The sequence below is a fragment of the Helianthus annuus genome, chromosome 16 (assembly GCF_002127325.2).
Source record: "Helianthus annuus cultivar XRQ/B chromosome 16, HanXRQr2.0-SUNRISE, whole genome shotgun sequence".
Taxonomy (NCBI): Eukaryota; Viridiplantae; Streptophyta; class Magnoliopsida; order Asterales; family Asteraceae; genus Helianthus; species Helianthus annuus.
In genome coordinates, this window is record NC_035448.2 from 107525053 (window position 1) to 107597141 (window position 72089).

Consider the following 72089-nt stretch of genomic DNA (forward strand, 5'->3'; position numbering starts at 1 on the left):
CCCTAATCTCCTTTTCACTAATCATTCTCTCAAAATCAAAACACGTACTTGTAACTCTCTAATCCTCTAGCAAGCATCATCACCATCATCATTGGCACAAGATAATCATCACGCTTGATTCCTCTTTCTCTAGAATCATTCAAGGTAATTGTGTAATCATTGTTAATTGATTGTTGATTGTATCAAATCTTGATTATGTGTTTCATAAAAACCCTAATTCTTTATGTGATAGTTATGAGCTTTGATTGATTCCTGTTTATTCTGATTTATTATGAAATGATTATGGTTGTATGATTGATCGACTGCCTAATGCCAATCCGTTTGATGTGATGAGCATGTGAATCGTTTAATTGATTTCTGTTGTGAACGTATGAAGTAGGGTTGATTGTATGAACATCAGAACGTAACTGCTTTGATCTTGTTGAGTATGTGGAATGTTTGGAATGCACGCATAGTTGAATGTCTGAGTTTATTTATAAAACATGTGTCTGAGCTTATTGATTAACACATGACCGAGTTTGTATGCTTATTAACATGATCCGAGTTTCTTGATTTATAATGGCCCGAGTTTAATAAAGTCAAATGGTCCGAGTAATGTGTTTGGACCGAGTTTATGTAATGTGTTTGGACCGAGTTTATGAAGTAAAAGTGGACCGAGTTTATAAATCCCCCATGTCCGAGTTTATTGATAATTGAATGTCCGAGTTTATTGAATGATTAAAGGGGTCCGAGTTTAATGGATCACCTTTGATCCGAGTTTAATGGATCACCTTTGATCCGAGTTTAGTGGATCACCTTGGGTCCGAGTTTAATGGATCACCTTGGATCCGAGTTTAATAGATTAATGGTGGACTGAGATTAATATGCTCACCCATGTCCGAATTAATATGAGAATCTATGTCTGAGTTTGTATGTTGATCTCATGACCGAATTTGTATGATATATCATGTGTTATCCGAGTTTTGAACAGGGGAGACCCCCCCCCCCACACTTGTCTGATGTGTAATTGTCTGATGTTGTGTGATTGTTCTGATGATCGAATACTGAATGATATATATACATATATATATATACGGTTTCATGATATGCATGCAGTAAACGATTATAATAAACTGCTAATAATCAATAACGAATTTGATGATGATGAACACACGACCTTAAATAATGTTGTCTGAACTTTAGAAGTGATGTGTAACTTGAGTTAGGACAAACAGTTAAAGCTTACTGCATGTACTATATGTGACTATATGCTATTGAATGGTACTACATGATCTTATATGTGCGAACAATTCTTATCATCTCATCCTGTACACAACCCTCACACAGATCACAACTGTTTAGACATAAGTAACATGTAAACCCTACTTGAATGTAACACTTACATTGAATCACGTGCAATGCATCCTAGGTCGTGTGTAGCGGACCTATACATTTAACTAACCCCAGAAGCAATAACATACCGAGCAAACCAAGGTGAGTTCACACAGCCAAGGCATGGGGTTCCCAGGGTGGGAATGGGGTTGATTATTTACTGGTACTTATCTATACTGGAACGTAGTGAAGTGATTTGATGAACTATTGTACCTACGCAGCTGATAGAACTACGACTAGACTAGTAACACTTATTGAACTGATCTTCGCACACCTGCCAAGGGTTGGCCGCGATATTATGACTGACTTCGCATACCTGCCTTTGGAAGGCCGCGAACTGAACTTACTAATCTTCGCACACCAGCCTGGTAGGCCGCGATACAGATAAACCTAGTCTAGAATACTCGGGATGAACATCCCCTAATATCTTCGCATACCTGCCTGGGAGGCCGCGATGGAAACTAATACGATACACGACATAACGAACGAACATACTACTACTCACACTGTACTATTACTGAACAGTTAACTGTGAACTCGCTCAACTAGTTTGTTGATCCTCTGTTACATGCCTTGCAGGTCGTTAGATATTTATGGAGCTTGCACAGGGAGGAGCAGGTCGTTGTGGAGCATGGATTATGTTTTGAACTTATTGAACTTATGTTACACATTTGGGCTTTCGTACTTATGCTTCCGCTATACTTATAAACTATGATTATGTTTTGAACACCTATCATATTGAATGATTGGTTTACATTTATTATATTTGATATTACTTACATGTTCGATATGATTGGTGGCTTGATCCTGGTCAGTCACGCACCCAAGCGGTGATACTCCGCAGGTGGATTTTGGGGGTGTGACACTCAGCCCCAGACTGCAAGGTTCGTCTCTCGTTTACTTATTGCATAGCATGACTAGTGAACCCTTACGTAAGAAACTGCATAGGATTGCACGTTTAACACAACAGTATGAATTCATTACTTGCATGTGATATGTGATTGGTAGTGTGGTGTTTCCTTAGACATTCATGACTCGCGTTTTGTGATATTCTTTGTTTGACATCTTGGTTTGAGGAACCATTTGACATGAGTTAGGAGGGACTGAGATGAACATGCAAATCACAATATTATTGTGGGTGCACACACAATAATAATGTGGGGTGCATGTGAGTCCCAGTGAGGCTTAACAAGTGGAAAAGGGGTTCTGTTCCGTTATTTGATCGATGTGAAACACAACAGTTTATAAGAGTCATATCAGTGATTGTCTCTTACTCGAACGTAATCTTTTCACTCCTCTCTGAATCCTTCCGAATCTCGATGCTATCGAGTATTACCTGAACACCCATCTGAACGCCTAGCGAACTGTGTAGAATGTTAGGCGCTTGTACAAACGTCCCTGAGTGGATGTTGCAGCGTCAATGATTGGTCTATACCTTCCTCACTCCTCTCTGTTTGCTGGAACTCATGTATTGACGTCTTAAATCTCGAAGCGTGATCACTTCTGCAACACTCTCGCAACAAACCGTGTAGTACTCAAGAAACTTGTAACATCGATGGACAAGAGAATGAGCGTAGTACTTTACCGACCTCAGTATTTGGACGACCCTGATTACCGGAAACGGACACCAACGAATTGGCTTCAATCGAATCATTCACCCTAGTTAGCAACTTATGGGAGTTAACTCTTACGGACCAAATAGGACATACACGATGACAATTTCCTATAGAAAGGAATGTATAACTGCCAGCGCAATGAGCAGTGCCTTAGGACGCGGCACGGAATGTGTTATGATGGACCCTGTTGGTGAGAGATCGTAGGGCTCCGTTTCAAACAACAACAGTAGAGGCAACGGGCACGGCAACATCAAGGCACTCGTAATCATAGCCTATAGTATGGAAATGGAGGTGTCTACGGCATGGATCGGCCGTTGTTGAATCAAGACGACAACAACCAAGGGAACGACGGCAGTACTGGAAATCCTTGTAACGATAACAACGACATTGGAAATGATGCTCGTGGAGGGGCATTTAGGATTGGCGTGGGCGACGCTAGGAATACAACAGCATGGTGGCCTGCACGATCTTGATAACGAATCGCTTCGTCTCTGTTCTGTTTAACCCTGATGCTTCTTGAAACCAAACCTGTTGTGGAATCGACTGCCGACAAGTCAATTGAAACTTCATATGTTCGTTGGGATGCAAACTCGACCTTGTGGGACAAGTGTTCGACATCGACCTTCTTTCTACTGCCCTTGATAGTTTTGCTGCAGTGGTTAGTGTGGATTGGGTTTTTTTTCAGAAATCACGCAGATATACTCTGTGAGAAGGATTTTTGCGTATCTTTCTCCCCAGTGGGGAACCGTTATTTGCTCTAAAACATCAGAATGGTGCAAAGGTTAGTGCCATTTCAGCTATGAAGGCCCAGAAGTGTCTACGGAAGGATTACCCCGCTACATTAACAACTGTTACTGATGTTAAGGCTAAGGAAAAGAGGATCAAGGATCCACCAACTACCCGTGATTTCTCTGGATGTTCTGCCCGTAGAATTTGCCAGTCAACTTCCTCAATTGTAGAAAAGAATCTCAGTTGATCTCGCGCCAGAGGCAGCCCTGATTACTCGTACTTCATACCGTTTTGGATCATTTCCAGGAGGAAGGAACAACATGGGCGGTATTTGTATCCCATCCTAGAGCTCCTGAGGGAGGAGCCACTCCGCGCGAAGTTTTGTTAAATGTAACTTCTGGATTCGAGAGGTACCCTTTTTGGTCATATAATTAACGAAGAGGGAATACACTAAGACCCGTTTGATTAGTAACTGATTGACACCAAAGATTTCTGCAGGGATACAGCAATTCCTTGGTTTCGCTAGGCACTATCGCAAATTCATCGAGGGATTCTCGAAGATTGCGCCGCTGTAACCTGTTTAGCACAGCAGGGTGCTGTGTTCTTGGAAGACAAGACCGGAGGACGACTTTCCAGCTTTCGAAACCCAACTCTGCAATACACTGAGCATCGTCTTTACCCGAGGGTGCGGGTGATCTAGCGGTATACCATGATGCTCCGAATCAGAGTCCCAGTTACACGCCGATGCAACACGAGAGAGTGATGATTTACGTAATGGTGTTACGAAGAGGAACTGCACGACATACAATCTGCGGTGGGAACCGTGGTCGTTGGACTTAAGTGGGAGGCATTACTTGGACGGTACCGAATGCACTACTTAGACCGATCACAAGGGCCTCCCATGTACCCTGGTTATGAGAGAGTTAAAACAGTTAATGGCATCGTTAGATGGAACTTTTGAATGAATACGACCGTGAAACCTGGACATGCACGAGCTTTGCAGCTCGCTATCCACTCTAACATACCTGATCAGACTCGCCTTGTTCAAACTGAAGAATCGCAGGAAGAGAGTTCTCAAGATTGACCCATGCGGGGCATGGGGAAACAGCCTTTGGCAGGTCGGACGATATTTGCTACTTCATGGAACGAATATGGACCTCACTATATAGCAACCTTAGGGAACTGGTGCAAGCGAAGCACACGGGTCTCAATATCCTATTCATCTGAGCTTTGATAGGATGTGTTAAAACATGAAGACCATGTACGGGTGACCGGGCCTGAAGGCCCACATAGCAACGCATGGGAATGATGTTTGACTTGTGGGAAAGTCAAGGTGGGATATTAGCAACCGGAAACACATATATGGGAATGAGAACAGACTGTCATGGATTTTGTCACTAGTCTACTTACAACTCGAAACGGAAACATTATCACCTGGGTGATCATTGATGGACACAAGTTACCAGCACACTTTCTTTCAATCAAGGAAACTGACGAGTCTTCACAGCTGTGAATGTTCCTCTGAGAGAGGCGGTTTCTAGGCATGGGGTGCCAACTTCTGTTACCTCTGATTTTGACCTATACCTGATTTATGGCAGGCAATAAACAAAACCCTTGGCTCACGTCTAGACATGAGCACTGCTTATCACCATAGGGCAGACGGTTAGCGTAAACGAACAATCCTAACACTCGAAGACATGCTGTGAGCATGTGTGTGATTGACTTTAGTGAAAGTTGGAAAGACACTTGTCTCTGGTTGAGTTCTGCTGCAACAGTTACCATCCTAGCATTCAGACAACTCCGTTTGAGGCATTGCATGGACGATAATGCCAACCTCCTTGTTGGACTAAGGTGGGTGACAACCTAATCACAGGTCCAAGACTTGTACTCGAAACTCTTGGGAAGATTGTTAGATCGGAAATCGCGTGTCGATAACGCGGGACCACCAGGAAAACCGATAAGCTTAGGAGGCGCTAGGAGTTCGCTGCAGGCGAACGTGTCATAATTGAAACTCTCACCCTAGGAGGGTACGGTGTGGTTTGGGAAACGCGGTAAGCTTAATCCGCGCTATGTTGGGCCATTCAAAATTCTAGAACGTATTGGCAAAGTGGCGTACAAGCTCGAGTTACCTGTCGAGTCGGGTAACGTTTGTGATGTTTTCATGTTTCGCAACTAAAGGAGCGTTTGCCGATGAAACACTTGTTGTACCACTCCAAGAACTGAAATTTTACGATGAGTTGCAGTTGTCGAGGAATCTATCGCAAACATGGACCAGGGAGTCAAGGTTCGTTGACTTAGTTGAATCTCAAATTGTGAGAGTTCGTAGGAGCTCAAGTCGTGGACGGGAGTTCACGTGGGAACGCAAAGATCAGTTAAAGCTCACATATCCTCAACTCTTCCCTATTGATCAAGCTAATTCGGGGATCATTGGTGAATTTCGGGACGAAATTCCTCTTCAAGTTGGGGATGATGTGGCACCCGGAGAAAATCTGTAGCAATCTTGATTTCTCACTTCTCTTCTCTGTGCTTACTTGTCAAATTTCGGGATGAAATTTCTTTCAAGTTGGGGATGATGTGACAACTTATATTTCCAAACCTTTCCTTTACTGATCTTTTCATGTTTCGCTGTGCGTTGTGTTTCGTTGTACGTTGTGATTTGATGGCTATTATGTAAACTAAATTGTATGTACTAGATATATGTTCGAATTGCTCGAATGACATAAGTGAATTAGTGTCACATGTCCAATCGCACAAGATCTTCGGGTCGCACACCCCTCCTCGACCACTCTCTCTCTTTGACGTAATCTATGTGAGCCCAAAGAATGAAGGCGGGCCCATTGGTGGCGAGTCCAACTGCCTTCCCTTCTCGAGTCCAGGTGGGCTCGGCCCACTCCATTATCTTGAATGCATATATGCATATTAGGGTGTGGATTTTGTTGGTTCTGTTCCCAATGGAGGCACAAACAAAACAAAAAAAAAAAAGAAAACAATTCTTCCCTTTTCAATATTGACGGCAGTGGTGGCCTTGGGAGTTACATTCCTTTTTCAATTTAGTGTGCATGGATACTCATGTGGTATGATCTATATCTAAATTGTTTATGCTTTTATAATTATCGCTTATTAAATTGTATATTGTAAGTATGCCCATGACGTGGAATTTGAATATTCATTGTTCATGTTGTGAGTGTATTAACCTGCGTGAATAATTGTTTTGGGTAATGATAGTATATTGAAGTGTTGTGTGATAATATGGATTGTATCGCAATGAATGTAGAAGGATGTGTATGATGAGTAGTGGTCGATGAATTAGGGTTATGTATTATTAGATGCTGATGAGTTTACCTTCATGATAAGGAACTTGTCTATTAAATATGAATTGTAAATGATTGAAGCCTGAATACGTTACTGATTTGAATTGAATAATTGTTTAACATTTTAGTAAACTGCCAAATTATGAGTGACCGAAAATATGGAATGCTTGTCCACTAAATTCACAAAAAGTCAAGCAAACTGATTATGATATATCAATAGCCTATTGTGGTCCAATACATTTGAAGGAAAGTGGACTGACAAAGTTGCTAAACTTGTATAAAAATGGCGGCCCATGTGTAGTCTTGACCTATTCAAATCAATTGAGTATTCCAATAATGTTGTCATTGAAAGTCAAGGGTATAATAAGTATTATGTTGGATAAACAACTAGTAATGATTGGCAACCCATGTGAATGTTATTTCGAGAAGATGATGTAAACAAGAGATACGACCGAATCACCTTGTATTTGTTCTTATTCTTGCATGTGACATTGTAATTGTGAATTCAGTCTGCATGTAAAGTGATTGTTGGCCATAAATGAATGCATGTGAAGTGTCAGATTGCATGTGCTTTTTGATAAGACTAGAATACATATGGATTTTATAGATGGGCTAATTTATGTTATTATCATGTATGGATGGGACATAAGCACTTAGGGAAACTGTTAATGCTTACGAGTTTAAGGATTGACATTGCTGGATCATGTTGGTTGATTTGTTATTATGTTAGTAGATAATTCTGTGTTAATGTGCTGATCAGTTGTGCATAATCGTTGTGTATATTGTATGGCCATTGATGATGAAGTGGGTCCGAAACAAATCCAGTAGTTTGATCCGTTGGGTTGGTTTAATGGGCTGGGTACCATGGTTTGGGTAAATGGAATGAAATCCACTAGGGACATAATCAAACAACCAATCATTTTCATAAAACATAACAGTGGGTTATATGTTGGTGTTAACTAAGTGTGTGTTAATAATTATATGCTTATTTAGTAGGCCTTCCATGATAAAATAGATCCAATAATCGGGCCACCTAAATCAAACAGGATAACTAAAATGTGGGCCGCAAAACACTTTATGTACTAGGCCGATGGGGTTAAAAGAGTTGAACGGCCCAACCGATCATCTAAAGGGAACTGGGTTATTTTTTATGGTGGGCCGAACGGATTTAATGGCTGGGCCGGTTGGTTTGGGAGCTACGGAATGGGTCGAGTCTAAATAATACATTGTGTTGTTAGTCAGTGATGTGGCAACACGAAACCCATATGATCCGAATGTGAATTGCTGTGTTATGTTAACTGGTATTGTGAATAAACTATGATCAGAATACTTGCATGACATACGTGACAATATATGTTTCATGGTTACTGTTTGAGCATTACATGTGAATAAATGCGTGAATTCATGGAACTAACCGTCTCTGTTAACCTGGTAGGATTGGTTGGTTAACTGTTAAATAAGCACTTAGTCTAAACGAGCAAACCGAAGGTGAGTTCATTACTTTTGAGCATGCGTCCCGGTGGTTTGGGACAGTCAGTGGGTATCCCGGGGAGGGATAAATCTTTTGGGTAAAACTGGGATGTTGGATAATATTCTCACTCTCTATCTCTTAAGTCCCATCTTTTGCTATCGTGGGTGGTAGCGGGGTATTCGTTGGTAGCGCTACTTAGGTTTGGCACCCTCACCTCGTTCCTGAGAGAGGGCGGGTGTGAACTAATGACCCAATCGGGCCCAGTGCTTTGATAGGAGCACTGGGGAACGGGCAAAACATACATCAGGAGCCGTTTTGTTCAGTATCGAGATATTATCAACATTACTTTCGGAATTAAATTCAATGGATTAAACTAAACATTTGGTAATCAATGTTTTCGCAAAACTATGAACTCACCAGCATTGTCTAATATACTTGTTGCATGCTCGCAGGTCGTTAGATATCTTGGACTTGGGAACTTGCTGTCTGGAGTAGCTGGAGTGGTCATCGGTCGACTGGAAGGATTTATGTGATTGATTTCTTGATACTATACTTTGGTTTTGAAACAGTTCAACTTGGTTTAATATTTGCTTTTGCTGAACATATGGATTTTCATTTAAACTTGTTAATGATTGAGAACATTATTTAGAAACTTGTATGGGTTCAATGTGATTAGTGGCTCATTGTTGGTACGTCACACGCCTAATAGGGACACTCCCTAGGTGGTATTTTGGGGGTGTGACAATAGCTGTAATTTTAGAAGTGTATGGACTATAGGTGAAAACGGAGCAAACCACAAGGACTATCTGAACACTTTTCTCAAAAAAAAAAAAAAAAAAACAGAAGGATTCGATTATATTAACCAACCTAACTCTTTTTTTTCTTCATTCACTTACAATCAATTCACCTCTGCATACCAAACACTATCAATCAATCAATCATACCTAGTAAAATCCCACAAATAGCAAAGCTATTGGTAGGGTGGGATGTAGACACACCTTACCTCTACCCCTAGGGATAAAGAGACTGCTTCCAGTGAGACCCTCGACTCCAAAACACTCAGGAAATAAATAAACAGAACATGATGTGTGTATGTGTGTATGAAGCTACCAATATAACATGAGTGGTGAAAGAGTGCATGGTAAACAAGACAAATATAACACAAACAACCTATACACATAGTTACATATCTACGACCATACACTACACCTAAAAACACAATTGTACCCTCTCCTAGCAATCCTTAACCTTAATCCTACATCTCCACGAGCTCCTATCATGGACCATGTTCTCAGAGAGGTGCAATTTTTACAAATCCTGCCTAATCCGCTCATCCCAAGTAATTTTGGTTCTGCCTCTACTCCTCCTCCCCTCCACCTCGAGAGTTTCAACCGCTCATCCCAAGTAATTTTGGTTCTGCCTCTACTCCTCTACTCCTCCTCCCCTCCACCTCGAGAGTTTCAACCACCCAAACCATCTCAATCTTCCTTCCTTTATCTTATCTGATATACTAACTACTTCTAACCTCTCCCCAAAAACAACATTTCTTATCCGATCTAACCTTGTGTGCCCACACATCCATCTTAGCATTCTCATCTTTGCCACCTCCATCTTGCGTGCTTGTACTTCCTTAATGGCCCAACATTTGGTTCCGTATAACTAGCAGGTCTAATTGCAACCCTATAAAATTTTCCTTTCAATTTTGTTGGGAACCTCCTATCGCACAATACTCCAGTGGCAGCTCTCCACCTACACCATCCAACCTGGATGCGGTGGGCAACGTCACTATCTATCTCCCCCTCCCTCTGAACAAACGATCCTAGATACTTGAACTTAGTCACCTGCGGAACCACTTGACCATCAATGGTGATCTGGATGTCCTCATCGTTGTCTACTCCACTAAAGTCACAATACAAGTACTCAGTCTTAGATCGACTAATCCTTAAACCTCTGTCCTCTAAAGCTGCTCGCCACTCTTCTAACCTCACATTCAGGCTTTGTTTACTATCAGCAACTAACACAATATCATCTGCTAAAAGCAGGCACCACGGGAGAGCCTCTTGAATTAACTTTGTCAACTCATCTAGGATAACTGCAAATAGAAAAGGGCTCAAAGCAGACCCTTGCTGAAGTCCTACCTCCACCGGGAAAAAAATCAGTATCCCCTATATGCGCTCAGACACTAGTCTCAGTCCTAACGTACATATTCCTAATTAAGTCTATATACTTCCTAGAAATCTCTCCAAACTATCCCAAATCAGTCTACGTGGCACACTGTCATAGGCCTCTTCAAGATCAATGAAAACCATGTGTAGGTCCCGTTTCTTCTTCCTATATTTCTCCATCAATCTCCTTAGAAGAATATGTCCCGTTTATGCATACCAAACACTGCATAACAAATTTTTAGTTCCATCTTTAAAGTTTACTGAATGAATGAATTCATTGCAAACCTCATGGTGTGTATATATATAAAAAAAACAATTTAAAACACATAATAATTTTAAGACCATGCGTAGTCGTTAGAATTTGGGCGTTTTTTGGTTGAAACCGTTCGCTCTTCCCGAAGTGAGCGAATTGCATGTAGAGATCCGTAGGGGCTTATAGTTTAATTGGTTGAAACGTACCGCTCATAACGGTGATATTGTAGGTTCGAGCCCTACTAAGCCTACCACCCCCTGCTCTTCTCTTTCAGCCCTTGCTGGTGAAAGTCTTAGAATGAATGTTGGCCTAGATAGAGGAATAAAAACTAGCTCGACCGGAAGGGAGAGGATAGGCGAATCAGTAACTGAAATGAAAGCTGGAGTAAGACAATCAGTTGGAGAGCTAGGATGAAGAAGTAGGAAGAGGTATTCGAAAGGCAGAAGGGTAAGAGCTAGAAGGCTGTCTTTGAGGATAGGATGGTCGGACAAGGAATCCAACCTCTTTCTATAGATAAGATAAGTCTGTAACTTCCTCCATGCCGGACCTTCCGCCCCCGTGAGCGTTTTCTGGCCAAAATTGGGTTGGAGCGTTGTTAAGTCCACGCCGGAGAAGCATTGAGTTGGCCAATGACACTTATCTCCTTTTTGTTTGGCCAATAAGATTTTTTTATGTTTTTTTATTTAATTTTATTACACCTCTTCTAACATAATGCCCACATCTCTACTACACCCATTCTAGAAAACGTCCCTTAATACCCCGTTACTGACTAACTGCCACATGACGCGCACAATGAAGGTGCGTTTTACCGTGGGTCAAACTGCAAGTTTTGTATGGTAAACGGAGCGAGGCGAAGATTCGAGGGCTTACAGACAGCACCACTAACAAGGTATGTATGCATCCCCTTCAAATTTCCGGCGATAAACCCTAATTTTTTCGATTCATTGATTCACTACGTCATAAAATTGCAACGCATCCACATGCATTCAAAAACCGCACCAGTTTGATAGGTTTATTCTATGTTCCTCTTCTTGTAATTTGTATATCTATAACGTGAAGTATCGACAGTTTGAAGTGTGTTAGGTTTTTGATAACAAGAGTCTGGTATGGGCACTGAAGTTGGATGGTTCATATTATCCGAAGATCAGCAGCATATAGGTCCATATGCTGCTTCTGAGTTGAGAGGTCAGTCTTCTTCAATTCATGCAAGAGTTGTTATTAGTATTCCTCTTGTTTTGTTGTGGATATTTGGGGGAATTTAGGGCAAGTCTATGTTATAACTGATAATCTTATTATGATGTTTTAGGTTACATGCTTAATATCTTCAAATTTCCATGTATCAAAAAGTCAAAAGAGATCTATACAATGTTATAGTAGCTTGTGTTTATTGGGTTTCAAACTTATAGATGATATTAGGGATGCATTTTCTGCACTAGCTTGTCTGAAATCTGTTTAAACAATCATCAGATCCCTAATTATTTTTCGTCTTGAATTTCAATTGTACTGGTATTGCAATAGGCAATGCTAACCATGGTTTGGGGATGTTTTAAATAATGTCATATACAGATGCTCATAGAAGCTGTTACTTAGTTTTTAATGTGTTTACATCTGCAGATCATTATACTAGTGGATATATTACAGAAAATACGCTTGTATGGGCTGAAGGAAGGAGTGAGTGGCAACCACTGTCATCTGTACCTGGGTTGATTACTGACGTCTCTGAACAGGGTACCTCGATCATGCTTCTATTTTTCGACTTTGTTTTCATAATTATGACTAATCTCATGTTGGTGTTCATTGATCTCATTTTTATGTTAACTTACAGTTCCTTCATCAACTGTTATTGAGGATGAGTTTGAAAGGTGGCAAAACGAGGTGAAAAGCGCAGAGGCGGAGGTTATAAACAACGAGGTTGCTGCCGATGACGAGAGACCTTCATCTCCGCCAGATGGTGAGGAGGAGTTCACTGATGATGATGGGACTGTGTACAAGTGGGACAAGACGCTTAGAGCCTGGGTTCCTCAGGTTAGTTGACTACACTACATTTTTGTTTTACGTTACAGATGTCATTTTTGACTCAATTGTACACAATTTCATCCTCATGTTTGTTCTCTAATAGGCAGTATGGATTAGGGTTAAAGATTTAACTAAAAAGGAAAAAAAGGTAAATGGGTCAAGCTGAAGGCATCCGAATTGTATTCAGATGTATAAAACTTTATAACTCGCTTGGATAGTAAGGGTCACTTAATGTTTGTGATTGAGAAGTTATGTCTTTTTGTTACATCTTTATCTTAGTTACCAAACATTTTGGCCTCACTACTTTCTTCCATCATAGTAAAATCATGATCGAATAAGTGTTTTTGCTTGTATGCAGGTGTTTAGTTTATGAATTACTATATATACATATATATCAAATTTGAGACCATTGTTTAACTTATTGTTTATCCACCGTGTATGACTTATGATAGGAAACAGTTGCTGGAAGCGAGCCTTTTGATGTTGAGATCATGACATTTCAGCAAGAAGAAGAACTTTTTCCTACGATTGGAGCTGATGATGCCTTTGTTAAAGAAGACATCAACACTAATATGAAATCAAATGTTGATGCCCCTGTTAAAACAGATTCAGATAATGCAAATGACGCAGTTAAAGCTAATGGGAAGAGGAAGTTGCCTGAGAAACCTGCTGAGAAAAAGGTATTTTTCTCATGCATTCTTACTACTGATTGGCAGAGGTGGCAACATAAGTGTGTTGGGTGGGTTAAATAACTGGCGAAAATGGGTTCAAGACAAAACAATGGGTTATTCAATGCGGGTTGTTGGGCTGACCCACGGATACTGTTTTATTCTTGTTTTTATTTCTGTAAATAATTAATGTGCTAAGTATGACTGCAAAAACTGTTCTGCACATCTACTAAAATCAATGTTTTTAAAATGAAGCGATTTTGGATGTTTTCATACATCTGAATGTAATTCGGATGACTTTCAACACGTCTGACCGTGGTTCTTATTTTTGTTAGATCCTTTCAACACGTCTTACCGTGGTTCTTATTTAAAAAAGTTTTTTTTGGTTATTTCAGGAAGCAAACCAACCTCCTGACAGCTGGTTTGAGTTGAAAGTTAATACCCATGTATATGTTACTGGGTTGCCAGATGATGTCACCTTTGATGAGGTAAGATACATAAATGAACCCATTCAGTTCTTTTATATCCTCACTGAAGCATTAAGAGACGGTTAGCTACGCATGCTTCTTTTTATCATTTGATATTCTATTATAATAGTGTGAGTGTGCTTTTAAAGGAATATGGTTTTAGAATTGGCTGATTGCCAATTTACCATATTTGCAAAAATGTCTTATTGGGTATATATCACATTAACTAGCCATAAGCCATCTTAACCAAGAGAACAAAATGGTGTAACTTTTTTTGGTATAAAACGACTCATCAACACATTTTACCAAATTTGGTGTAGCACTATACATCAAACCAGATTTTCATAGTTAACATATTTATCAAATATTTAACAAAAGGTAAGTGTTGATTTGTAAAAAATAATTTCATATCTATCTTCAAAATGACTTGCCTTATTTAATATGGGTTCTAATATTTTCATTATCTGTTTAGCATCGTTATTAATATGTTGATTAAATAATTAAGTAAATTTATGATTTAAATTAATTTGTTTGTCTATAATGGTATAAAATAAATAATTGAAACAAAGGTAAAATTAACTATCTAGTGTAAAAAAGTTGATGTTCAAATTCGGTGCATAGATTGGTGTTGTAATTAATACGGTGTAAACATACTCGAAAAATATGGTGTAAATTTTTTAGGGGCTGCATATCCTTTTATCATACGAGTATAAGTGTGATAACGTCCTTAAGTTTGACAACATATATGTGAACAATGCTCTTTAAAATTCTTTTTCTGTATGGTAATACATTTCAGGTTGTGGATGTTTTTAGCAAGTGTGGGATCATTAAGGAGGTTTGTAACTCTTTATATATATCTTTTGGGTCTAGTTCACATTTTTTACTTATCCTCTAGTGGACGTGGACTTGTTATCTTCTCGTTATTTTAATATATAAAGATATCTACTTTGGAAATATAGGATCCTGAAACAAAGAAACCTCGCGTGAAGATCTATGTTGACAAAGAAACTGGCAGGAAAAAAGGCGATGCACTTGTTACATACATGAAGGTACTCCTTTTGTCTTTAGAACCATAATTTATATATATATGTGTGTGTGTTTTATGTTAATATCACATTAGTATGTCCCCTAAGGATGTTGTACACAAACATGTTACCTTTTTTTCTTTTTGACCCAGGAACCTTCGGTTGCTTTGGCTATACAAATTCTTGATGGGTCTCCTTTACGGCCCGGTGATAAAATTAACATGTCAGTTACGCCGGCTAAATTTGAGCAGAAAGGTAAGGACTATAATTAGAGGTTGGCAATCAGTGGGTCATTGGGTGTGTGTAACAGGTCTAAATTGTAAACGGGCCGGGTTGGGCTGACCCAACCATCTAAAGCACCTTTTGTTGCAAACATATTAATTATTATATATAATTAGCATTAAGTACAATTATACGAATACACAAAACAGTTTTTCAATAATATTCTAATATCTTGAATAAACGCGTTGGGGGGTTTTTATGAATCAAAATTATATTCTAGGTGATGTTTTGAATTTGTTTTCTTTTAAGCTATTTCTTTTGAATACTTGTTGGATAGAAAATACACAATAGTCAAACAATCTAAATCTTGTTTTAAAAAATTAATGGCGTCGTTCATGATTACAAATATCATTTCATTGATACTCCAGTCTTTGAATAAATGCTTTGGGAATTTAAGTTTCGTTTTGTGTGACATTTGACGTATTCCTTCCGATAAGCTATTTCTTTTGAGTTTCCCGTTTGACCTGTTGGACATAAAACAGTCCCTGAGTTGACCCATTCATAAGTAAATGGGTTGAAATGGCCACTTTTAGCTTAGATGCAATCATGCAATTATATAGGTTGTCCAGCATCAGGTTTCTTTATGGCTCATTCATATCTTTTTGGCTTGTTTTGGAGAATACTTGTATTTTTATATTAATGTCATATGTATATTTTGATTAGTTAACTCGCTTCTTGCAGGGGAAAAATTCGTTGCGAAGCAAGTGGACAAGAGAAAAAAGAAGAAGCTCGAGAAGGTTGAACACAAGATGCTTGGCTGGGGTATGTTACTGAAATACAATGTTGCTCTGCTAATGTGGTTTATGATCATAATCAGAGTTTCTGTGAACAAATGCTTCAATAATTAACATATTCTTTTGTTTTTTATAATTTAGGTGGCCGTGATGATTCAAAATTATTAATTCCAACTACTGTTGTTCTTAGATATATGTTCTCTCCAGCAGAAATGAGGGTAATGTTTAGTAATAATATTGGCATGCTTTTTTTTTTTTTTACATTTTTAACGCATAATCATTAATATGTAATTATCGTAGGCTGATGAGAATCTGAAAGGTGAATTAGCAGCAGATGTTCAAGAGGAATGTGCAAAGCTTGGTGCAGTTGAATCAGTGAAGGTATCATTACTTGATTCCCTCTATTTGGTTACAACTATCAAGAATTCTTGGATTATAGTTAGCTATTTAGTATACTTATATTTACATGTATAGTGAAAGTGTAAAATACAATATTGGTTAACATACGAGCGTACGCTGTGAAATTACGCATGTTGACAAACCATAATCACGCATGTTATAATTATGTAATGAAGCATGTTATGGTTTTCAACATGCGTGATTATGTCTTTTCAACATGCGTGATTATAGCTTTTCAACATGCGTGATTAGGGTTTTGAGTTTTACGTGCGTAATTTCACAGCGTACGCTCGTACGTTGAGGAATATGTATATAACAAACAAGCGTGCCCAGTATAATCCCACTCATAGCAGACTATTCGTAGGGTCCTGGGAGGGTGGGATGAGGGCAAATCTTTTTCTTTTACATGTCAAATGGTTAAAATATAATATTTAGCTAAAAGTAAGATGTGCCAAATAGGTCGAAAGTCACCCAAAGTGTATTCAAATGCTTATAACCTTCGATTTCCAAAAAAAAGGAGTCTCTGTAATAGTATAGTTTATTTTATATACGTATTTTTTACTTAACTAATTTATTATAGAATAATGAATGGACAAAGAAGTGTTGGCGGGTCAACCAAACTAACCAGACCCATTTCAACCAGTATAAAAAATTAACAGTTACATTAGTTTTACATCTTGTTATTGAAGAAAAATCTGATACAGGTACTAAAACGTAGCCGAATGTAATAAAGAAGTCTGTTATATTTAAATATAGAACTAGCTAGGTTTCAAATGTAAGTCTCAAAAAGGGTTAATGGGCATAACTACTCTCACCATCAAGGTTTGAGGGGATACTTGTTAGACCAGATGTTAAACCATTGTTAATTACTTTTTTTTTTGCTACAACATTACTACTAATTATGTATTGGTGATTGGGCAATCATTCAAACCTTACAAAAAACTTTGAAGATGTGTTGTAATTCTATTAATCTTCTGTGTCCATTGCAAAGAAACACAACACAACTATCAAATTCACTTTTATACCTACATCTGAATACGGTATCCATCGAATCTTACTGGTATCAATTTACAGCACTTCTCGTTTGTATAATTATTATCCTTTAGCACATAGTTGTTAAAAGCCATCGCCTCTTGCGAATAGGCCCATTTTTTAAGCGAGGCGAGGCAATTGCGCTTTAAGTCAAGGCGATAGCGCTTTAATTTCTCCAAGTGATGGTTCAGGCGCAGACTTCAACGAGATTCCGAGATTCTGGAGAGTTTCCAGCCAAATTCTCTAAATTCCGGCAAGATCCTAGCCAAATTTCTACTTTTATCCAAGGAAAACTACTTTTCTACACTAATATTTTAGAACTTTTGATACTAAATAGATGATATTTAATGTTATATAATAGCTTTTGTTTATTTTATTTGAAGAATAGTATTAATTTTCTAATACATAAAATATCTTTTACTTTTTTCATTGTGAGCTTTTTTTTTCTTGGGCCCTCCTTTTTTTGCACCGCGCGCCTAGGCCCTAGGCGAGGCCTATGTGCCTTGAGTGCGCCTAGCGCCTTTAATAACTATGCTTTAGCACATAATGGTCCATTTGTTATGGGCCTATGAAATACCTACTTCGGATTAAATGCCTTCACATCATATTAAATCCAGCGTAACTGAAAACTCAAAGTCAGTGATATCGAAGTGATCTAGTTCACAAAACAGCTGTAATTTAAGATACAATTAAGTGAGGAAATGGAGAAAAAAATGATTTGTTTTACCTTTTAAGAGTGGATTTCCATTGAGATTAGGAACCCTAACCATGGATAATTTGAAGTTTTGTGTTGTTCGCTACTTATACACACGTTTTATATTATGGTATGGTTTTTTGTAGGTTTGCGAGAACCATCCTCAAGGGGTTGTTTTGGTAAGATTCAAGGACAGGCAAGATGCACGCAAGTGCATAGAGTTGATGAACGGAAGATGGTACCTTTTCTCACTTCTTTTATGTTTATAGTGAAAGGGAAACCAGCTAGCTTGTAATTGTCTTGGTAAAAATATCGACCCACTTGCATAAAAGTTAAGGGTGGCAATTTGTGTCGGGTTTGTGCTGGCAAGTTGGTATCGTCCAACCATGTTTATAAATCGTGTCAGAACTCCAACCCTAACCCCAACTCAGAGTTGACTCACATACGGGGTTGGTGGGGTCGGTGGCGGATCTAGAAAAAACCTAAAGGGGCAACGTTTCTATAAAAAGGGGCAACGAAATCGAAAAAACGTCAAATTTTTCCAAAATTTACACTAATTTTACACTACCGCCGGAGCGTCAAGGGGCAACGGGGGTTGCCCCTTGTTCTAAGCTAGGTCCGCCCCTAGGTGGGTCAAGTGGGTTAGGGTTAAACAGGTTGGCAAGTTGACTCTTTTACTATCCAGCCCAAACGCAAAACATAATTCTTGAAACTTATGTGCAATGACATATACATAAGTTGTGTGAGGTTCATTAGGGAACACTAAAAAAGTGGGGAACCGGCTCAAACGAACTCCGATTGGACTCATTCCAGCGGCGTTGGAACCGGCTCGTCAAACCCTAACTAGGATCTCTTAACCCTAAACCCTAAATCCTAACCTCTAAATCCTAAATATATTAGGGTTTGGCTTTTAGGGTCTTATATTAGGGGTTAGCTTTAGGGGTTAATCATTAGTATTTAGGGTTTAGCTTTTAGGGTTTATAGTTTAGATTTTACGGTTTAACTTAGGTTTTAGCTTTATTGTTTAGCTTTAGGGTTTAGGATTTAAGGTTTAGGGTTAAGAGATCCTAGTTAGTGTTCGACGAGCCTGTTCCAACGCCGCTGTAATGAGTCCAATCGGAGTTCGTTTGAGTCGGTTCACCACTTTTTTAGTGTTCCCAATCCCCAATGAACCCTCCCCTATATAAGTTTATATATTTGACTCAAAATAATAATTACAATCAAGTTAAAAACTGTAAATTTGCATATCTATTGTCGTTCAACTATAATTATAGTTTTGTTACTTTTTCACACGGTTAGTTATAAAAAAGAGTAAAATGCAGGGATAGTCCCTGTGGTTTTACAAAATAACACCTATAGTCCCCAACTTTTGGAAATTACACCGGTGCTCCCTGTGGTTTGACATTTGTTACTCGGATAGTCCCTGGAGTGGATGACGGTTAGTTTTCCCCGTTAAGTGGATGTGAAATGACAAATTTACCCTTCATCTTCTCCACTCTATGTTTCCCCCACCATTAACCACCACCCACCTTCGTTTTCACATGTCTAAAAACCTGCAACTTTCTATTTTGTCAACTTTTTTCACTATCAAAACCACCAGCACCACTAACAATATCGGCTGACCTTCCAATTAGTAATCTCATCAGCAATTATCAAACTTAGATTCTCTTCGTAAAACAATCTCAATACAATATCGATGAATCAACAATCACAAAACAACAAGGCTATTCTTCAACAACTGCAAACTTCATCTTCGTTTATTATCTCGGCCACATCAGCCGCTGTGAACAACTGCAAATCCGAAATCGTACTGATCCAGCTACGAATCTATTTTTTCTTTGTTTCGAACAAAAGAGATAATCCGAAACTGCGGAACAACAGTGATTGATTTATAAAGAACAGATTTGATTTTACCGAATAACAGTCGAAATCAGTACATAATCGGTCTAACACACATCTCGTATAGAAGAAACAAGTGCAGATTTCAACAAACAGAAAGAAAGGTGGGGGGCGGGTGGGGATGTTTTGTTTTTATTGAGTGAATATGATGAAGGGTAAATTTGTCATTTCACATCCACTTAACGGAGAAAACTAACCGTCATCCACTCCAGGGACTATCCGAGTAACAAACTGTCAAACCATAGGGAGCACCGGTGTAATTTCCAAAAGTTGGGGACTATAGGTGTTATTTTGAAAAACCACAGGGACTATCCGTGCATTTTACTCTATAAAAAAAGAAATTCGTACCCAAAAAGTTTCTCATTTATTCCCAAATCTGTTTTGAACCTGGCCACAGGGCTTGTTTGACTCATGTTTTTCTTTTCCTTGAAAATAATATACAACTTATAATCTGTTATTCAACTGTTGTTCAGGTTTGGAGGTAGACAAATACATGCTAGTGAGGATGATGGAACTGTGAACCATGCTGCAGTCCGCGATCTAGAATATGATGCTGAACAGCTGGAGAGATTCGGAGCAGAACTCGAGGCAGAATGACTTCACGATTACATGCTTCGAATCATCAATGCACATAAATTATCCTACACAGCCTGGTTTTTTTTTTTTATAAATTTCCGGGAGCTTTGTTGTTTAGTTTAATGTGGTTTTATACGATTTAGATACTCGTGTGATGGTGCTATAAATCTATGAGAGGAGTTTTTTTAGAGTAAAGCTGGAATGGATCGTATTGATTCAAACACTGCTGACCATTTTATGAATGGTATGCAGAGGCCACAAGATGGTCTTGATTTGCGACGGTCGGGTTGCTCTTACGGGTAGGACACTAGGACTTCATAAATGTTTTATGCTACAAAAAACTGTTGGGTATACTTGATGAAGGTGTATTAACAATAAAAAATCATCTATTTTTAAAAGTTTTACTTCGGCCAATTTACGTATAGGTATAACAACGCAAACCAGACTGATCCACTGTTTTAGAATATTTTACACTATATAAAGAAGCAAGTTATATGTGTATGTATGTGTTGTAAGTTATGCTTTGGGAGTTTTTCAGAAAAAAAAATGAAAAATTTTCTTTTTAACCCAAAAGTTTTAGTGTTTGACAATTTAAGTTTAAAACTTCTAATTTTTGTTTTCTTTTAACCCTAAAGTTTTGATCTTTGACAATTTACCCTAAAGTTTTAATATTTGACAATTTCAGTTTAAAATTTTTAATCTTTGTTTCCTTTTTAACACTAAAGTTTTAAACTTTGACAATTTAACTTTAAAGTTTTAATTTTTAGTAAGTTAACCCCTTTGATTAATTTGATTTTTTACTTCTAATTCAAAAGTTTCCATCTTTTGCGATTTAACCACTTTGATTTTTTTTACTTATGTGTTGTAATCTTGACTTTTGAGGTTTTTCAAAGAAAAAATGATTATACATATGGTTGTTGTAACCTTGGCTTTGGAGGTTTTTAAAAAAAAAATGGTTTTTTTACTTTTCACCCAAAAGTATTTCATAAATTACTTTTAATCCAAAACTGTTTGTTTTTTTTTTTACTTTTAACATAAAACTTTTTATCTTTTGCAATCTATCCTCACAACTTTTTTACTTTCAACTTTGGTCCTTTATAGTTTTCATTTTCCCAAAATTTTTCGCTATATGCTTCGTTCTAAATTTTGTGACTTAACACATCGCACCGTGTGTCTTTGGTTTAGCGTTTTTACGTTTCGTTCTAAATTTTGCGAGTTAACAAGACACAATGTGCGTGTGTGGGTGAACACTTTTACATCATCTACTTTTTTCCCGTTTGACGGGTTCAACATAACGTGCTTATCCTAAATCGATTTAGTTATAACTAAAGAATCCCCGCCGCATTGCGGCGGGTCGTAATTCTAGTTAGAACAAAGAATCAAACTATCCTACCTGTGGGTGGTATTTCGTTCCCTAGCCATACTAAATATGAACAATAACTTTTTGGACTAGTTATTTGAGGCTAATTTTCTTGAACAACGTCATTTTAACTGATAAAATTCACGTTCATGCTACAATGCAAAATGAAAGTTGACCAGGTGTGGAGTTTTAAGTGTTTTGGAAATTTTCTTTTAGAGTTATCCTAGTCTCTTATACTCGTCGTATACGGATTTTTAGTGATATCTAGTATCTGCTTGCTTCTAGTATTTAAATCTAGGATAAATTACACTTTTCGTCCTTTATGTTTCTATCAAATTGCAACGGTTACCCTTTAACTTTAATAATTACAGTCACAGTCTTTTTTTTGTTAAAAGCATTACACTCTACGTCCTTTGGTCCTAACTCGGTTTAAACTTTCAGTTAAATATAACATGTGCTCTACACATGAGGGTATTATTGTCTTTTCACATTCTAATTCAATAAAAAAGATTAAAAACTACTCCTTATTCTTCTTCAGCTCTCTCTTTCTCACTCTAACACCCACAACCAGTCAACCATCATCACCACCCACCACCACACTCTCTCTCTCTCTCTACCCTTTCTCTCTTTCTATCCATCTCTCTCTCAGTCACAACCAAACCCACACTGGGTTCAATCGAAATCTGATAAAGGGGCTTCGACGAATAAATCTGATAAAGGGGCGTAAATCTGATAGTTTGAAGGTAAATCTGATAAAGGGGCTTAAATATGATAGTTTGAAGGTAAATCTGATGTTCAATCGAGATCTGAAGTTCAATCGAGATCAGTTACTCGTTGATGGGTTGTTGCTCCGGTCGGATCGAGCAATCGATTTCCGGTAAGAACGATTAACAAAAAATGAATTAAATCAAACCAAAAAAGCACATCGCATGAAGAGCTGTGCTTCACAAGCTCCAAGGCCTATGCAGTCCATGAAGTTCCAAAGCTACAATATTTGAAATAATTCCCCAAATCCTTTAAAATTGCTCAAAAGCTGTTTGTTTTGATCAATTAACGAACCGGTTTTTGTAATTTGGTGATTATGATATTGGTTTGAGATTTGGGTTCAGATTCAGAGAGAGGGAGGTTTTTTTTTTTTTTAATTTGATTTGTTTTATTTACAAATTTATTTTAGATAAATGAGTAAAATTACAAAAGGACCCTATGTTCCTTACACATGCCATATTTAACTGAAAATTTTAACCAGGTTATGGGCAAAGGACGTATAGTGTAATGGTTTTTCTAAAAAAAGGACTGCGACTGTAATTATTGAAGTTAAAGGCTATCCATTGCAATCTGATACAAACATAAAGGACGAAAAGTGTAATTTACCCTTAAATCTATGAAGAGTGATGTCTAGGGGTGCGCAAAAATATACGAATCCAAAACCGAACCTGAGTTATCTGAAATTCCGATATCTTAATTTTCAAATTCGGACAGTAAATTCAAGATTTTTCTGATATCCGGAATATATATTTTATTTAAAATTTTAATATATCCCATGTCACGTAAGTCATTAGATAATACCACTTTTGAGTTTTTACATCAGGTGCCAGCATGGTCTTTATCTTCTCCAATTCTTTCTTTCTTTCACTGACATGCTTCCAAAGTATTTTCATATGTTTATTGTTTTGATTTTATTTTTCAAAAATCAGATTATCCGTTTCAATATCCGAATTGATAGGAAACAATGGAAAAATCTGTATTGACTCTTCAATCCTCTTCACATATATTCTCTAATACAAATGTAACCATACATATTGATAATAACTTCTAAACGGTTATTAGGGAACTGCCAAACAGTTATTTGGGGGGTTTTGTATATCTGTTTTATGACACACCCCCTCAGATATACATACTGTTCATTATACATTATTAACAACATTCTTCAGGATGATGTTAAATCGATACTTCAAAACCTATATGATAAACTGATATTGCAGGACCATTTATGTTGTCTCGTTAAAAACCTTGCTAAGAAAACCCAATGGAATAAAACTTAGTCAAGGAAAAGAGTACAACGTGTATAATGCTCCCCCTCAATTTAACTAACGTCTTTTAACCTATGAAGCCCGATCTTAAGTGATAACTGTTCGAAACTGCTTCTAGGTAAAGATTTAGTGAACAGGTCAGCTAAATTTTCACTTGACTTGATCTGGTGAACATCAATATCCCCTCCTTTCTGCAAGTCATATGTTGAGAAGAACTTTGGTGAGATGTGCTTTGTTCGATCACCCTTGATGTAACATTCTCTGATCTGAGCTATGCAGACATCATTGTCTTCATAAATATTTGTCGGCTCCTTCTTGATCTATTCTAATCCGCATGCTTCTTGTATGTGATTAATCATTGATCTCAACCACACACATTCTCGACCAGCGTCATATAGTGCTATCAATTCGGCATGATTTGATGATGTTGCTGTAAGTGTTTGCTTAGTTGACTTCCAAGAAATTGTTGTGCAACCGTATGTGAATACATAACCTGCCTGAGATTTTGCTTTGTGAGGATCTGATAGATATCCGGCATTAGCATATCCAACAATCTGGGTCTTTTGATCTTTCTGATAGAAAAGACCTAAGTCTTGTGTCCCGCAAATATACTGGAATATATGTTTTACACCATTCCAGTGTCTATGTGTTGGATTCGAACTGTATCTCGCTAGTACATGAACTGCAAATGCAATGTCAGGCCTTATGTTATTTGCGAGATATATAAGGGCACTGATCGCACTTAAGTAAGGTACTTCCGGACCAAGTACTTCTTCGCCTTCTTCTTGAGGGCGATAAGGATCCTTGTGTGGATCTAGCGGTTGGACAACCTTAGGTACGCTAAACGAATGTGCTTTATCCATGTTAAAACGTACTAACATTTCCTGGATGTGGTTTGATTGATGGACAAATGTGCCATTGCACAGATACTCAAATTGTAGTCTGATGCATAATTTTGTCATACCAAGATCTTTCATTTCAAATTCCTTCTTTAACAACTGAGCAACTTTCTCTATCTCTTCAGGAGATCTGATGACGTTGATATCATCAACATAGACTGCTATTATAGTGAAATTTGAGAGTGTTTTTTTTCTATAAAAACAAATGGACTGATTACATCAGACTTGTATCCTTTTTTTCGAGATATTCACTAAGTCGATTGTACCACATACGACCAGATTGTTTGAGACCATATAAAGATCTCTGGAGCTTTATAGAACACATATCTCGAGGTGTTGATTTTAATGCTTCAGGCAATTTTAGTCCTTTAGGGATTTTCTTGTAGATGTCATTTTCAAGTGTCCTGTATAAGTATGCGGTGACGGCATCCATTAGTCTCATATGAAGTCCTTCAGAGATTGTGAGGCCGATTATGAACCTATGGGTTATCGCATCCACTACACGGGAATACGTGTCCTCATAGTCAACTCCTGGGATTTGGGAAAACCCGTGTGCTAAAAGTCGAGCCTTATATCTCACAATCTCATTCTTTTCATTTCTCTTTATTGCAAACACCCATTTATAACCTACTGGTTTGACGTCTATGGGTGTTCGGAATACAGGTCCGAAGACATGTCGCTTTTCGAGCAAATTCAATTCGGCGTTTATGGCTTCTTGACATCTTGGCCAATCATTTTTGTGCATGCACTCTTCTAAAGTTTTAGGTACGTAATAATTTTCATTGATTACATCCGTCGCTATAGCATATGCGAATATATCATCAACACATGTTTTATTCCGGTTCCACACTGTACTATGTTTTACATAATTAATAGAGATCTCATTTTCGTTCGGTACCGGTGTTTCTTCTGAAACTTCATTTTCCTCTTGTTAGAATCTGAGTTTACTTGTCTGTGTTGTTTTTATAAGATGATAAATGGAAGGCGATAAACATATGATAATTTGCAGCGGAAGGAAGGGAAAACTTTATAACACAAACAAGGAAAGAACAGCTTTCATCATATATACTTTGTGTCGAATGATTTGATTACAAAAGATTCAACGTTTGCATGAATTGCTATCTCCCCCTCAGCCTGAGCTCACAAGTGCTAGTTCGTACAAAATGCCAAGTGTGCGAAAAGAGCTAATAGAACAGTACATGCACTATCTATTTATAGTACTATCCTAAACAATGTGGCATCTTGGCTAACGTTACCTAGACAGTGACAGCTAACGATCTTAACAACCTCTAAACACTGATAATTACAAACACTGATACAATAAACACCAATTAACTATCTATTGATGATGTTATCCGCTAATGGGCTTAACCACTGATGAAGCTTGAGCAGTGCTTTCCATAAAGGTTGATCAGGCCTTTGACTTCCAGCAGTTCTGTTAAAATACTGGTATATTATCCAGTATAAATGTGCCTAGTTTATATTTTACACTTTATATTGTTTTAACCTTGTTCCTTTATTTTGTTTGTGAGGTTTGGTTTTGGGCTGCTGCTCTCTTGCATTTGGGCTGCTGCTCCCCTCCGTTGTTGCTGGGCTTGCGTGTGTGGGCTCATGACAACCGTCATGAGCTGTCTAGGGTTTGTGTCCTATTTCTTTCGGTGGCTCCAGAAGCTTCAGACACGAGCTCTTCATTTGCTATGCTCATCTCTTTATTCACCTGCTTTGGTTCCCTATCCTCACACGTTCATACGTGAGTCTAGGGTGCACCTTCTACTTGTTCCGATCATCCTTGTGGAGATCTTATTTACTTTTGTTTGGTTATTAATCTGTGATGACAGATTTGATTCAATCATTGTATTTGTGCTAAGATTTCATAATAAAACCATTGATTCATAAACTCTGACATGGTATCAGAGCTCCGAGGTTGAATCGGTGCTCTGGTGTTCTTCCGCTGCTTCTCTTGAAGGTCTGATTCTCTGAATCAACCTAGGGTTTCCGGTACTTGAAGATCTGGTAGTCTGTGTGTCTGCCGTCTTCAAATCACGGTGTTCTCATTCTCTTCCGGCTGCTGTGTTTGAAACCCTAATTTCTAGGTTTTTTGGGCTCTGGTTCTGGTGCTTGGTTATTGGTATCGACGCTGCTCGTGTGGAAAAAGAACCCTATTTTGGGTTTCTGCTCTGCTCTTAGAAGAAGGCCCTCGTTAGTCCCTCTTTGGGCAAACTAACAGGACCTGGTTTGGTTTCTCAGATCAAACGCTTGTAACCCTAAGTGAAGGTTACAAGCCTTGATCCTCTAAGGACTTTGCACCCGCTGTGAGATTGTTCCTCCCTTATCTCTTTAATTTTTATATTGTATCACTGTGTCTGGTCTGATTGAGTTTTTGGCTCCCTGGTCATTGTCTGCGGAGGCACCTTGAGTGATGAACCTCTGATCTGACCTCTGTCCAGGCTTCGCCGTGTCTGTTTGGCTTTGTTGCTTACCTGTTTGTTTCATTCTGCTGTGTGCTTATCTGTTTAATATCTGTTTCATTTTTTTCATTATGCCTGATAAATCTGATACCGCTGTGACATTGGTTAGTAAACTAGATGCCAGTGATCCCTTATACCTCCATGCTAGTGATTCAAGTGGTCTTACTATCGTGAATATAAAATTAAAAGGAACTGAAAACTATGTGGTTTGGTCAAATGCTATGAAACTTGCCCTAATGGCAAAAAATAAAATAGGCTTTATTGATGGAACATGTGCTAGGTCAAAAACTGATGATGTTCTTGCTAGTCAATGGGATCGTTGCAACTCTATTGTGTTAACATGGATTCTAAATTCTGTCTCTGATGAATTATATGTTGGTCAAGTGTACTCTAAATTTGCTTCTGAGGTCTAGGATGATTTAAAAGATACTTATGATAAAGTTGATGGTTCTGTTGTGTTTGGGGTATATCAAAAGATCAATTCGGTTAGTCAAAATGGGGCTAGTGTTTCTGAATACTATCATAAAATCAACACTATGTGGAAACAATTTGATGCCATGCTTCAACTACCCTCATGCACTTGCGATGCGTCTACAAAATTTAATGAATTCAATCAGCTAATCAAACTTATGCAATTCTTAATGGGTCTTGATGACATTTATCAACCTGTTAGAACCAATCTGTTAACAAGAGACCCTTTACCAACTATCAAGACTGCTTTTTCTATCATATCTAGAGAAGAATCTCATAGAGGGTCAAACAACTCTTCCAAAATGCCCAATGTTGGTTTTGCTGCAAAGTCTAGTTTTTCAAATGAAAATAAGAAAAAAATTAACAGAGGTCCTAACCCTAATCTAAAATGCTCTCACTGCAGCAAGATTGGTCATACAGTGGATAAATGTTATGAATTGCATGGTTATCCCTCAAATTATAGACCAAAACCTACCCAGGGTAGTCATCAGTGGACTAGGTCTAAAAATGCTGCTAGCAGTGGCACTGGTTCCTCCATGAATAATAATATGAATGATAAAAATACTAGCTCCTTGAACTCCTTAACTGCTGATCAATTTTCTAAGTTGCTAGGTATGCTAAATGAGAATAAAACAAAGGACACAAATAAGTCCAATGTAGGAGGTAAATGTTTCAATTCCTTTTCTGAGTACAAAAATGTTTTCTGTTTTAACTCAAAACTGTTTCCATCACAGACTCTAAACTGGATTATTGATTCTGGTGCAAACCAGCACATGGTCATGTCTAGCGAAAATATGTTTAATCTTGTTGATGTTTCTGAATATAATATAACTGTTAAACACCCAAATGGTACTAATGCTAAAGTCACTCAAATTGGCTGTTTTAAACTCTCAGAGTCTGTAATTCTAAAAGATGTGTTTGTTGTTCCTGAATATTGTGTGAACCTTATCTCTGTATATAAACTTGCTAAAGACAGTAAGCTGAAAGTTGTGTTTGATGAAAATTACTGCTACATTCAGGATTCTTGCTTAAAGAAAACCCTGGTGACTGGTAGGCAAACTGAGGGTTTATATTTTTGTGGTAACTCTCTAAGTACTAGCTTTTCTTGTCTAAGTATGGCTGAAAAAGTAAAGCTCTGGCACTCCAGGCTGGGTCATCCAGCTGAACAAGTGTTAAATGTTCTTCAACTTAAAACTGAATCTGCCTCTAACCCTTGTGACATATGTCACAAGGCTAAACAGCATAGGTCTCCCTTCCCTCTCAGTGACCATAAGACAACTAAGGTTGGGGACCTCATTCACCTAGATGTCTGGGGTCCCTACAAGGTCACTAGCGTGGAAGGATACAAATATTTCCTTACTATTGTGGATGACTTTACTAGATCTGTTTGGGTTTACCTGATGAAATCTAAGTCTGAGGTTTTTGAAAATATACAAAGTTTTTACAACCTTGTTAAAACACAATTTGAAGTCAACATAAAAATATTCAGGAGTGATAATGGATCCGAATTCATCAACTCTCAAATGTCTTCATTTGTTAAACAAAAGGGCATCATTCATCAAACATCATGCACCTATACGCCACAACAAAATGGCATTGTAGAGAGGAAACATAGACACCTGTTAAATATTGCTAGAGCTTTGCTATTTCAATCTAATATTCCCCTTAGATTCTGGTCTGAATGTGTTCTTACAGCTTCTTACTTAATTAACAGGCTTCCCTCCTCTGTATTAAATGGATGTTCTCCCTATGAAAAATTGTTTGGCTTTAAACCTTCTCTTGATCACTTGAAAATCTTTGGTTGCCTTTGCTACTTTACTATTTTGGATAACCCTGATAAACTTGAAGAAAGGGCTGAAAAATGTGTTTTTATGGGGTACTCTAATTTTAAAAAGGGATATAAAGTGTGGAGTCTAGATCAGGGAAAATTCATTTTCTCAAGGGATGTTAGCTTTCATGAAACTACATTTCCCTTTAAAAATGAATCACACTCTGCTCTAGAAAGTCCAAATAACTTATCACAGCTAAATTTTTTCGATAATTTTGAATTTTCAAGTGATTTAAATCCCAATGATGAAGAGAAGGGTACTACTGACTCAACTATCCTGACACAGCAACACAGTGATGAGGTTGAATCACCTGTTGATAGTAATGCTCAGGAGTCATCAGGGACTGATGACATAACTGAGAGTAGTGAGTCTTTAGGTAATACAACTGGTCCTGTGAGGGCTGAGTCTAGTAGTATTAATGACGAGTCAAACCTTCCTGAGGGTACCATTCCTGCTAGAAGGTCCTCTAGATCCTCTACTGCCCCAAAGAGATTTGATGATTATATTGTTGGCAATGCTAAATATAGCTACAATAAATATGTGGATTATTCCAACTTGCCTAGTGATAATGTCTGTTTTGCTGCTAATATTAATAAAATTCTTGAACCTTCCACCTATAAAGATGCTATTAGAGATAAAAGGTGGATTGATGCTATGAATGATGAATTGTCTGCTCTCTATAAAAACAACACTTGGGATATTGTTAACCTACCTGAAAATAAAAAACCCATTGGGTGCAAGTGGGTCTTCAAAGTCAAATACAAGTCTACGGGTGAAGTCGATAGGTTCAAAGCTAGACTTGTTGCAAAAGGGTTTAAGCAACGCGAGGGAATTGACTTTGATGAAACCTTTTCACCTGTTGTTAAGATGGTCACTGTTAGGTGTGTTATTAGCCTGGCAGTTCAAAATGATTAGCCGTTATACCAACTTGATGTTAACAATGCTTTTCTCTATGGTAATCTTAAAGAGGAAGTCTATATGACATTACCTGATGGTTTGAATATTGAAAATCAGCATAAAGTCTGCAAATTAAACAAGTCCCTATATGGCCTAAAACAAGCTCCACGAATGTGGAATGAGAAACTTGTTCAAGTGTTAGTCAAAATTGGTTTTGTCCAATCCAAATGTGATCACTCAATGTTCATTAAATCTGAAAACTCTACCTTCATTGTCCTTTTGGTCTATGTCGATGACATTGTGTTAACCGGGAACAATGAAGATGAGATAAAGAGGATCAAGAATCTCTTAAAAACTGAATTGTTAATTAAAGATCTTGGGTTGCTAAAGTTCTTTCTTGGTATTGAAGTGATTAATGTTAAAGAAGGTATTTGTCTATCCCAACGAAAGTACTGTATGGACTTATTAAATGAATATGGCATGAGTGGAAGCAAACCTTCCAGTTGTCCCATAGAACAAAATCATGTCTTAACAAACCTGACTATGAAAGAGACACAAGCTGTCGACATTACGCAATACCAAAAACTGATCGGGAAACTCATTTACCTATCACATACTAGACCTGATATTGCATATTCTGTTCATTATTTGTTTCAGTTCATGCATAAACCCACTGAAGCTCACACACAAATTGCTTTCAAAGTGTTAAGGTACCTTAAAGGTGCCCCAGGCACTGGAATCCTGTTTAAGAAGAGCAATATGTTTCAATTAACTGCCTTTGCAGATTCGGATTGGGCTAAATGTGTGGACAGTCGTAGGTCTGTCACTGGTTTTTGTATATTCCTTGGTGGATCCTTAGTCTCATGGAAAAGCAAAAAACAAAGTGTTGTCTCTCGGTCCTCTGCCGAGGCCGAATACAGGTCCATGTGCAGTGCAACGTGTGAAGTGTTGTGGCTGCTGAATATATTAAGGGAACTTCATGTGAATGTCAATATTCCTGTTGTATTGAATTGTGATAACACTGCAGCACTATCTATTGCTGCCAATCCCGTCTTTCACGATAGAACCAAGCATTTCGAAGTTGATTTGTTCTTTTTACGAGAGAAAATTGCTTCAGGGCTGATCAAAACTCATGGGATCAAGACCGAGCATCAGCTAGCTGATATATTTACCAAAGGCCTCCTTCCTAAAGCTCACTATGAGATGTGTAAGTCTCTAGGTCTTTCTAATGTCTTTGCACATTTAAACTGAGGGGGGATGTTAAAATACTGGTATATTATCCAGTATAAATGTGCTTAGTTTATATTTTACACTTTATATTGTTTTAACCTTGTTCCTTTATTTTGTTTGTGAGGTTTGGTTTTGGGCTGCTGCTCTCTTGCATTTGGGCTGCTGCTCCCGTCTGTTGTTGCTAGGCTTGCGTGTGTGCGCTCATGACAACCGTCATGAGCTGTCTAGGGTTTGTGTCCTATTTCTTTCGGTGGCTCCAGAAGCTTCAGACACGAGCTCTTCATTTGCTGTGCTCATCTCTTTATTCACCTGCTTTGGTTCCCTATCCTCACACGTTCATACGTGAGTCTAGGGTGCACCTTCTACTTGTTCCGATCATCCTTGTGGAGATCTTATTTACTTTTGTTTGGTTATTAATCTGTGATGACAGATTTGATTCAATCATTGTATTTGTGCTAAGATTTCATAATAAAACCATTGATTCATAAACTATGACAAGTTCTTTGATTTCAATAGAGGATTGGTCTTCAAGAGACTTTATATGTAACACCCCGAAAACGGGTTTGGTAATTAAACCACGATAATAGTAATGACGGGTAAAATACCGTTAGAGGTAAAAATTAACCCGGTAAATATTAGGAATTTAATAAATAAATCTATCATTTATTAAAAGGAGGATAAATAGTTTGAGAGAAACAAAGTATATAAAAAAGGGTCCGAGTTAACGAGACCTAAAGTAAAACGGGTTATGAACCCCGGAACCTACTAAGTTAACTAGGAATAATTAACTTGGTTACCAATGGGTAATTAAGTGAATTAAAGTTTAGACTTATAACCCTTTTTATAAAATCTCTAAACATGAGGGGCTAAATGTGGGTAACTAGGAAAGTGATCTAATTAAATCATTTATAAAAAAAATTAAAAAAACACACATGTGTGTGTTCGATCGACAACGAGGAGCCAGGTAGGGGTTTTAAACCCTAACTCAACAAAATCTCCAAATTGAGGGATCAATCGAAGGTCAAATTCGAAAATAATTATATATTAACGATCACCAAGTCAAGGGTATCGTAAGGTATGTCGAATTTACGGCATTTATGAAGTTGTTAAATTTGACTAATATTAGAAGAATTCGATTATGGTATGAATCGTAGTGGCTATGGCCGAGTTTGTGATGTATGATTGCTTAGGAACAATGTCACACCCCAAAATTATCAGAGCTGGCGTGACTGGACTGGTATCTTCATACACAGCGGAAGCAAATAAGCTAAGTCTTTTAGAAAACGAACGCACACTAAGTACTCGACTCCACATGGTTCTCCTATTCCAACCGTGCCATGGTTTCTGAAAAGTAACCTGGGAAAGAAACACGCGAAAAAAAGTCAACATAAAGTTGAGCGAGTTCATAGTTTGTTTGTAAAAGATTTGAATTAAATCTTTTGAATAACCAGTTTGTGAAATAATATTGAGAAAACGAATTTAAAAATCATTTTCTTGACAAGTTACATGGAAACTTTGTAGTTGTAACGCATTATTTTCGTAAAACCATGTATTGTAAACTCTTGAATTTGTAATGTCCGTATAACCGTCAATGCCCATATAACCGTCAATGCCCACCCTGACTTTAACTCCATGCCCGCATAATCCTATGCCTTGAATTTGTATAAAACGTGGTATTTAATTTCTATAAATCAAGTATGTATGTCCCTGGTATGTAGCAATAAGGAAAAAGAGATCACCAATGGGTTGCAAAGCCAATGGTATGTGTGAAATTGGTGCAGGAAGTACTCAAACCTAGCAAATTTGTAACGGGCCTCCGGCTGGAAGAGATAGTCACCTCTATGGGCCGACCCAGCCTCATGGGTGTGGGCTCGCTAAACCCAAATAGATCTATCACTCATGTCCCTCGGTCCTACGACGAGGATTAATGGCCTTAAGTGTTGTACCCACCACTCACATGATCTAAGTAGTAAACCCTCCTTAAGCTAACCATACCATGTATAAAAATGTCTGTAGTAATTGTAACATGTATTTTACCCCAGCCTCTAAGGCTGAACCTCCCCAGCCTCTAAGACTGAACCTCCTCAGCCTCTAAGGCTGAACCTCCCCAGCCTCTAAGGCTGAACCTCCTCAGCCTCTAAGGCCAACTCCCCAATCTCTCTATATTATCACCAGACGATCCATCCCTAGTCATGAAAATCATTCACATTTCGATAATACGTATTTGTTTTGTAAAAACCAGTATATTTAGTATAATCCATTCGTAAACCATTTGAGTTCTTCGAAATCCATTCGTAATATGATTTAGAAATATGAGTTTTCGTTCATTCAAAAGCTTTGTATGTTTTTGCAAAACGTGTTTTGTCTAAAAATATGCGGTCTTTGTTCATCGAGAACTTTGTGTGTTTTCTGCAAAACGTGCATGTCTTTCCACCCCGAAAACATTTACAAAAATGTAAGACCGTAAAAAGGTGGGGTTATGAACTCACCTGAATTGCCTTGTGCGAAGCTAGCTAATTACGACTTTGTGATGTCGTTTCCAAGACTTGACTTGCTAGCGTGCATTCTACAATATTCCTATCACGGAATATCTTATAAGTTTCTAAGTAAACGCAGTAACTACACAACGTGTCATCGAGCTCTACCGAATCGTTAATCGAACGATTTGACGGTAAGTTGTTAGCTTAAATGAAATGAAGAAGTTATACTTTGTTTAGTTCGTCTATTCGTCGGTAATAATTAATAAGTCTTGTAGGACTTAGTTCCGCGTTAGTCGCCTCAAGAAGTCGCACGTGTATGTAAAGTATATGTATACAAAAATTTTCGTATGAAAGTAGTATATAATAACCTTGTATTATATATATTGCGTCTTGTATATATTTGCCAAAATATACGTATATGCCGTTTCGGCGTTTGAAATAAAAATAAAAAAAATTATATTTATTTTATTAGAGAATTCGTGTGTTATGATATTTGAAATAAATATATAATTATATTTCTCTTTATAAAAGAATCGCCGAGTTTTAGGTGTGTGAAATAAATAGAATAATCATATTTATTTTATAAAGAGTTTCCGTATTCTTGATGTTTAAACCAAACCTCGTAGTCGTTTATGAAAAATATCCGAATTTGGATGTTCGAAATAAGTATATAAACTATACTTCGTTTTTTATAAAAGAATTGTCGTTTTCGTATGTTTTAAAGTGTCGTCGGAAATGTTATACACTTGTATTTAATTCTATAAAAGTCGTTTGTAGTCGATTGGTTATGTGTTGTATTATAATAAAACGTAATTATTTTATGGATTTTCTCGAAAAACAGGTAGAGTTTCCTCTGTTTTTGGACGCCCCCAACAACACAATTGTCGTTATTTTATCAAGATTCAACAATTTACTCAACAATTCTTATGCATAGCCAATTTATGTAAACGAAATAATAAATAAGACCAAGTTAATATTAACTAATAACTCATCACTTTGTTCGGTTCGAGCTCGTTTTTCACGTATGAAATAAGGAATAATTACTGAAAATAACATTCGTCCTAAACCTTTACCGAATCTTCGTGTCGAAACACCGAAAGAAGTTGGCTGAGTTAACCGGGTTTAACCGAGTTGACTCGGTTTAACCGAGTCAACCAAACCGGACCATCTGACCGAGCCGCTTGACCCGAACTACGAGCTGACCAGCCGACTCGAACCCATCTGCTGACTGAACCCGAACGGGACCCGACCATTGTTGACTAGCTGACTACCTTAACAGTTTGATCTAGACCCGAACTGAGTTAACTCGGTTTAACCGAGTTAACTCAAACCAAAACTCGAAACCACCCTTGTCTCGTTTGGGCCCAGAACTGAATCCACGAGGCCTAACCAGCCACCACCAACACCGCCGTGGCTCCGGCGAGACACCGCCGTCGTCGACATACCCCGTTCTGATCATCCTCACCAGAAACAGAAATCATCACCATCATTCTAAAAGATAAAATAGAGATAAACAGGGGGTGGTTTTACCGGAAAATATGTCGGTCCGAGCCCACCGTGCTGCCGCCGCCTCTTCTGCCGCCACCGTTCTTCCTCTCTCTCCGCTCAGTCCCTCTCTCTCCGTCTCTCCGTTTGCCACCGCCGTACGCCACCATCATCTGTTGGTGGCCGATCGTTCAACTTTTAACAACAGGGGGGGTTTAATAAGGAAGAAGATGAATGGTGGCGTGGGTTCGACGGGGCATGAACAGCCGGCCGGATCTATTCCAGTCGCCGGACTGAAACAACGGGAGGGAAGGGGAGCGACAGTAGGAGATTTGAGGGATTGAAAGGTGTTCTTGTATGTCTGTTTAATCATGTTCTATGTGTGTGTATGTGTTTCCTGTATGTATAATCGAGAGAGATGGAAATGAAGGAGTGAAGGTCAGTGTTTGATATTTGTAGAAATGTTATGTGTTATGAGATTTGAGAGATAAGGATCTTATATAGAGATATTGTGTAGATTTTGTAAAGATTGTAGTAAATCTTGCAGAGATCTAGTATAGATTTTTGGTAAGATTTAGTAAATCTAGTATAGATTTTATAAATCTTTGTATAGATTCTAATATATTATGTGTAGGTTTAGGCTTGTGGGTTTTAGGCTTGGACCCAGGGCCCACAAGCCCATCTCATATGTAAGTGGCCCGTAATTTCTACGAGACACGTTGTCAAAAACCGAACTCCGTTTAACGTCAAAAGATAAAATTTTAGTATTAAAATACATAAAGTACGGTCGGTAGTCGCTGTTTGTGCGTTTAGTTGTCGGTTGCGTAAAAAGCGCATAAAATTATACCGTTGCCGTCTTTACTCCGTTTTTCGATCCGGTTTCAACTGTAGTTACTAAAATTTTATTACGGAGCTAAATATAGTGTAAAATGTAAGTTCTGAAGGTGACAAGCGTTTCCGTTGCTTCCGTTTCGTTGCCGATGCGTTTCCTAACATCGCGTTTTTAGTTCACGTTTGCACTTGTGTCGCACGGAAGCCCAATAAATTCACAAAATTAATTTCATAAGCATAAAATTTTCGTGTAACGTTCATACTTGTCGGCGTTGTCAGTATTTTGTCCGGTTTCAGTTCGTTGTCGTTTGATGTTCCGCAGATTTCACGCGAATCTTCATACGTGTAATGTGAAGTCGAATAAACGTTCCTAGGCACTCCAAATGCCTAATTAAGTTAATTTGCACTGTAAACACTATTTGTTATCGCGTTAATCACCTGTTAATCACATAATTAAGAGCCATAAATCACCAATTGTCACATTCTCCCCCTGTTACAGAAATTTCGTCCTCGAAATTTAGACTAGGTTATCTCCTCAGAATTGTGTTGTTCGCAGGTAAGTCCGAATAATAACAAAGTGAATGACCTCATAATCGAAACAAGACTTATTCGAATCATGTGAATTTAATGACATTCCTCAACAATAAGAACCCTACAGTTTAAAAGAAATGTGTTTCAAAAATTGATGTCAAAGGAAACAAGACGTATAGGTATAGTCACTAATGTGACTAAGTTAACAGGGATCCAACAATGAACAGGAACTTCGACCAGTCGAACTCCATATGAACGTTCACAATAACTTAGTGAGTTCTAGAAGCAATAACATCCACTGGATGAACTTAGAATCAACAATCTCAAATGTACTAGTTTACATGAAACGCTCGATCGTGATCAGCACAAGCTGCAAGTTATACCGATGCCACAAGGTGTCGCAATGAATGAAACAATTCAATAATAGGGGTGATTGAACAACTATCACCTGTGTTTTGCATGAAACGCTCCATCATGATTAGCCCGAGCTACAAGTTTATACCGACACCACAAGGTGTCGTAGTGATTTAAATAATTTAATTTAATTTAATAATAGCGGTGATCAAACAAGTTCACCGTGTTTGAAGTCAAATGAAAACGCAATAAAGTGAATCTGAAAGTTATTTTTTCCAAATGACATCGTAGGATTTTCAATTGAAAATGGAACATCAAAGAAATATTGTTTTCGATCGAAGACGAAGAAGCAATGAATATCGCAAAACATTCGATCCTCAATGAAAGAAACGTTAGTAGGTACACCGGAATATAAAAATGAATTTGTGTACCATCGTCTTAACACACGATTGTATTAAGACTACTTTAATATGATAATTCAAAGCGGATTTAAAAAAAATCAATAAAGAAATAATTAAATCCGTGCATGAGATGCGTAAACGAGTTTAGCGCAAGCTTCAAATAGGTGAAAATACCACCACAAAGTGTCGAAATCAACAATCAATTTAATAGAGTCGAATGCTAAACAAGTCTACTTCGACTCGGAACAAATGAAACACTTGTTAAAACAAATTTTGAATATGATGCTCTCAATACATCATATGATGCTCTGAGGTGAATATGTGTAATGGACAAGTTCAAACAATTGAACTTGGTTTTAGCGCAATCCGACAATAAATATATATGTTTCAAAAAGAAATTTCGACATGGTTACAACAAAAAACCATGTATGTAACTTGAAAAGAAAAGAACTTTCAAGAAAATGTGTTAACTTGATAACAAAGGAGCCAACAATTACAATAATGCGGGTCATTCGAATCATAAATCAATAATTAAGTTTAGCGAGATAATATTTGAACTTTGATGAAACGCTTATTCGAAACGAACCCACATGCGTAACAAACGATGCATGCGTAACATATGAATTTTTCAAGAAATGAAGCAAATGAATATTCGCTATAATGAAAGAAATGATCGTGATACAATGACCATTAAGAGGAGTAGAGATGTGAAAATCTACTCGTTGGATGCAAAAGTCAGAATTTCAATAAAAGAAATTTAAGGACTTTACCTGGGCTTTCATGTGATAACCGGTTGTTAGTTGACATTACCATGGAATGTCGAACATAGCGTATTCGTCGTTATTAAGATAGGGGGAATACGAAGGCATGCGTTTTTTCCTTAGCATGACTCGTGTCGTTGCAGGATCGCGTGCCAAGCCGCCGCTTCCTGATCGATAGTTCTCCTGCTGACAAGAATCTAGCGTCGTCGTTGAATTGCGCCATCGTGTCTTTTCAAGGGCCTCGCCTTGATAGTCGTATGTGTCTTACTTCAACCTCCGTTGATGTATAGCTTAAGTTTCACGTATACCTATGCACTAGCGTTACCTTCCGCGTAGAATGTGATGTACTTCGACATCCGTTGACGTAAAATTTGAGTTTCATGTATTCTCGTGCACTAGAGTTTCGTTATGTGTAGGCTGCCTGCTCGGGAAATTAAAATATCATAGACAATATGGATAATAGTGTGTGCCCGAGTTAATATTCGCGGTTCCTACGTGATGACCTTTAATGAACTTCAACATAAGTTTCCGAAGGTCTTAAATGCATGTTTCCTAAACTCTCAGAGTTTTGTGTACTGTATGTAATTGTTTTATGCACCGTGTATGAAACACCACAATAGCGTATGTTTGAAAACAAAATTTTTGAGTGTTTTTTTTCGGCAACGGTTGGAGACCATATTCGAGTACTAGGCGTTCTGTATGCTTTCAACGTCTTAATAGTCTAAGTCCCAGAGAAAAGTGAGGTTAGAGCCTAGGTATTCCTACAGAAAACCTTATTCGTTGTAACCTATAGCTCTGATACCAATCTGTCACACCCCGAAATTATCAGAGCTGGCGTGACTGGACTAATCTTCATTGCACAGCGGAAGCAAATAAGCTAAGTCTTTTAGAAAACGAACGCACACTAAGTACTCGACTCCACATGGTTTTCCTATTCCAACCGTGCCATGGTTTCTGAAAAGTAACCTGGGAAAGAAACATGCGAAAAAAAGTCAACATAAAGTTGAGCGAGTTCATAGTTTGTTTGTAAAAGATTTGAATTAAATCTTTTGAATAACCGGTTTGTGAAATAATATTGAGAAAACGAATTTAGAAATCATTTTCTTGACAAGTTACATGGAAACTTTGTAGTTGTAACGCATTATTTTCGTAAAACCATGTATTGTAAAGTCTTGAATTTGTAATGTCCGTATAACCGTCAATGCCCATATAACCGTCAATGCCCATATAACCGTCAATGCCCACCCTGACTTTGACTCCATGCCCGCATAATCCTATGCCTTGAATTTGTATAAAACGTGGTATTTAATTTGTATAAATCAAGTATGTATGTCCCTGGTATGTAGCAATAAGGAAAAAGAGATCACTAATGGGTTGCAAAGCCAATGGTATGTGTGAAATCGGCTGGAAGACATAGTCACCTCTATGGGCCGCCCCGGCCTCATGGGTGTAGGCTCGCTAAACCAAAATAGATCTATCACTCATGTCCCTCGGTCCTACGACGAGGATTAATGGCCTTAAGTGTTGTACCCACCACTCACATGATCAAAGTAGTAAACCCTCCTTAAGCTAACCATACCATGTATGAAAATGTTTGTAGTAATTGTAACATGTATTTTACCCTAGCCTCTAAGGCTGAACCTCCCCAGCCTCTAAGGCTGAACCTCCCCAGCCTCTAAGGCCAACTCCCCAGTCTCTCTCTATTATCACCAGACGATCCATCCCTAGTCATGAAAATCATTCACATTTCGATAATACGTATTTGTTTTGTAAAAACCGGTATATTTAGTATAATCCATTCGTAAACCATTTGAGTTCCTCGAAATCCATTCGTAATATGATTTAGAAATATGAGTTTTCGTTCATTTAAAAGCTTTGTATGTTCTTGCAAAACGTGTTTTGTCTAAAAATATGCGGTCTTTGTTCATCGAGAACTTTGTGTGTTTTCTACAAAACGTGCATGTCTTTCCACCCCGAAAACATTTACAAAAATGTAAAACCGTAAAAAGGTGGGGTTATGAACTCACCTGAATTGCCTTGTGCGAAGCTAGCTAATTACGACTTTGTGATGTCGTTTCCAAGACTTGACTTGCTAGCGTGCATTCTACAATATTACTAACACGGAATATCTTATAAGTTTCTAAGTAAACGCAGTAACTACACTACGTGTCTTCGAGCTCTACCGAATCGTTAATCAAACGATTCGACGGTAAGTTGTTAGCTTAAATGAAATGAAGAAGTTATACCGAATCGTCAAGAAGTCGCACGTGTATGTAAAGTATATGTATACAAAAAATTTCGTATGAAAGTAGTATATAATAACCTTGTATTATATATATATATATTACGTCTTGTATATATTTGCCAAAATATACGTATATGGCGTTTCGGCGTTTGATATAAATATAAAAAAAATATATTTATTTTATAAGAGAATTCATGTGTTATGATATTTGAAATAAATATATAACTATATTTCTCTTTATAAAAGAATCACCGAGTTTTAGGTGTTTGAAATAAATAGAATAATCATATTTATTTTATAAAGAGTTTCCGTATTCTTGATGTTTAAACCTAGTCGTTTATGAAAAATATCCGAATTTGGATATTCGAAATAAGTATATAAACTATACTTCGTTTTTATAAAAGAATTGTCGTTTTCGTATGTTTTAAAGTGTCGTCGGAAATGTTATACACTTGTATTTAATTCTATAAAAGTCGTTTGTAGTCGATTGGTTATGTTTTGTATTATAATAAAACGTAATTATTTTACGGATTTTCTCGAAAAACGGGCAGAGTTTCCTCTGTTTTTGGACGCCCCCGACAACACAATTGTCGTTATTTTATCAAGATTCAACAATTTACTCAACAATTCTTATGCATAGCCAATTTATATAAACGAAATAATAAATAAGACCAAGTTAATATTAACTAATAACTCATCGCTTTGTTCGGTTCGAGCTCGTTTTCCACGTATGAAATAAGGAATAATTACTGAAAATAACATTCGTCCTAAACCTTTACCGAATCTTCGTGTCGAAACACCGAAAGAAGTTGGCTGAGTTAACCGGGTTTAACCGAGTTGACTCGGTTTAACCGAGTCAACCAAACCGGACCATCTGTCCGAGCCGCTTGACCCGAACTACGAGCTGACCAGCCGACTCGAACCCATCTGCTGACTGAACCCGAACGGGACCCGACCATTGTTGACTAGCTGACTACCTTAACAGTTTGATCTAGACCCGAACTGAGTTAAGTCGGTTTAACCGAGTTAACTCAAACCAAAACTCGAAACCACCCTTGTCTCGTTTGGGCCCAGAACTGAATCCACGAGGCCTGACCAGCCACCACCAACACCGCCGTGGCTCCGGTGAGACACCGCCGTCGTCGACATACGTCGTTCTGATCATCCTCACCAGAAACAGAAATCATCACCATCATTCTAAAAGATAAAATAGAGATAAACAGGGGGTGGTTTTACCGGAAAATATGTCGGTCCGAGCCCACCATACCGCCGCCATTCTTTCCCTCTCTCTCCGCTCAGTCCCTCTCTCTCCGTTTGCCACCGCCATACGCCACCACCATCTGGTGGTGGCCGATCGTTCAACTTTTAACAACAGGGGGGTTTAATAAGGAAGAAGATGAATGGTGGCGTGGGTTCGACGGGGCACGGATAGCCGGCCGGATCTATTCCGGTCGCCGGACTTAAACAACGGGAGGGAAGGGGAGCGACAGTAGGAGATTTGAGGGATTGAAAGGTGTTATTGTATGTGTGTTTAATCATGTTCTATGTGTGTGTATGTGTTTCCTGTATGTATAATCGAGAGAGATGGAAATGAAGGAGTGAAGGTCATTGTTTGATATTTGTAGAAATGTTATGTATTGTGAGATTAGAGTGATAAGGATCTTATATAGAGATATTGTGTAGATTTTGCGATTTTGTATAGATTGTAGTAAATCTTGCAGAGATCTTTAGAGATCTAGTATAGATTTTTTGTAAGATTTAGTAAATCTTGTATAGATTTTATAAATCTTTGTATAGATTCTAATATATTATGTGCAAGTTTAGGCTTGTGGGTTTTGGGCTTGGGCCCAGGGCCCACAAGCCCATCTCATATGTAAGTGGCCCGTAATTTCTACGAGACCCGTTGTCAAAACCCGAACTCCGTTTAACGTCAAAAGATAAAATTTTAGTATTAAAATACATAAAATACGGTCGGTAGTCGCTGTTTGTGCGTTTAGTTGTCGGTTGCATAAAAAGCGCGTAAATTTATAGCGTTCTCGTCTTTATTTCGTTTTTTGATTCGGTTTCAACTATAGTTACTAAAATTTTATAACGGAGCTAAATATAGCATAAAATGTAAGTTCTGAAGGTGACAGGCGTTTTCGCCGCTTCCGTTTCGTTGCCGATGCGTTTCCTAACATCGCGTTTTAAGTTCACATTTGCACTTGTGTCGCACGGAAGCCCAATAAATTTACAAAATTAATTTCATAATCATAAAATTTTCGTGTAACGTTCATAATTGTCGGCGTTGTCTGTATTTTGTCCGGTTTCAGTTCTTTGTCGTTTGATGTTCCGCAGATTTCACGCGAATCTTCATACGTGTACTATAAAGTCGAATAAACGTTCCTAGGCACTCCAAATGCCTAATTAAGTTAATTTGCGCTGTAAACACTATTTGTTATCGCGTTAATCACCTGTTAATCACGTAATTAAGAGCCGTAAATCACCGGTTGTCACAAACAAAACCTTAAGTGAAAATCTTACATATATAGTTATGATTTGAATATTTAGATGAATTACCACACTTAGATAACTGGGATTTAGGGTTATGATGATATAGATGATAAGACTATGTTTAGAATTATCATGCATGATAATATTATGAATGTGTTTGATTAAATCATGAATTAGGGTGTATGTTGAAATCATGCCTAATTCTAGTAAAATCCATGAACACCATTGAAGGTGATTGTTGTTTGGGTTTTTGATTGCTAAAATAAATAGTGTTATGATGTCAAGAATATGCTTAAATTGAAAGCTGAATTCAAACGGCTCCTGATCAGAATTTACAGCCGACTTGTATTGGTTGTAACCTGGACAAAACGTGACAAAAACATGTCTTTCTTGAGTCTAAAATGTAATTCCAGGAAATATCTTTAAAACCCCACTGGAATCGCATTTTTTCGATGAAAATTGAGCGTTTTATGAATTTTTTCATATCGAAGGTTCAAGCTGCGTTTTCTGGCAGAATTTGCAGCCCATTACGAATGTCATAACTCAATTTAGGAATTTAGTTATGACCTCAAATTTTTACTGTAGATAGTTTTAAGTGACTAAAAGAATCGCCAATTGGAATTTCATCAACCGGATAAACGAGGAATTTTAAATAAATTTTTCCGTAAGCTGCAGTCAGAAGTGACGAATCTGATTGCAACTTAGTAAATGAATGTTTACGAATTTTGGGTAAAGAGTTAGATCTTGAAATTTTGATACAAGGTCTAGTCCTCTGAGAGTTACGCCAAATAAAAAAAATCATAATTTTTGAAGACTTGTAAACAGGTTAAACAAGTCACAAAAAACAGCTCATTTTTCAGTAATATGAAATGTCTGAATGAAATCGTGGTTTACTTGGTTATGTGTAAAATTTGATTTCATTAAGAGTTCGGATGAAATATGCCTAAGTGAGTTCAATGAACCAAATGTGCATTTGAATATGTTGATAAGTCAATTGACTTTTAAAAAGTCAAACCGACCAATGATTAGGTCGAATGATAATTTTGATATGGTCGAATGATAAATTCAACATAAAACCCGTAGGATGGAATAGTCGTAAACGATTATGACTAATCTAACCGTCTTACGAATTGTGATGATGATAGTTTGATTCTAGACAAGCTGGATGAAGACTTGGGAAAGAAGCGGGTCAAACGGATCGAGTACGCATGCAAGGTAAGTGAAACTTACACCTTTTAGTAAAATAAATGTTCATCCTATAAGTTTCGAATACAATAAGGATAATATTCAAGATATGGTTCCCGACGCGAAATAATACGGGTCGAAACTAATATAAATGATAAAAACCATGTTTAATGGTAAAAGAGATAGAACGGTAAATTAGCCATGAAAAACTAATTATAAAAAATGGGTTTTTGAACGGTTACTATAAGTAAGCCTAATGAATAAAAAGAGTAAAACGGGTCAAATGGTAATGTGGATACCATTTGACAAATATCGACTAATAAGCACTTGTCGAGTTTTATGCTTACAAGATAAAACGGCTTATGAATTAGCGTTGCTAGGAATTAGCAAATTTTTGAGACAAGGTATTAAAACGGGTCAATGTATTGATCCGAGCCAGGTACGTATAATTATGTTGTAGTTAAAAGTGCTAATTTGGTCAATAATTGGTGAGAGTCTTTCGTCGTAAAATAAGAGACTAGAATTGACCAAAAAGCCCTTAACGGGCGAACCGAGTAAACGACCGTTAGAGTTTGTTTAGAAACTTGTCTATTGATTTTGAAACCCTTAGATACATATAAAAAGTATAGGCAAAAACATTTGCGGGTCAAAATAGACTAAGAAGTAAATTGTGGTTAAATGCTTAGATAGATACAAATGAATCGGTGAATCTAAACGCCTACGTAAACTCTAGGATGGGAGTGAAAACGTTAAGGTTTGACAAGCCCGGGATGGGTAAAATGATAGGAATTAACTATTTTCTTTTTAGAGCATGTAGTGAAATAATAATGCCAAACGGGTCGAATAATCACCTAAAGGATTTATGAGCCAACATTGGATAAATCAGATTTTTATGCAAACCAAGGTGATAAACGGGTCCGCAATTTAATTACGGGCGCGCAGGAAAAAGAATCGCGTAAAACGGACTTGTAGATAAAAAGTTAAGACAATCTCAAGTTTGATTTTTGTTGAAAATTATAGCTCGGCAGAAAATGCAGGTTTCACTAATGAACCCGCTGGAAATTGGGTTCCCCACGACACGCGCTGAAGGACTCAGCTTGGGGCGCGACACGCGACACGCGACGATTGCCGCGACACGCGACACATCGAGATGGGTCTCCCACGACACGCGGGAGACATCAAAGTTGGAAATAAGTATTTTGTTTGATTATTCGTTGCTTAGAACTTGTTTAGACTTATATTTAAGTTATCAAAACTAACTTTTATATTGGTTTTGATCATAGGTGGATATCAAGAGTACCCAGATGAAGATCAAGCGGCGAGAAAGAACCGAACACATGAAAAAGAAGCTTCCCCACGGTGTGTCGTCGTAACTTTTAAACGACGACTAAACTACATTATGTTGTATTATTTTTAAATTAAAGTTTTTAATAAACCCGTATATCCGATGTATATGTAAACTTAATTACATGATCCTTTTCGCAAACTATACGTTAAACCCTTATTCAATTTAAAAAGGGTGTTACATTATACTTCAACAGACCTTTGTACAAAACAGTCTTTTAAGATCAACGGACTTTAGAGATCATAAGATGTTAGATTCCACTCCCATTAGAGGGAAATAGAATTCAAAAACTTTTATTAGGATCAGTTGTTGCAGAACCAATTTTGCCTTTGTATCATCTGTTCTTCAGGAAGGATCACATGAGCCAACAATCTCCCGAAGAACAGATGATGCCAAAACCCTTCATTATTCTCTGATCTTCATGTCCTCATCAACAGTTCCCTGATTTGCCCTTTGAATTAGAGCTTAAAATCCAAGGAATCTGTGTCTTCTTAATCCCTAATAAGTTAAAGGTTCAAAAGATCTTGAAGGTCTCCTGCATTCAGACCATATGCAGCCTTCCTTGGCAGCTTTTCAACATTACCATCAGATCTGATCTGAGCATAGTCAATACGTGGGTATATTTTTCAGATTTCCACTTTAGTATTTTTGGATCTGATAGGTTTCTAGAGATAAGATTTATTTGAGATGAGTTTGGGGATTGAGGTATGCTTGCCAACTATTTGATTGTATGAACAATTTGAGCAACAAGTTAGTGAGCAACATCATCCACTCCAAATTGAAGTTGGTTTCTGATGGCCTCTTTTCTATGTTCAGCATACCTCTTCTCATCTTCCTCATCAATCTGATTTTGCCTTTTTAATTAATTCAAGGCACTGATGGGTAAACCAGATGATGAGAACAACTTTTTAGTGGCATGAGTCTGTTACAACTACTCTTTGATTTTTATTTTTTTTATGTTTTAATGAGAATTGTGTTGCGTTTCGCTTACTTTATTTGAATTTCCAAATTGTTCTGCCAGTTGAAGAAGACTGGCTTATGTTATAGGCGATTGAAGTTTGTTCACATGATGCGTCCGTGTTGCTGCTGGCTTTGATACTTTAAGTTCAATTGAGGTAATAATGTCACCCTCCTGTTAGTCAAATCTTTGTAAATTCTGCTTGAATGTGACCTACTATTCCAACTTAATTTAAAATTTCAGATGTAATATGCATTATAATATCTCCTTATTAATTTTTACTAATTAACAGAAGTTTTGGTAACTTGATCTTCATTTATAGTTGTATAATTGCTAAGTTAGCCTTTTTGTCGAAGACAATTGGATAAAAGTTTTAACTACCTGATGAATACTTTGATTCATGAAGATGGATCTTGTAACAAGCACAAGGCTACATTTTTGTTATTTTGACTTGCTCTTCTATACGAAGACAACTCTACTTAAGGAGACCTGTAACTTTTAAAATCTTACATAATTGAATACGTTTATTTAAGTAGTGTGAGAGATGTGTTATGAGCTGATATAAAAGTGACTGATATGTAGTGTGCTTGATTAAATTATTAAATGATTGAACATGTTTGTTTAAGTTAATATGCATAGGGTAAGCCAGTTCATTTTTTTTTGTTTCTTGGTGTGCTAATGTTGTATGTTACAAGAAGAATGATAAACTAACAAGAACGATTATTGGGTTGCAAATTTTCGTCCCCGCAACATCGCGTGGGTTCCCTACTAGTTGTCAATATATACTTTTTCACAACATCTTAAAACGACCGAGAGCATATAACAAATCGCTGAGAATTAACTTTAACTAGTATTAACTCCCCTGCGTTGCGGCGGGGGCGTAAACCGTGACAAATAGCATTAATGCCACATCACCGTTAGCGAATACCAACACTAAAGTTGCGGCGCGTTACTGCGGAGAATTAGACCAAAACATAAAACATAGAAAATAATAATTAAGTCGATTTAGGACCCGCACGTTGTGACAAACCTGGCAAACGAGAAAAAATAGACAATGTAAAAACGTTGAATCACACACGCACCGTTGCGCCATGTTAACTTACAAAATTTAGAGCATAGCGTAAAACAAAACATAAAAACGTCGAACTATATACGTACGTTGCGTCGTGTTAACTCGTAAAATTTAGAATGAAACGTAAAATGAAAATTTTGAGAAGTATATAAAGTATAGGGGCCAAAGTTGAAAGTAAAAAAGTTGTGAGAATAAAATGAAAAAGATGAAAACTTTTGGTTTAAATTAAAAAAATCAAGGAGTTTTGGGTTAAAATTATAATATCCTTATTTTTTGAAAATCCCCCAAATCATGAGGTACAACACCTCTATGCACTAATTTGTTGCTAATTTATAATATGTTAATATTAATAACTTAATATACGTTTACTTTAAATATACTATATATATAATATGGGTCAGGATTTAGAGAAAACGGTGAAAAGTGTGAGAACGGAGAGAACGATTATGGATCGTCAGATCAAAACAATCTATGGACTAGATGACGCGGTGGCGTTTTCGTAAATAACATCACTTCTATTAGTGTGGCGCGCTTCATTAAGGGTAAAAAAGTCTTTCGACTTCTCTACACAAAACGCCATCTCATGAATAAAACGCCATTAAATTACCGCCTTAACCTACATAGCACACACCATACTAATCTAAAACGCCATTAGATATAAAACGCCAAACTTGTTTCAAACGATAAAGCTGAACAAACAGTGACTGAAACGACGGGACTTAATTACTAGCATTTATTATAATAAAGTCCCGCCTAAAACAACCGCCAAAAACATCCTATATATACAACATCTCAGACCTTCCATTAAAACACACAAAACCCCAAACACCATATTTAATATATACCATTCGTCTTAGAAACGCCAAAAAACCCAAACATCAAATATCCTCTAAAACAAAACGTTTATTTGAAATTCAGTTTGGTTGTCCGTAAGGTTTCGCTCAATGTAATGGACAAAATCCTTAAGTGAGGATATTGTCCATTTCATTGAGTAAAATTTTATTGACTTTATCCTCAACTTCCATCCAATTTATAACGCCAAAACATACAAAAACATTATTGAGGTTTGTTCTCAATAAAGTTTAGTTGTATGGGGTGGACAACATTGTTAGACATCTTTCTTAACTGAGGATTAACAATGTTGTCCATCTCATACAGCACAACATTATTGATTTTAGCATGATCAAATTTAGAGGTTTAAGGTACTTTTATTTAGTGGCGTTCTTTTTCTCGGTAAAACGCCAAAAAGTTAACAAATCAAACATCGTTCCTTGGAAATTCAATATAGTTCTACGCGAAGTTTCGCCGAATGGATTGTTAGCTGAAGGGTGTAACTCAATAACATTTTGTTGCATGAGATGGACAAATCTTCAAGAAAAAAAGGCTGATTTTAGACTTTGTGCTTCCACACGGCGACAAAAAAGCTACTTTAAAAAAAAATGAATCATACGAAAGTCGAAACAGCCAGTGAAGATGTTTCAAAAGAAGAAAGAGACTGGTGACAGTGAAGATTTGGAAGATCAATTGTTTATATTTTTTTAATTCTCTTTTTCAGTTGATAGTTATATAATAACAACGCCATATATAATAAAAACACCACACAGCCAAATGCTTGTTAAAACGCCATCATGCCATAAAACGCCCCGAAAACTCCCAAACTATAATAAAATTACTTTGAACAAGTATTATAAAAAACCCCCCAAAAAGAAAAAAAGAAATATATAAAAACCAAACTTGAAAAGGTAACTAGAAACAGTAACTACAAAACAGTAAAACTGAAGCGACGGGAACTTTATTATATTAAAATCTAAAACACCAAACTTGAAAGATGGGACGTGTTACAGACTTCAGAGATAAAGCTTATCAAAAACAGTAATTACAAACAGTAACTGAAACGACGGATACTTTATTATAATAATGCACCGCATAACCTACGCGCCAAAGACATCCTATAAAATGATACCTCTCAGCAACTTCCATTTGATCACACCAAAAAAACAAACGCCAATATTCCTAAATACCACTCACTGGAAAACGCCAAAAATTAAAAAAAATCAAAGATGACTAACATGCTTTCTTGGATATTCAGTATTGTTATTCGTGAAGTTTCACTGAATGAATTGTTAGTTGAGGGGAGTAACTCAGTAAGATTTTGCTGCATGAGATGGACAAATCTTCAAGAAAAAGATACTGATGACAGTCATATGTCATTTTGTGTTCTTTGTTCTTGAAGAAGGCTTGGATGAGAAGAAGAGATCAATGACACTGAAGAGTGGGATGATTATAAAGATGAAGATTAATTTGAAGAGCAAAGAGAAAAACCCAGTCACACTTCATAGATCTATGTCCCCAAACATCCACAAAAGCCACTTCAACAGACGGGCAGACAAAATAATCAGATCGGTGGGTTTGTTAAGTTATACATAAAACGCCATATATTTGGTGACAGTTCTTATGGAATTAAAGAAGAGAGAAACTGATTTCAGTGAAGATTGTGAGGAGAGATCCGATTAGCATTTTTAATTTATTTTTTCCGCTTCTATTTTTCCCCTGTGGTTGTAATATAATTTTCCGATTGTAAAACATCAAGATACCACAAACACCAAAATGTATATAAAAAAATAATAGAACAATGGTATAACAACCCACCAAAATATTTCAACACCCTAATATTTTTTAAAATACCCCAATATGTCCTAAAATACACCCCATACGCGAAAACAGGGCCCGAATACCTTTATTTTTATAAAAATTAATTAAAAACAAAATTTTTTCGGCTATCGCGGGGCGCGACGCCCCTTGGTCAATTCCGTCGCGGGCCGCCAAGGCCTGGCTACGAGGCACTCTCCGGAAGCCGCCACGTGGCGAAGCTAAACCGGTGACACATCGAAGCTAGGGCCTACGACCCCTACGTCGCGGGGCGCGACACCCTACCCCTGATCTCGTCGCGGGGCGCGACGGCATGTCAGAACAGCCCTATAAATTTGGAGTTCGGGCCTTCAGTCGAAACTCGCTCACGGTCTTTTCTTTCTCTCAATTTCTACGTAGTGTACACTATACTCGGGTATAATACCCCCCTAATAATGAAGTTCTGCTCCGTTGTAAGTATCATAACCCCTGGATACGTATTAGATACGCTGCCCGATTGATCTAGGGTTCCGTAACGGCTGTTGTAGTTCTGCCCGACGTAGTCATTGGAATGTCGTCTCGGGGAGGGTATTACTAATGTTAAAATGGGTTATTATACTAACACGTGTGCATTTGTGAAAATTATAGATAATTCCCAGGAAATCCTTACAGAAAACCTAAGACAACAATGTGAGTAATCTCCTTTTTGTAAACAGTTTTTACAAAACCTTAAATATTTTACAATGCAATTTAGCAGTGATTGAGTCTTTGTAATTCTACAATTACTGCCGGTATGTTGGGGTTTTGTATACAAAATGTGGAACACGTTGCCATTGGACAAAGAGTTAGCCAATGTGTAATATGACCCACCAGTCAAGATTGACAGTACTGAATGAGTAATTGGGTAGATGTAAACATTGTAATCGATCTCAATACTGTTTAAGTTAATAAAACTTTTCTTGATTAAACTGGGATTCACTCACCAGTATTTCCCACTGACAAAATGTTTTTAAACGCATTTCAGGTTACACAATGTGAAAGCCAACTAGAAGCCAGCTGGACAACACTGAAGGCTTGGAAAAGTGGCTATAAAAGTTACCTAAATAAAGAAGGCGTTTTATTTCAATAAAATGGGATTTATCCCTATAAATCAGTTTGTAATGAAAACTTGGGTTTTATCCCAATGTGTTTATTTATATAAAATGTGGTGTTTTACTCTGATAAAATATTTCCTAACTACGGTCCTGATGTAAATTCTGCTGCTAAAATGGATAGAACCTAGATACCACCAAAACGGGTCGCGGTCGCCCGTTCCCGGGTTTGTTAAAGGGGACGGGGGTTGCGACAGAAGGTGGTATCAGAGCCAAGCCACTGATTCAGCCACAGAAGTGTTCTGCTGACACCAAAACTTATCTAAAATGTTAGAAAATAAATTACGAAAATACGTGCATAATTGTATTTTATTGTTATGTGTTATTTGACTATTTGTTAGTTTATAGTATGAGCGACCAAGGACCATCCGACGCGTATCGTCAGTTGTCTGGTTCGCCTAGAAGCGAAGGTGCCTCTTCACAGCCTGCCCTCTCAGGGTATTCTGCTGATACTGAAGAAGGAATATTCGTGTTTAAGGCTCAGTCTGAAGAGCCATTCCCTCAGAAAAAGAGAGGATAGTTCAGTAGGGGAGCACATGAGCATAGGAAGCGAATGAAAAAGTTACAAGAACATAGAGCCCTAGCAGCCACCAAAAGAGTGACAGATCCCATGCCCAGGATATGATTAATAGGGGTTTAGCCAATTTTCATATCTTAGCAACCACTGCAGCCGACCCTAACCATTTCCTAACCACAACCACTGCAACCACTGGAGCAACTGATAGCACCCCAACCACAACCACCATTTCCTAACCAGCCTATGGAGATAGAAAACCCTGAAAATCAACTTGAAATGCATGATTTTAACCCGGAGGAGATACCTAGGGTACCAGTACCTAATCCCTTAGACCCAAATTACAACCAGTGGTGGGACGACAACAGGGACTGTAACCCCCGTCAAAATCGACCCGTTTCAAAATCCAACCCGTTTTAAAAATACGGATCCTAAACTTTAAACCTCGAAAATTTTCGCGAAATAAATAATCGTTGATAGGATATCGTTAATTTAATCCGTTTATAAAAAAAATGGTTATTTACTTCTTCATATTTTATTTAACCTTATAATATACAAGTTTTATTCTTTTTAGTAATTCAGTTAGTCTCGTCAGATTTTAAATTAGAAATAAGGTTATGAAAGTAACCTAGTTAGTTAAATTAATTAAAAAATGTAAGTAAACAAAAAGGGGGTTTTGTAAGTTGGTTGTTAAGTTGAAGGGGTTTAGTGAAGAATTCAAAATAAATCAATTCCATATATTTCTACGTAGCCATCTTGTTGTTTCCCTTTTCAATTTTTGCCGCCCAAAGAACAACTAACATCGAGCAAGTCGTATTTCCTTTTTCTTCTTGATTGATCCTGATTCTTCGGGATTAAACATGATTGAAGCTACCATATTTTTACGTAGAACGAATCTGAACAGTTATGTTGACCACGTACAGCGACAAACATGCATCTTATCTTTTCGTTTCTTTTATTTTCGAATAATATAATAGACCGACACCTTAGTGAATTACTATGATTCCGCGTTTCCTTTCTTTGGTTCAATCACGATCCATCATCAACTTGTTACCAAAACTTCGAGACGAACACTATATAAACCGAACCTTTATCACCGTTTTACCTTCACAACCATACAAGATCATTTCGACACCCACACATCCTCTAACACTCCCTCTGTTTCGTTAACAAGTCGACGGAGAGATCCCAAAGCCACCGGAGAAAACCGCAACCTTGTCGGAGACGAAGACGATGTCGGAACACGGTCGAGGATCGAATCATCATTGTTGTCGCAGCCGCCGGAACTCGTATCTTGCCCGAGCCGTACGGTGAATGCCGGAGATATTCCTCGTCTTGTTCGGTATACCTTCGTACTATATCTTGTTCTTTCGTTTAAATGCTCGATGAAACATTATGTCATGCTAAACCAAACTGAAACAAGTAAGAAAAATATATACGAATATACATACACATTATTGGTTCTGTTGTTTTGTCTTTTTTAAGAAGATGACATCGTTGAACAAGGAGCAAATGAAATAAAAATCCAGGAAACCACATCTGTCTAGCGCAGACTAGTGGTTGGGCCGGTTGCCCTTGATTCGGAGGCCGCGGGTTTGATCCTGGCACCCGACAAACTAGCTGCATAATATTTTGATTCTTATAAATCCATTTTTTTGATTTTAATTCTTTTATTTCTTTTGCTGTTTTAATATCAATTCCTTTTCTGATATAATTTAACACTTTTAAATGTAACAAAATTTACTCTATTTGTTATTAAACCATTTTTGTTATAATCAATACCTTTAATAATAATAATAAAATCTAATGATAAGAGATTTATACTAATCTTTTTAGAATACAAAAATATTAAAAAGTGAATTAGTTTAAATTAGAAATGTAGTTATATCGTCAACAATAAATATTAACCTAATATTAACAAGATCATTATCGTTTAGGATAAACGCTCTCGTACGTTCTCTTGGGTTGTTCCAATCTTTACTCATGCGTCGTTACAAGAAATTCGCAACGCAATCAATGTGAGTATACTCGATCCCATTTTTCGTTTTAAACACTTTGGGTGCAACATGTATTCCATATTCAAATTACGCAACACTTGAAACTTGTTATATTCACACTCTATCCACATTAAAACACGAAACATTTTGCTGCTTGTAATCTCATATGCTATGCAAGTTGAACGTATTAAACAAGTTGAACGTATTGAACAAGTTGAACATATTGAACAAGTTGAACGTATTGAACAAGTTGAACGTATTGAACAAGTTGAACGTATTGAACAAGTTGAACGTATTGAACAAGTTGAACGTATTGAACAAGTTGATCGTATTGAACAAGTTGAACGTATTGAACAAGTTGAACGTGTTAACCTCCCGCTAGTCTATTGGGAAACGCAAAGTAGTAACTTGGATCATGTTATTCGTGTTGGATATGAGTATTTAAACTTTTATTCTACTTTATGCTATGTATTAAACTTGTATACTCGCCAACTTTTTGTTGATGTTATTTTAATACATGTTGCAGGTTGATGGATGAAGTGATCAAGAAAACAAGCTAGGATGAACCTAGAAACCCATCTAGAATAACAATGTTTTGAACTATTTTTGATACGATGTTTGAATCTTGTATGACATTTTAGCATTTATGAAATTTGATTAAATCTATAATGTCACAGTTAGTGTTATGTTGTTTTGAGCAATTTGTTCGTCTCATCCCGATGTTTCCGCCATCGGTTGGGGTGTGACAGGGACTATGTGCAACGTTACCCGATTCCAGAAGACATGCCCATGTCGAATCTAGAAGCATACCCAGGTTTGGACCCTCTAGATCCCTACTACGATAATGATCAGTACATTAGAGAGATCTTGGAGAATCCATACCCATACCCGCAGCCGGAACCGATGCCCCAGATTCCAAACTCAGTCCTAGAACCTGCACCCCTAATGAGTGCAGAAAATGTACAAGAACTCAGGACATTTGGTGAGGAAATCTTAGAAAGTAGTGAAAGGATGCGACAGGTGGGGGAGCGACTCGTCTGGAAGTACGACGAGCGCAATATGGATTTTTGGATGAATCCATATCCTTGAAAGTGATGGTGGAGGTGATAATAGTAGTAGTAGTAATAATAATAATAATAATAATAATAATAATATATAATATGTGTGTATGAAAAAAAAACTACGGATGCCTACTACTAATAGTATAATTTCCATTTCAGCTATATTGTAATTTTAATTTCCAGTGTTGGTTTGTAGTAGATTAAAAAGAATAAGTCGCAATGATTGGCGTTTTTTGATCAACCTGCGTGTTGTGTGATTGGTTGTACTAAATATTATTTTTGTGATATTAATATGTGGTAATTGTCTAAAATTCAGATGAACCACGAAGTGAACCAGGAAAACCAGAATGATAATATCGAGAACGACAATAACCCGATTAATGAGAATCCAAACAACAATAACAATGGAAACCAAGTGGATAATAGTGCCATCCAACACATAGTGGCATAAGGAATTATAGATGCAATGCCATTTATTATTCAAACTGTTAAGGAAGCTGATAATAAAAGTAAACATAGCAGTAAGCGACCAACTAAACCAGAACACAACGTGAACAATGGACCTGTACTTCAAGCGCCCATTCCCAAAAGAAGAAGAACCATGCCTTATGGTTGTTCTTATAAAGAATTCTTGTCCTGCAAACCAATAGAATTCTCGGGCAATGAAGGACCCATTGCAACTCTACGCTGGATAGAAAAGACTGAGGCCGTCTTAAAAATAAGCAAATGTGCGGAAGAGGATAAGATAACGTTTGCTTCTAATTTGTTTAAGAACTCAGCCTTAGAATGGTGGAACACTATCCTCCAGTCTAGAGGAAGTGACAAGGTTTACAATATGGAATGGGAGGAATTTAAAAATATGGTATAAAGGAAATTCTGCCCTCCCAATGAAAAGGAACAGATAGCAAATAAGTTTCTGAACCTTAGGATGACTGGAGTGGATAGTAAGGGATACACTACATTATTCTTTGAATATGCTAGAATAGTGCCAACCCTTGCATCACCTGAACCAGTATTAATCTCCCGTTACATCTGGGGATTAATCGGGGAAATTAGCCATGTAGTCAAGGCAGCTAGACCCCAAACCATAGAAGAAGCTGTAGAACTAGCAAACACCTTGACTGATGAGTTAGTGCGTACACGAGAAGAAGACCAAAGGAGGAACCTAGCTCAGAGGCTTACCCAGGAATTCCGTTCTGGAAATTCCAATCGTGGGAAAAATGTAGGTTCCACATCTACAACTTATTGCAAGTATTGCAAAAGGAAGCATTTTGGAAGATGCTCCATATATTGCAATTTCTGCAAAATATCGGGACACAAGGAAGAAGACTGCAGGAAGAAAGCCAACAACAGGATATGCTACAACTGCGGAAAACAAGGTCATATCAAGCCAAACTGTCCAAAATTAGCTCTAGCTACGAACAACAAGAATACCAAAAATGCTAGAGCATTTGTTCTAACTGTAGATGAAGCCAAGATGATTCCAGACGTTATAGCCGGTACGTTTTTAGTTAATGATGTTTTTGTTAAAGTATTATTTGACTCTGGTGCGAACCAAAGTTTTATTAATACTTCATTTTGCAAACTTCTAAATCAATCATTAACTAAACTCCCACAAGAATGTCTAGTAGAGACAACAAATAGAGAAACTGTTAGGATTTCTGAAATATTGCAGGGAGCAAGAATAGAGTTTTTAAATCAAAAGTTTATTGCAAAACTTTACCCAATGAATCTGGCAGGATTTGATGTCATTTTAGGAATGGATTGGTTAATAGCCACTAAAGCCAGTATTTTATGTGATCAAAGTCAATCCAAGTAAAATCACCACAAGGTGAAAATATCACAATTAAAGGAGATAAGCCATCTAGATTCGCGAAATTCATCTCTGTGATGAAAACAGAAAGTTATATAAGAAAAGGGTCATTAGTGTATTTGATTTCTATAATCACTAACACTAAAGGAAAAGAACTAAAAGATATTCCAGTAGTATCTTAGTTTACAGACGTATTCCCAGAAGAATTACAAGGACTACCACCAGACAGGGAAGTCGAATTCAGAATCCACCTACTGCCAGCAACAACACCGATTGCCAAAACACCCTACCGTTTGGCACCAGCAAAAATGCAGGAACTGAAGAAACAATTAGACGAATTATTGGAAAAAGGATTCATACAGCCAAGCTCATCGCCATGGGGAGCACCGATTTTATTTGTTAAAAAGAAAGACGGATCGATGCGTATGTGCATTGACTACCGTGAATTGAACAAGGTCACGATTAAAAATCGGTATCCATTACCAAGAATCGATGATCTGTTCGATCAATTGCAAGGAGCTCGATTTTTCTCTAAAATCGAGTTAAGGTCAGGATATCATCAATTGAAGGTACAAGAAGAGGACATTCCTAAAACTGCATTCAGAACAAGGTACGGCCATTATGAATTTACTGTCATGCCATTTGGTTTAACCAATGCCCCAGCTGCATTTATGGACATGATGAACCGAATATGTAAGCCATATTTGGATAAATTCATAATTGTCTTCATAGATGATATTCTCATTTACTCTAAAAGTAAGGAGGAACATGCAAAGCATTTGCATGCATATCTAAGTTTACTAAGAAAGGAAAAGCTTTATGCTAAGTTTTCAAAGTGCGAGTTTTGGTTAGAACAGGTACAGTTTCTTGGACACTTAGTCAATCATAAAGGAATTCATGTGGATCCCACCAAGATCGAGGCGATTACCAAATGGAAAACCCCTGAGTCACCAACCGAGGTTAGAAGTTTCTTAGGATTAGTCGGTTATTATAGAAGATTTATTCGAGATTTTTCTAGAATAGCCATTCCCTTGACTAAGCTAACCTGTAAATCCATTAAGTTTGAATGGGGACCAAAACAAGAAGAAGCATTTAGAATTCTTAAGCAAAGATTAACCCATGCACCCATACTAGCGTTACCAGAAGGAACTGAAGACTTTGTAGTCTATTGTGACGCTTCTAAGTTAGGTTATGGATGTGCATTAATGCAACGCCAAAAGGCTATAGCTTATGCATCTAGACAACTTAAGAATCACGAAGAAAATTATTCAACCCATGATTTGGAATTAGGAGCTATAATTTTTGCCCTTAAGATTTGGAAACATTACCTTTATGGTAGTAAATTTACCATTTTCACAGATCATAAGAGTTTAAGGTATGTCTTCGGACAAAAAGAACTGAATATGAGGCAGAGACGCTGGATGGAAATTCTTAGTGATTATGATTGTAATATCCAATATCATGCAGGAAAGGCAAATGTAGTGGCTGATGCTTTAAGCCGAAAGTATCATGAAAAGCCAAAAAGGGTACGTTCTCTTAAATTAACTCTGCAGGTAGATTTAAATGAACAGATTAGAAAAGCATAAGAATCAGTTATCAAAAATGATACTGAAAAGTTAAAAGGAATGATTAGGGAATTAGAACAAGGAACAGATGGAATTTGGAGATTTCATAAGAAAATAATGTAGATACCTAAATTAGGAAACCTACGTTACCATATATTAGAACAAGCCCATAAGTCTAAGTATACGATGCATCCTGGAAGTGATAAGATGTATCAGGATTTAAGAAAGAATTTTTGGTGGATAGGAATGAAAAAGGATATAACAGGTTATGTTTCTAAGTGTTTAACCTGTTCACAAGTCAAAGCTGAACATCAGAAACCCTCAGGATTACTACAACAGTTAGAAATGCCCGTATGGAAATGGGAATTGATAACAATGGATTTTGTTACCATATTACCCAAAACAAGAAAAGGTAATGATACAATCTAGGTGATTGTAGATAGGCTAACTAAGTCAACTCATTTCCTACCAATGAAGGAAATTTTCAGTATGGAACAATTAGCCAAGCTATATGTAAATGAAATAGTTTCATTACATGGAATTCCTTTATCAATTGTTTCTGATAGGGACAGTCGTTTTACCTCTCATTTTTGGGCAAGTTTCCAAAAAGCAATGGGAACCAAGTTGAATCTAAGCACAGCTTATCATCCTCAAATGGACGGACAAAGTGAAAGGACGATTCAGACAATGGAAGATATGCTTAGAGCTTGTGTAATTGATTTTGGAGGTAATTGGGATGAACACTTACCTTTAATAAAATTTTCTTATAATAACAGTTATCACACAAGTATCAATGCTGCACCATTCGAAGCACTTTATGGACGAAAGTACCGAAACTCCAGTCTGTTGGGCAGAGATTGGAGAAAAGCAACTATCCGGACCTGAGATAGTGCAGGAAACAACCGACAAGATCATTCAAGTCAAGGAACGACTGAAAGCAGCACGTGATCGATAAAAGAGCTACGCTGATAACAGATGCAAGCCATTAGAATTTCAGGTAGGAGATAAAGTGTTATTAAAAGTCTCTCCTTGGAAAGGAGTAGTAAGATTCATCAAGAGGGGAAAGCTGAGTCCCAGGTATGTTGGACCTTTTGAGATTATTAAAAGAATAGGACCTGTAGCTTATCATTTACAACTGCCAGAGGAAATGGCAGGAATACATGATGTATTTCATGTATCTAATCTCAAGAAATGCTTAGCTGATGAATCGCTGGTAGTACCTCTTAAGGATATAGAGGTAAATGAACAACTTAAATTTGTAGAAAGACCTCTACAGATTGAAGACATGAAAGTCAAGAACCTCAAGCACAAGAGATTAGTTCTGGTCAAAGTGAAATGAGACTCCAAAAGAGGACCATAGTATACGTGGGAGCTTGAATCGGAAATGCAAAGGAAATATCCACACTTGTTCCAGTAGATCTCGAGGACGAGCTCTAAAATAAGGTGGGGAGGATATAACAACCCTCCAAAATATTTCGACACCCTAATATATTTTAGGGTAAATTACTTTTTGAGTCCCTGTGTTTTATGGGTTTTAACTAGTTGAGTCCAAAAGCAAAAAGTTTAACGACCTGAGTCCCTATAAGCATTTTCTTTAACCATTTGAGTCCAAATTTCTAACTCCATCTACCAAGTTTGTTAACTACAAGGGTAATTTGGTCATTTACACACAAAGTACAAGTCTTATATGCACAAGAGTATGAAGAATAAGTCTTTAATGCATAAACTTTTAATATATAATATATATATAAATAATTACATATATCTAAACAACACCACACAGCCACCATCCCCACCACTGCCCCACCATCATCCCCACCACTGCCACCACCATCACACTACCGCCACCTCCAAACTCAATACTTACCGTGGTCGGAACCCATTAATTTTTCACAATCAAGAATCCATATATTTTAAATTCATCAGCAGAAACATAAAATATGAAAAAAAAAACTAACTAAAGATTCATAATCAAGAACCCATGTTCATAATCAAGAACCCATTAATTGATTTTTCCCACACCACCAAAAAAAATATCATCAAAAACACAAAACAACAAAAAAAAGAAACTTTAATTCAAACCCTAACAAACCCTAACTGCCAATCCTTCCAGCAGGATGATTCGCAGCATACCATTCTTTCGTCAAACACTTTGCATCCATCATCGCAATCGCCACCGTACACCCAAACACCATCTGAATCGTCGTAGAAGTCGTCGCCACCAAATAAAACGGACACAATTCCCATTCCAACGGCAAATGCAAATTCAAACGGACATAATCGCCGCCGCTAACAACCATCTCTCATCCCTCTCTAGCTCCCGACCTGGTGTGGTGATGTTGATGGAGGTGCAGTGGTGATGGCGGTGACGGCGGAGGTGTTGCGGTGGTGGGTGTTGTGGTGGTGACGGTGTAATGTTGGTGGTGACGGTGGAGGTACAGTGACGACGGTGGTGTTGATGGTGGAGGTGTGGTGGTGGGATGGAGGTGATTTAGGTTCAGAGAGAGAGATATGAAGTCATGTTTAGAGAGAGAAATGAAACAGATAGACAGAGTATAAGAGAGAGGAGAAGAAACCTAAAAACAAATTCGTTTTTTTATTTATTTTTTAATTATAGGGGTAATTTGGTCATTTAACAAATTTTAACAAAATAATTCTAACTGTGTTAGAAAATTGGACTCAAATAGTTAAGAAAAGTGGTTATAGGGACTCAGGGCGTTAAACATTTTGATTTTGGACTCAACTGGTTAAAACCCATAAAACACAGGGACTCAAAAAGTAATTTACCCTATATTTTAAAATACCCCAATATGTCCTAAAATACACCCCATACGCGAAAACAGGGCCCGAATACCTTTATTTTTATAAAAATGAATTATAAACAAAAATTCTTCGGCTCATGCGGGGCGCGACGCCCCTTCGTCAATTTCATCGCGGGCTGCCAAGGCCTGGCTACGAGGCACTCTCCAGAAGCCGCCACATGGCGAAGCTAGACCGGTGACACATCGAAGCTAGGGCCTACGACCCCTACGTCGCGGGGCGCGACGCCCTACCCCTGATCTCGTCGCGGGGCGCGATGACATGTCAGAACAACCCTATAAATTTGGAGTTCGGGCCTTCAGTCGAAAGTCGCTCACGATCTTTTCTTTCTCTCAATTTCTACGTAGTGTACACTATACTCGGATATAATACCCCCCTAAATAACGAAGTTCTGCTCCGTTGTAAGTATCATAACCCCTGGATACGTATTAGATACGCTGCCCGATTGATCTAGGGTTCCGTAACGGCTGTCGTGGTTCTGCCCGACGTAGTCGTTGGAATGCCGTCTCGGGGAAGGTATTACTAATGTTAAAATGGGTTATTATACTAACAAGTGTGCATTTGTGTAAATTATAGATAATTCCCAGGAAATCCTTACAGAAAACCTAAGACAACAATGTGAGTAATCTCCTTTTTGTAAACAGTTTTTACAAAACCTTAAATATTTTACAATGCAATTTAGCAGTGATTGAGTCTTTGTAATTCTACAATTACTGCCGGTATGTGGGGGTTTTGTATACAAAATGTGGAACACGTTGCCACTGGACAAAGAGTTAGCCAATGTGTAATATGACCCACCAGTCAAGATTGACAGTACTGAATGAGTAATTGGGTAGATGTAAACATTGTAATCGCTCTCAATACTGTTTAAATTAATAAAAATTTTCTTGATTAAACTGGGATTCACTCACCAGTATTTCCCACTGACAAAATGTTTTTAAACGCGTTTCAGGTAACACAATGTGAAAGCCAACTAGAAGCCAGCTGGACAACACTGAAGGCTTGGAAAAGTGGCTATAAAAGTTACCTAAATAAAGAAGGCATTTTATTTCAATAAAGTGGGATTTATCCCTATAAATCAGTTTGTAATGAAAACTTGGGTTTTATCCCAATGTGTTTATTTATATAAACTGTGGTGTTTTACTCTGATAAAATATTTCCTAACTGCGGTCCTGATGTAAATTCCGCTGCCAAAATGGATAGAACCTAGATACCACTGAAACTGGCCGCGGCCGCGGCCGCCCGTTCCCGGGTTTGTTAAAGGGGACGGGGGTTGCGACAAATGGGCCATCTTGTCTAAAACGCATTTGAATCTAAGAACAAACAATGGGGCGTCATCCTAAAAAGTCCTGGCCATACTTAGTATGGTTGAAGCCATTCAGAGAGATATTCTGACCCTTGGGGTTCCAATGGCCTACGATTTGGAAACGCCATAAACGCCAAAATATTAATACAATGAAACCATTAAAACGCCATGTAATTATTGAATTTGGTTAACGCCAAATAATCTTAAACGCCAAAAATAAATCAATATTGTGAAAAGCGGAACTGAAAAAGCGGAAGATAAAATGACAAAAAAGCCCATACGCCCTAATTATATCGTGCGCTACGTGTTGGGCCAGGATGCGTTCTCACCGTCCTCACACTTTTGGGCGTTTTCTCCTGATCTCGTACCTATATAATATATACGCTTTTTACATATTTAATTTAGTTTGACTTTCATTCAATAATTTGCGTTCGTTAACATTTAAAAAAACTAAATACGTAGATGTGTTTGATTTTTGTCTTTACATTCCGGTATAACCATTCTTCACAACAACATAGAGTGCTTTTCTGGTACCGTCCCAGTGGTACCCTGACAAATCAAACCAATTTCGACCGAGCATTAGTATCACTATTATTACGCAAGTGTGTTTAATTTTATTCTTTCATTGCGTTATAAATTTGTTCACAACGAAGTCGCATTCAATATAGAGTTTTTGTTGGGTATCGTGTCGGTTCCTTAATGAACATAGGCCCCGGTATCACTATTATCGAAAGAGGTACATATTTTATAGTTTTCAATCAATGTATAACACAACTTAATTTTTTTTATCAATCGGGTGTCACCTAGTGACGGGTGTAGTCTATTATTAGGAGTAATACCCACAATCCCTCAACTTTTCCGGCGAAATGCAACTTTTTTTTTTGTGTTTTTTAGATTACGCTACCCTGAAATAAAATTATGCTACTTCTCAAAATTTAAAAAGCCCAACACCCTTATCCTCTCAAATTTTTATTAAAAGCGCGCTACACAATTTATGAGTTAAAAACCCAATTAAAATGATATATTAAAGCTAGGGGTGCAAACGAGCTGAGCCAAGCCCGAGCTCGACAAGGTTCTAACTTATGAGAGCTTGAGCTTGGCTCGGTACGAGCTTTGTTTTCAACGCTCGAGCTTGGCTCATTGGTAGTTTCTTAATCTCGAACTCAATCAATCATGGAGAACCACGTAGCAACTGAGGAATCACATTAGTTTATATGGTTTGGAGGGGAGTACAATAAAGTCAACAACAAACCTTTAAACCACATTCTTCTTCAGGAACTTGTTGCTCACAGTGGAAGTTGAACTCAATCAATAATGGAGAACGAGAGAAAGACATTAATGGAGGAGGAATGGAACTCCATGTTTCCAACTGGTCATCAACTCTCTCGTGCTCATTTCCCGCCCAATTTCCTCTTCGGTGTCGCCACTTCTGCTTATCAGGTTTTTTTTAGTCATTATTTTTTTTTTTCGTGTGGATACGTTCATATCTCCAATTCATGAAATCAAAAGATTGATCCTAAATCTCTGTTTCAGATTATGAATTTATGAATACTCTGTTTATTTTGAAATCGTCAATTGATTACATCTAAATTCATGTTTAGTTAATTTCATAACTTCATATGATTCTAATTATTTTTTTTATTATTCATACAATCAAACTCTGTTTATTTTGAGATCGTCGATTACATCTAAATTCATGTTTAGTTAATTTGATAGAAGCTAATAGTACAGGTATTTCATATAGCAGCGGATAAACATGGATATATTATTATGATTATATAATAATATAACGACACGTTGGTGTTTTATGATATCAGCAAAAGACCAAACAAAGAATTTTATAGTTGAGTATGTTTCTCAAAAATAAAATATAATAAATAATATCATTTTTTATAATTGCAATCACATCATACAAATAAAAAACAAATACTAGAATAGTTGTTAGAATTAAGTAAAGTTATAGCTTTAAAAAATTAATAATTAAACGCAATAATCAAATGATTAGAAAGTAACCAGAGTACCTAATTTCTTTAAAACTAATAAAAGTAGTTAGATACTTAAATGCAATAATCAAATCATTACAAAGCAACCTGAGTACCTAATTCTTTAAAAACTAATAAAAGCACAATGACCAAAGTGCTAACATTAGACTAACCGTTGTGATATAACGCCCCCTCTGCCATCTGGGCTTGTTACGCCCCACACATCACCCCCAAGGACGCCATTAGCGGGAGCCAAAGATGGATTCGTCAACCTCATAATGGGCGTTAACCATTGCTATGTGTGCGGGCCACCTAAAATATTAGTATTATAAACATAATTTATATTATTATTATTTGTACTTAAACTTAGAACTTATTAGATATGTGTATGTATATGAACAGATACATTGGAACGGATATGTCGGTTGGGTAAAGTCATTTAAGATGACGGTTATTCCCGCCAAACATAACTACCTTCATAACCGTTCTTGTATGTTGTATATATAGGGTTTACCGGCAATAATTACCGGTCACCAAGACAATTTCCTTTATACGAATTGTCCACTATTTGTTTCTTTCAATTTCGTGTTCGTAAGAATCAAATGTATTCGAATACTTCCGCTGTGAATAATTATGATTTACAAGAAAGTGGTATCAGAGCCAGTTACGACAGGAGTGAAGATCTCAGGCCGACCTCTTTAACAATGCCATGTGCACACTGTTCAGAAGAAAGACGAGAACGAAGAAGAATGGAACGACGTTGCTATTATTGCCATATGCCTGGTCATCAAATCTCTTCATGCCAAGAGAAAGAAAAGGATGAAGAAAATCAATTACTACGACAAGTGGTTAATGCAGGAATTCAACAAAGTTCTGAGGATGACAACAATCGTCAGACTGAAGAGCGACTGGAATTTATTCTGGAAGGAACAGATGGAGGTTATTGGTCCGATATGTGGTATGTTAGCAAATCTCTCAAACGCCACTTCTCTTATAACATAGACATGTTTAAACGTATTAAAAATATGTCTCATGTCGAGACTATGACTGGAGAAAACCATTTTTTCTTCATAAGAGGCGTTGGTGTGGTAGATGTAGTGTCCGGATCTGATAAGATACGGATTCAATGTGTATTATACACTACGGACATAGACAGAAATGTATTAAGTTATGATCAGTTAGTCACACAGGGGTTTACGGTAAAATTCATGGGAGATAGATGCAATATATACCCAACTTTTAGTATTCCCATAAACAATAAAAGAAATAGTCATTCTGGAATGACAAGGGAAGAAGAATTGGGTGAATTAGAAAAACAAAGTGTGATAGAAAAGGGGCATGAACATGAGAAGTATAAAACAAATTTCTTGAATGATTATTTTGAGAAATTGAACTTATCTGCAAGTGAACCGGATTGGAATATTCTAATTCTACAAGCAATGAAGTTCAATAATTTTAGTGATTGTAAGGCCCTGTTAGATATGCTTGATGATGTTGAGTATTTTCTTAAATACAAACATTATCTTGAAATTACATTTGAGAAGATGATAGAATGGTTCCTTAAAGTCAAATTAGAAATACAATCAAGACCGTTGCCTGCTGTTATTTCAAACAATCGGAAAGTAGGTTTGTTGGATCTCTATATGGCAGTAAAGAGAGAAGGTGGTCACCGGCGTGTTACAGAAAATTGTATGTGGGCAATGATAGCAAAAGATACGGGTTTCGAGTTTGAAGATGGTGAATACATGCGGCTGATTTATGCAATGTATTTGGATGTACTTGTATACTACTACAAGTTCAAGATAACACAAGAAATGGCATACCGAATGGAGGATGAGAAGATAGAAGACCCCAGAGAAAGCAAGAGTGATGGAGAAAAAGAAGTGACGATAAACAAAGTTTCAACGGAGACTGCCGAGTGTTTATCGAGTGCAAGTGCAACAGAGAAAGAAGTCAGCCACTATGCTTTATATGCAGGTCAAACAGGAGGAGTTGGCTGGTTACAAGGAAATTGTGGAACGATTCAAGATGAGGCTAAAGATCATTATGTTTTCTATGGTGGTAGTGATTGGCATGGACTCAAGAAACTTCAAAGGAAAAGATTCGACTTCTCAAAGGCAAAGAAAGCTGTTACCGAAGCAAACAAGAGTGTGCTCAAGAACTCTCTTAAACCAAATTATGTTTAGGGGAGAGTATTAGTATTATAAACATAATTTATATTATTATTATTTGTACTTAAACTTAGAACTTATTAGATATGTGTATGTATATGAACAGATACATTGGAACGGATATGTCGGTTGGGTAAAGTCATTTAAGATGACGGTTATTCCCGCCAAACATAACTACCTTCATAACCGTTCTTGTATGTTGTACATATAGGGTTTACCGGCAATAATTACCGGTCACCAAGACAATTTCCTTTATACGAATTGTCCACTATTTGTTTCTTTCAATTTCGTGTTCGTAAGAATCAAATGTATTCGAATACTTCCGCTGTGAATAATTATGATTTACAAGATAAAATCAACCATTCACTTTCCTATTTTGTTTTTAATTTTTAGTTGAACCACAACGTGATAGTTAAAGGGTGGGTTAGTTAAAACCCATTGTCTACGTGACAGTGACGTGACGATTGTTACACTTATTAGTTAAATCACAACACATAGCCTTAGGATGCCATGTCATTCAGATGCCAACTAAGCAACCTCATAGGATATCAGCTTCACGTATCTGGTATCCCTTTGATTTTGACCGAACGTTAAGTCAAAATATTGATAATTGTTAAAGATTCATGTCATAACCTTTGATACTGTGATACATGTGTTTGATCTCACATTCCCTTTCACTTGGTCAGATGAGTTATGGCTTGTGTTTAACTTAATAGCTTGCTAATAACTTTTCACTTTAATTTATTTGGCATCCTTATTGAACTTTGCATGAAAGATTCATGTCTTATAAACTTACATGTTATGCTTAACATATAAACTGTCACAATCATAAATGTTCTCTTGTTTGGTTCTATATATTGCAGGTTGAAGGAGCTGCCAATGAGGGTGGAAGGGGTCCTTCTATATGGGATGCTTTCGCGCGCAAAGAAGGTTTATTGTTTTACTTGTTAGATCTTTTTTTTTTGACAGATCATGACATAAACGGCTAAGGAAGCTTATTTTACTTCTTTTTTTTGCAATCTTGGTCTGCCAGGAAAGATAAAAGATGGGAAAAATGGAGATATAGCAATAGATCAGTACCATCGTTACAAGGTCTTGTTTTTGTACAACACTAGCATTTGTAATTTTTCATTCATTTAATTACCATGTTTCGAAAATTGACCGAGAATTTTCATGTCCTCATACATTTTTGACCATTTAAGGGAAATTGGCTACAATGTAGTTCTTCTATAACATGTGATAATAGTTTTTTGGTTTACTATTGAGAAACCTTCTTCCTTTGTTTACCAATGAGTGGTCAATAACCATAGTATTTTCATTATTCCTAGTGACAACATATGGTTATAAAATGATTTCTTATGTGCCTATTAGCTTATTCGCACTTACTATTTGAAATACAGGAAGATGTTGACCTTATTGCCAAATTGGGTTTCGGTGCTTACCGATTTTCTATATCCTGGTCACGTATCTATCCAGGTAATGCGTGCTGTTAAGACAGTTACCAAAACAAGTGGTTGCGTCATAGATACATGTTTGTCATACATAGCATAACAAGTTTTAATCGAGGAAGGCAAGTCACTATAAGTATAACTTCCTATATTCCAATATAAGAGACAATATATTTTTAATGATAACTTGAAACCCTTCAGAAGTCAGAATTAAAACACATGCATTCTGTTATAAGTTTAAGGCATAATGTATACATATGTTCTGCCATTTTATTTGGTTTAATGATGAAAGTGGATCCACTCAAAACTATATTTTTCTTTACAGATGGGCTGGGAACAGAAGTCAACAAGGAAGGGATCATGTATTACAACAATCTTATAAACTACCTTCTTGAAAAGGGTATGAACTATGAACTATTAAAATTTGTTTTTTTTACATATATGAGGATTATGTTGTTACAAGTAAATTGGGATTATACCGTTGCAGGAATTGAGCCGTGTGTAACACTATACCATTGGGATCTTCCGTTGCATCTTGATGAGTCGATGGGAGGGTGGTTGAGCGACTCAATAATGTAAGTTTTTGTCTTTTGTCCTTTCCCACAATCTTGATTATGAAACGTGTCACCTCGGTTTGTATTTTATTGATATTGGGTTGAATGAGTTAAACATGTCAAAAAAGAGTAATAAAATAATGACGATATCCTAAATTATATTTGTAAATGTTGAGTTTAAGAACAAGTACAAAAATTTTTGGGGGGAGAACCCTGAATATGTTGCATATTAGACATACTCAAGTCAGGGAACAAAGGTAAATCATCTCAAACTTTTCAAGCGAAACAGATATTAAATATATAAAACAGAATGTAACGGAAAAACTGATAACAGATGAAATCAGTCCCCAGATATTTAAAATTCATGCAACAACGGCTTCAAACTTTTCATGTAAACTTTTGCAACTTTTAGATCTTTCAAGAAAAGGGAAAATTGCATAGAAGGGTAATGCACTATAGGAGTATATGTTCACTTTTGCAGAATAAAGACGGTTAAAAAGAGCAAAACTTGATTTTTGACCCACAAGTAGTTACAAACATGTAAAATTGACACAAAAAGGCAGCGTAAGGGGCAACATACTTATGCCAATATTACCTTCATTATACATTTTAAAAAGTTAAGTAACAATATTAATTTGGACTTCTAATTGCAATTTTACTTTACAGTTTTTTAGTACTTTTACAAGACTTATTTTTATTTAAGTTCAAGCATGTACCAAACATGCAGAACATATTTTGCGATCTACGCAGAAACTTGCTTTGCAAATTTTGGTGATAGAGTGAAGATGTGGATGACAATAAATGAGCCCCTTCAGACAGCAGTAAATGGATATTTTACTGGTGCAAATGCACCTGGAAGATGTGACCGTCAGTCAGCTGAACCATATTTGGCTGCCCATCACCAACTCTTGGCCCATGCGGAAGCTGTTTCAATATATAGAGCAAAGTTTAAGGTGCACATTATATGTTTTAATCTTTTTAGCTATAAAATTGGTTAGTAATAGTGTAATACATTTACTTTATAACTTTTAACATAGGATCTGCAAGGTGGAGAGATAGGATTGGTTGTTGACTGTGGATGGGCTGAGGCCTTGACGGATAAAGAAGAAGATCTAACTGCAGCAGCAAGGGTTGTTGACTTTGAGCTTGGATGGTAGGTTGACTTGAAATTTGTTTCTAAATATATTCGTGTTAAGTTTTTCATAACGTGGATTCGTCGTTTAGGTACTTGGATCCAATATTTTTTGGAGAATATCCTAAATCTATGCAGGAGAGAGTTGGAGACAAGCTTCCAGTATTTTCCCAGAAAGATAAAGAATTACTAAGATATTCAGTGGATTTTATTGGCTTGAATCACTATACAACAAGATTTGTGTCACATTGGACAAACAAGGAAGAAAGTGATTATTATAGAGTACAAGAGGCAACAAGAATAGGTACACCACTTTCATTGCCATCTAATGGTGTGTGAGAGTGTATATACATACATATACATATACATATACATATACATATACATATACATATACATATACATATACATATACATATACATATACATATACATATACATATACATATACATATACATATACATATACATATACATAAACATATACATTTAATTCGAATGTGTTCTTTTGTTCTCACGATTTTTATGGTTATCTCTCTCTCTCTCTCTCTCTGTGTGTATATATATGTGTGTGTGCGCGCGTAAATATATATAAGTTGGTTTAACATTAACCCCTTTAGGTGAGAACTGTGAAAACAAGCCTTCACAACTTGTGTTTCTACTTTAATTTTTTATTTTTTTTTAATTTCTATTTTTACAATACATTGATTTTCACAAGTTTTAACAAATAAAATATGATGTAAAGTTGCTTTTGTTAAGTTATGTAACAAAAAAATCTACTCGGCGCTTTTTTTTTATTTAGTTTTGGCTCAGTATGATCGAAAATATGTATTTATATGCCAAAAAATTAAAATAAAAACGGTTTGTTACACATGGTTTTCACTGGTTTTCTCAACTCAACAAAATTTTCAGATTAGCCCTCTCCTATATGTGTGTGTGTGTGTGCATATGTAACTGCATAAACATCTAAGGTTTATTTTGGCCCTCCATTTTTGTTTTTTAGCTGAATGGGAAAATGGAAGGATTGGTGAAAAGGTACTCTACTATATCTCCAATCATACACAATATAATATGTATATTTTTGCATGTATGCTAAAGGTGGGAATTTCAACCCATTTACTTATGAATGGGTCAATTTAGGTTGAGTTATATCTCAAACTGCTCAAACTAAAAAAAATTAGCCAAGAGGGAAGCAGGTAAAACTGTTGAACATCATCAAAGTCTTTTTTTTAAGGAATAAAATTCCCAAAATTATTTATTCAAAGATTTTGATTATTATTGTAGTAATATTGTTTTATAATCCCAATTAACGTATTTTTTGTGTTTTAAATTTATCTCATGGCAGGCAGCGTCATCATGGCTGTATGTTGTTCCATGGGGTCTTCGCAAAATTCTCAATTACATAGCTCAGAAATACAATAATCCGCCAATATACATTACTGAAAACGGTATGTCTTTTTAGTAATTCTGAATTAATTTTTAAATTTCATGTTACACACACGCATGTGTTGAATATATTGTCCCATCTACAGGTATGGATGATGAAGACAATGATGCATCTCCCCTACATGAAATGCTGGATGACAAATTGAGAGTTGCTTACTATAAGGGATATCTTGCATCTGTTTCTCTGGCTGTCAAGTGAGTTCCGCTATTTATGTTCTATTAGTGATGTGATGAGATTTCGGTCTTATTAAAAAAAGTGGATTATTATGTTGAGATAGAGGATCTTATACATTAATCCAGAAATGTGAGAAGTGTATTATAACATTATATATAACACTATATAACACCATATAAACACCGGGTAACACTATGTAACACCATATAACACCATATAACACACGATGTAACACTATATAACAAATATAACACTATATTTTGTCTGATAGCATGTCTATGATAGATGTATAG

At 37.0% G+C, this 72089-nt stretch overlaps 4 protein-coding genes across 7 annotated transcripts in view; 3 read left to right on the forward strand and 1 right to left on the reverse strand.

Annotated features, from left to right (window-relative positions):
• Nucleotides 1-10090: 10090 nt before the first annotated feature.
• On the reverse strand, nucleotides 10091-10843 carry LOC110919430. Its single transcript, XM_035985473.1, has 2 exons — nucleotides 10726-10843; nucleotides 10091-10632 (listed from the first exon to the last, which is right to left on the reverse strand). Exons 1-2 carry the CDS (start codon nucleotides 10841-10843, stop codon nucleotides 10091-10093), a joined length of 660 nt encoding a protein of 219 aa, XP_035841366.1.
• An 815-nt stretch (nucleotides 10844-11658) lies between these two features.
• Nucleotides 11659-20984, forward strand: LOC110915340 (splicing factor U2AF-associated protein 2). 4 transcript variants are annotated; one of them, XM_022160018.2, is made up of 14 exons: nucleotides 11659-11805; nucleotides 11985-12101; nucleotides 12531-12644; nucleotides 12742-12941; nucleotides 13385-13612; nucleotides 13996-14088; nucleotides 14864-14902; nucleotides 15027-15116; nucleotides 15245-15347; nucleotides 16056-16136; nucleotides 16250-16326; nucleotides 16409-16489; nucleotides 18380-18471; nucleotides 20606-20984. In XM_022160018.2, exons 2-14 carry the CDS (start codon nucleotides 12023-12025, stop codon nucleotides 20727-20729), a joined length of 1401 nt encoding a protein of 466 aa, XP_022015710.1. In that variant the 5' UTR covers nucleotides 11659-11805; nucleotides 11985-12022; the 3' UTR covers nucleotides 20730-20984. The 4 variants fall into 4 exon arrangements, with proteins under 4 accessions (XP_022015710.1, XP_022015715.1, XP_022015714.1 ...); XM_022160023.2 differs by having other exon boundaries at nucleotides 11678-11805; nucleotides 12000-12101; XM_022160022.2 differs by having other exon boundaries at nucleotides 11785-11926; nucleotides 12000-12101.
• A 9759-nt stretch (nucleotides 20985-30743) lies between these two features.
• Nucleotides 30744-31913, forward strand: LOC118488232 (uncharacterized mitochondrial protein AtMg00810-like). Its single transcript, XM_035985474.1, has one exon. It carries the CDS (start codon nucleotides 30744-30746, stop codon nucleotides 31911-31913), a length of 1170 nt encoding a protein of 389 aa, XP_035841367.1.
• Nucleotides 31914-64126: 32213 nt separating this feature from the next.
• LOC110916988 (beta-glucosidase 42-like) overlaps nucleotides 64127-72089 on the forward strand; it is a 9039-nt gene continuing 1076 nt past the window's right edge. Inside the window, exons 1-12 of the mRNA XM_022161622.2 lie at nucleotides 64127-64328; nucleotides 67905-67971; nucleotides 68075-68133; nucleotides 68442-68517; nucleotides 68815-68889; nucleotides 68977-69064; nucleotides 69771-69996; nucleotides 70081-70196; nucleotides 70268-70479; nucleotides 71179-71210; nucleotides 71521-71623; nucleotides 71708-71816. Coding sequence (XP_022017314.1) covers nucleotides 64203-64328; nucleotides 67905-67971; nucleotides 68075-68133; nucleotides 68442-68517; nucleotides 68815-68889; nucleotides 68977-69064; nucleotides 69771-69996; nucleotides 70081-70196; nucleotides 70268-70479; nucleotides 71179-71210; nucleotides 71521-71623; nucleotides 71708-71816 — 1289 coding nt within the window. The 5' untranslated portion in view covers nucleotides 64127-64202. The remainder of the gene's footprint in view (nucleotides 64329-67904; nucleotides 67972-68074; nucleotides 68134-68441; nucleotides 68518-68814; nucleotides 68890-68976; nucleotides 69065-69770; nucleotides 69997-70080; nucleotides 70197-70267; nucleotides 70480-71178; nucleotides 71211-71520; nucleotides 71624-71707; nucleotides 71817-72089) is intronic.

Excerpts from the sequence above, each read along its gene's own strand:
- LOC110919430 (XM_035985473.1), bottom strand. The coding sequence starts at position 10,843 with ATGGAGAAATATAGGAAGAAGAAACGGGACCTACACATGGTTTTCATT. Across the intron at positions 10,633-10,725 it reads TTTGGAGAGATTTCTAGGAA|GACTTCAGCAAGGGTCTGCT; the intron begins GTATATAGACTT and ends CGGTGGAGGTAG.
- LOC110915340 (XM_022160018.2), top strand. The coding sequence starts at position 12,023 with ATGGGCACTGAAGTTGGATGGTTCATATTATCCGAAGATCAGCAGCAT. Across the intron at positions 12,645-12,741 it reads TACTGACGTCTCTGAACAGG|TTCCTTCATCAACTGTTATT; the intron begins GTACCTCGATCA and ends GTTAACTTACAG. Across the intron at positions 15,117-15,244 it reads CACTTGTTACATACATGAAG|GAACCTTCGGTTGCTTTGGC; the intron begins GTACTCCTTTTG and ends TTTTTGACCCAG.
- LOC118488232 (XM_035985474.1), top strand. The coding sequence starts at position 30,744 with ATGACATTACCTGATGGTTTGAATATTGAAAATCAGCATAAAGTCTGC.